Raw genomic sequence first — 66,171 nt, 5'->3', positions numbered from 1 at the left:
ATAAAATGATCACATTATCGTTATTATAGACCCCAAATCACATTAACTACTTCTCACAATATATGAAAATAATACAAGAAATAACAACAGGAAACCAAAGGTTCACAAACAAAACCTGAAAAACTCTAGAACAGTGAGACAGAAATGAACCAAGACCTCAGTGAGACCACGAAAGTGCAGTGATAACAGTCACCTTCCCCCAACAGTACAGTGAGATTGGAGGGTTTGTGAATTTAACAGCTCTCTTCAGCCTGACTCTTCATCTCTGTTAGCGTCATTAAACACAGACTAAAAGCTGCTCTAATCACCTTCGTCTCTACTCCACCTCTTAGACACCTGACCCAGTCCAGAGTGTTTCTATACACATGCTGCAGCTGATTCAGCCTCTCTGCACCATCAGGACACTGCCCATCCTCATTCTGCACATGCTCCACCTTATTTATCATTTCCACCTGCAGAGAGAAGAGAAAGAGCAGAGGGGACAACAAGTGGCAGTTATGCAGTTTAAGTTAATTTCATGGTTTTGACTTACAATTGAAAATAATTTATGTTTAATAAATCCATTGTTGTTTTTAAACACGCATTTAAAGGTTCTACATAATGTGTCCAGGATGGAACCAATGTTCAATCTGTTGTTAAGGTTTGACAATATTTTACATGCCACACTCGGTAGAGGGCAGCATCTTCCCTTTCTCAGTCTGTGGATAGACATTTGGGGATGTGTGCAGCAAGGTTTGGGTAAAGAGGGTGTTTTTATTAACCTCTTCAAGTTAATGCGGCCAATGGAGCATGTAATTAGTATTTTATGTGCTGGTATGAAAATAAGATGTTTATTTGTGACAGACCTGTCGAGTTTATGTTATTTATGTGTAATACAGTCGTCATTTTGTAAAGGTCAAATGAACTGATTGTGGATGTTTTGTGTTGGTGAATAATATGTTTTAATGTTTACTCGCTATGACAACGGCTTAATGTGAAAATTTATTATTTTATGTTGCTTTGTACAGTTTTCATGGCATCTAATAAATGCCAGTAGGAGTCAAGAACACCTTGTGTCTGTCATTCTACTTGGAGGGAGTTGCATCCAGTATAAAGAGCAGCAGGGACTTTAGTCCCATTCAGGGCAACAAGGTGGCTCAGGTTTGCACTATGAATTAAGTTCAACATACCCAGGATATTTTTCCATTATCTGTCTTTACTTAACCTGACTTCTTTTGGAGTATTAGCTTAAAAATCTACCCCAGATTCCAGCCTTCATCATTCAAGTCCAGCCTATTCGAAGCTGGAAAAACTCTGGCTGAAATGTTAACTATGTAAATCAACATTTAACTCAGTATCATGTCTTTATCATCAAGTCATGGCAGTGTAATTATTATTCTATTAGATTAATATCACAGTTTTCAGTCGCAGCCTCTGTGATATGTAACAGGACACAACACTATGATTTTTACTAATGCTCATCAGATAAAGACAAAGACTTAAGATGGTCATCTGTTTCTGAAATATCATTGGACTAATAAACATGACCGAATGTACTGAAAGAAAGACACATGTACAAATGTGATTCGTGGATGTCGGGGCTTCTGGTCTGTAAATCACGTCTGACACTGTGGTCAGCAGCACAGGAGCACCACAGGGAACTGTGCTGTCCCCTCTTCTCTTCACCCTGTACACCTCTGACTTCTGCTACAACTCTGAATTATGCCACATTCAGAAGTTTGCAGACGACACAGCCATCATGGGGTGTATCTGGGATGATCAGGAAGAGGAGTACAGAAGTCTGGTGAGGAACTTTGTCGCATGGAGTCACACAAACCACCTTCAACTCAACACCTCAAAGACAAAGGAACTGGTTGTGGACTTCGGGAGGTCCAGAGAAGGTCCACTGCCGGTTCAGATAGAGGGGGAGGAGGTGGAGGTGGTCAACAAGTACAAGTACCTCGGGCTGTGGGTGGACAACAAACTGGACTGGTCATGCAACACAGAGCACCTGTATAAAAAAGCCCAAAGCCGACTGTACTTCCTCAGGAGGCTGAGGTCTTTTAACATCTGCAGGAAGCTCCTGAGGATGTTTTACCAGTCAGTGGTTGCTGGAGTACTTTTCTATGCTGTGGTGTGCTGGGGGAGCAGCACAGCAAAGAAGGACTCATCCAGGCTGGAGATACTGATCAGGAAGGCTAGCTCTGTGGTCGGCATGAAGCTGGACACTCTGGTGACAGTGGCAGAGAAAAGGACACTAAAGAAACTGCTGGACATTATGAACAATGCTGGGCATCCTCTGCACACGGCCGTAAACAACCAGAAGAGTCTGTTCAGTGACAGGTTGCTTCTCCCCAAGACAAGAACTAACAGACTTAAAAACTCCTTTGTCCCACACGCCATCAGACTGTTTAACTCCTCTCTGGAGGGGAGAGGGAGGGGAAACAGGAGGACAAAGGAGGGGGGGGACAACTAAGCTGTAGTGCCTCTTCACCTCACTGTGCAATACCTTTTGTGCAATACTTTTGTTAATAGTCAACGGTGCAATAGACTCCATACTTGAAATGTGCAATTCACTTGTATTTTTATTTTTATTCCTATTTATTCTATTTATCCCTTACGTATATTTTATTTATATATGTCTCTGTATTTATATGTGTGTGTGTGTGTGTGTTTATATAATATTCTGTAACTCTGTAACTTCTGTCGGTGCTGTGCTTTTTGGAAACCGAATTTCCCAGAGGAACCCACCCGAGGGATTAATAAAGTTTTATCTTATCTTATCTTAAATATCACATGGATAATAAATTTAATGACAGTTCTCTGATTTCAGGGCTGTGACAAAAATGAAACTGACCAGGTGTTTAGTTTTGAAATGAGAAAACAAAGTGTGAGATCAGATTTAATCCTCCCACAGTTTGATGAGTGAGGACCAACGTCTCTATGAATCTGTAATGTCAGTTGGATTTCAAATGTATTTCGTGTAGACATGAACACAATAAAAACAGTCATTGTTCTCTTTGTGTTCTTGTCTCATAGGTTTCACTGAGAAAAGAGGTACTGAGAAAGCTGTAAATTTACAGGAAACAGTGGAGTTTTTCTTTAATTCTTCACTGTGTTAATTATAGTACTGCTGAAAGTACCATGGACTCACTCCAACAATTTATTTACCTCAGAGTTTCCAGTCTACAGTGTGGGCTCTCCACCAGATCAGACAGCTTCTTCACATCTGAATCCTGAAGGTTGTTTCTTCTCATGTACAGCTGTCTCAGATAGGAGGATTTCAATGCTGATACCAGATAATCACAGGCAATCTTTGACAAACCACAGTTTTCCAATCTGAAGAAGAAAAAAAAATTAGTTCATTAGTAAGTTTCAGCTTGAAGTCATTCAGTGTTTCATCATCTGTTGAAAGATGAAGAAGGTTAAACATCTAGAACTATATAATCTTCACACACACATATTCATCTCAGCACAACTAAAACATGCTGACTGACCTCAGAGTTTCAAGTCCACATCCTGGACTCTCCAGGAAACCACACAGATGCTTCACTCCTGAATCCTGCACATCAGTGTTGTTACTCAGGTCCAGATGTTTCAGATGGGACAGGCTGGACTTTAAGGCTGAGACTAGAGAAGCACAGCTGACCTCTGACAACCAGCAGTACTCCAATCTAATTTCAATCAATCAATCAATCAATCAATCAATCAGTCTTTATTTATAAAGCACTTTTCATACAAAAAAAAAATGTAGCACAAAGTGCTTTACATAGTTAAAAGCAGCCCACCCCACCCTCCAACTCACTCCCCACACTCTCATTAACATAAATGATGTGAATACACACATATCCCCCCCCCCCCACCACACACACACACACACACACACACACACACACACACACTTAAAGAGTAAAAATTGGGCTGGGTACGCATGTGCCAAGTGAGGAAACACTATAGCAGGGAGCCGTCTGCACCGGGAGCCGGTCACAGACCGCAGCCTCCGGGCTGGGCACACAGCAGGAGGGAGGCAAAGAAGCCCCCCAGCCAGGCTGAGAGGACCCCCAGAAACCCAGCAGCCCCGGTGCAGAAAGCGCCCTCCGAGGAAACACTGGAGATATGACACAATAGGATATATACAGGGTAAAATGATAAAATAAATAAAAACGGGATACAATATAAATATAATAGAGTAAGAAGATTAAAAAATGAATAAGAATAAAATCAATAAATATTAGGTAAAGCCTAAATTAATAATAGAATAACAGGATAGAGTAAATAAGCATAAAATAAATAAACACTAAGTAAAAGCTAAATTAAAAAGGTGGTTTTGAGCCTGTTCTTAAAAACATGTACGTTCTCTGCGGCCCTGAGGTCCTCCGGCAGGCTGTTCCACAGACGAGGTCCATACCACTGAAAAGCTGCCTCTCCGTGAGTATGTGTCCTGACTTTAGGGACAATCAAAAGGCCAGTACCAGAGGACCTCAGGGTCCGCGAGGGTTCATATGGTAAAAGCAGATCTGAGAGATAAGAAGGCCCAAGACCATTAAGACATTTAAAAACCAATAAAAGAACTTTAAAATCGATCCTGAAACACACGGGGGGCCAGTGCAGCGATTCTAAAACCGGTGTAATGTGGGCCCGCCCTCTGGTCTTCGTCAGCACACGAGCTGCAGAGTTTTGCAAAAGTTGGAAAGTTGAAATATTCTTTTTAGGAAGACCAGAGAGCAGGGCATTACAGTAATCAATGCGACTGGTAATAAAAGCATGCATCAGCATCTCTGTGTTGGCCTGAGAGAGAATAGGGCGGACTCTGGCTATATTTTTTAGATGATAAAATCCAATTTTGGTTACATGTTTAATATGCGGGATAAAACCAAGCTCAGAGTCAAAAATAACACCCAGGTTTTTCACTTTTAGTGAAGGACATAGTGAAAATGGCCTGTAATTTAAACAAGAGTTTCTCTCTCTGAGCCTCAGGACCGACGATTAAAACTTCAGTTTTGTCCTGGTTAAGCTGTAAAAAGTTTTCTGCCATCCAAGATCTTATATCTAAAATACAGTTAAAAAGGGCATCCATTGGTCTGGTGTCATCAGCAGACACGGAGATGTACAGCTGCGTGTCATCAGCGTAACTGTGAAAGTTCACTCCATGCCTCCTGATGACACCGCCGAGAGGGAGCATATACAAATTAAAAAGTACAGGGCCTAAAACCAACCCTTGAGGCACACCACATGTCATTTTATGGATCTTAGAGGAGCATGTATCCATACTCACCATAAAAGTTCTGTCTGAGAGATAGGAAGTGAACCAGTTGTGTACAGCACCAGAGAGGCCCACCATGTGTTTCAGTCTGTTTAAAAGAATAGCGTGGTCTACTGTATCAAAGGCTGCACTTAGATCCAGTAGCACCAGGACTGAGAGCTTTTGGGAGTCCCAGTTACATCTAAGATCATTTAAAACCTTTAGGAGAGCCGTCTCTGTGCTGTGGTTCACCCTAAATCCAGACTGGAATATCTCCAGGATCTGTCTATCATTCAAAAAGTCATTAATCTGAGTAAAAACAAGTTTTTCTAAGATTTTACTTAAAAATGGTGAGTTAGATACAGGTCTGTAGTTATTAAAATTATTACAATCCAAATTGCTCTTCTTCAGAAGGGGCCTCACCACTGCCGTTTTATAGGCAACAGGGAAGACACCCAACTGAAGAGAGCAATTCATCATGTATAAAAGCTCAGCCTCAAAAAATCCATAAAGTGTTTTAAAGAGTGAAGAAGGGATTGGATCTAAAAGACATGTGGTGGGTCTCACTGTGGAGAAAACGTTCTTAAGGTTCTCAGCATTAACCAGGAAAAAGCTGTCCAGTGTCTCCTCAGGTACAATCGAGCCCTCAGATGTGTTTAAAATCATATCGGGGTTAGATAAAATATCAGATCTGATGGCGCTGATGTTTCCCCTGAAGTGGTCTGCAAACTGCTCACAGAGTGAGTCAGTGGGGGTTCTTTGGGAGATGTTAAAATCAGGGTTAAATAAATGATCTATAGTGGAAAAGAGGACCTTGGGATTATTTTTGTTATTATTGATTATTTTGGCGAAGTATGAATTTCTTGAATTCCTTAATGTATTATTGTACATTTTAAGTTGCTCGCAAAATATTTGATGGTTGATAGTATTTTTATTTTTCCTGCATCTCCTTTCTGCTGCCCTGCATTTTCTTTTGAGTTTTTTGACTTCTTCATTTCTCCAGGGTGATGCATGTTTTACATTAATCTTTTTGGTGGTGAGTGGAGCAACGGAGTCAATGCTTTTCTTCAGTTTGCTGTTAAAATGATTAAAAATGAAATCACAGGGTGCAGGTAAAAATCACAGGGTAGCATTCGTCTAAAACCCTGGTAAAATTTGCAGCCACTTCAGAGGTTGGATAGCCCCTCCTCACAGTTCGCACGAGGTCTCCCGCTGAATAAAACCGGCGATGTTAAAAAACACACAGTAGTGGTCAGAGACAGCCAAGTCAATTTAAGAATAAAACATGTAAAAAAAAGTTTCAAACATAAAGATTTGAAATATAGTAAAAACCAGTCAGTGAACTGACCTCAGAGTCTCCAGTCGACAGTTTGGACTCTCCAGTCCAGCAGACAAACACTTCACTCCAGAATCCTGCAGCTTATTGTAACTCATGTCCAGCTCTGTCAGATGGGAGGATTTGGACTTTAGAGCTGAGGCCACATTGTCACAGTGAGCTTCTGAGAGTCCACAACCAGCCAGTCTGTGGATAGAGAAAATATAAAATGTGTTTTTATAACAGCAGAAAATCTGCATTATAAACACAAGACTGAATGTATATGAAGATAAAACAGAGTGACATCATAATCTGATGAACATCTGCTCCTCACACTGTCTTTCAGTTTCTCTTACGGTGTTGACAGGTGAAGCTTTAGGGGGAAAGTGAGCTAACTCAAGGTTTGCATCCTGTATAAAATAAATTGGTTGGAGTGAGTCCTGCCAACAAATAAAACATGTGCTGACCTTAAAGCTCACAGTTACAAGTGCTGGACTCTCCAAAAAAACACACAACTGCTCCATCCCTGAATCACTGCCAGGTCGGAGTTGCTGCTCAGGTTCAAGCTCTTTTATGGGTGTTCTAATGATTGTCCAGTTCTGTAACCTAGTGTTTTGGTTCATGTGTTGTCTTTTATTATTGCAATTTGGATTGTAATGATTTTAATAACTACAGACCTGTATCTAACTCACCATTTTTAAGTAAAATCTTAGAAAAACTTGTTTTTACTCAGATTACTGATTTTCTGAATGATAGACAGATCCTGGAGATATTCCAGTCTGGATTTAGGGTGAACCACAGCACAGAGACGGCTCTCCTAAAGGTTTTAAATGATCTTAGATGTAACTGGGACTCCCAAAAGCTCTCAGTCCTGGTGCTACTGGATCTAAGTGCAGCCTTTGATACAGTAGACCACGCTATTCTTTTAAACAGACTGAAACACATGGTGGGCCTCTCTGGTGCTGTACACAACTGGTTCACTTCCTATCTCTCTGACAGATCTTTTATGGTGAGTATGGATACATGCTCCTCTAAGATCCATAGAATGACATGTGGTGTGCCTCAAGGGTCGGTTCTAGGCCCTGTACTTTTTAATTTGTATATGCTCCCTCTCGGCGGTGTCATCAGGAGGCATGGAGTGAACTTTCACAGTTACGCTGATGACACTCAGCTGTACATCTCCGTGTGTCCTGATGACACCAGACCAATGGATGCCCTTTTTAACTGTATTTTAGATATACGATCTTGGATGGCAGAAAACTTTTTACAGCTTAACCAGGACAGTTTTAATCGTCGGTCCTGAGGCTCAGAGAGAGAAACTCTTGTCTAAATTAGAGGCATTTTCACTATGTCCTTCGCTACAAGTGAAAAACCTGGGTGTTATTTTTGTCTCTGAGCTTGGTTTTATCCCACATATTAAACATGTAACCAAAATTGGATTTTATCATCTAAAAAATATAGCCAGAGTCCGCCCTATTCTCTCTCGGGCCAACACGGAGATGCTGATGCATGCTTTTATTACCAGTCGTATTGATTACTGTAATGCCCTGCTCTCTGGTCTTCCTAAGAAGAATATTTCATCTTTACAACTTTTGCAAAACTCTGCAGCTCGTGTGCTGACGAAGACCAGAGGGCGGGCCCACATTACACCGGTTTTAGAATCGCTGCACTGGCCCCCCGTGTGTTTCAGGATCGATTTTAAAGTTCTTTTATTGGTTTTTAAATGTCTTAATGGTCTTGGGCCTTCTTATCTCTCAGATCTGCTTTTACCATATGAACCCTCGCGGACCCTGAGGTCCTCTGGTACTGGCCTTTTGATTGTCCCTAAAGTCAGGACACATACTCACGGAGAGGCAGCTTTTCAGTGGTATGGTCCTCGTCTGTGGAACAGCCTGCCGGAGGAGCTCAGGGCTGCAGAGAACGTACATGTTTTTAAGAACAGGCTCAAGACCCACCTTTTTAATTTAGCTTTTACTTAGCGTTTATTTATTTTATGCTTATTTATTCTATCCTGTTCTATTATTAATTTAGGCTTTACCTAATATTTATTGATTTTATTCTTATTCATTTTTTAATCTTCTTACTCTATTCATATTTATATATTGTATCCTGTTCTTATTTATTTTATCATTTTACCCTGTATATATCCTATTGTGTCATATCTCCAGTGTTTCCTCGGAGGGGGCTCTCTGCACCGGGGCTGTGATCGACCGTGGCTGCTGGGTCTCTGGGGGTCCTCTCAGCCTGGCTGGGGGGCTCCTTTGCCTCCCTCCTGCTGTGTGCCCAGCCTGTGACCGGCTGCCGGTGCAGACGGCTCCCTGTGATAGTGTTTCCTCACTTGGCTCATGCGAACCCAGCCCAATTTTTACCCAATTTTTACTCTTTAAGTGTGCGTGCGCGTGTGTGTGTGTGGGGGGGGGGATATGTGTGTATTCACATCATTTATATTAAGGAGAGTGTGGGGAGTGAGTTGGAGGGTGGGGTGGGCTGCTTTTAACTATGTAAAGCACTTTGTGCTACATTTTCTGTATGAAAAGTGCTTTATAAATAAAGACTGATTGATTGATTGATTGATTGATTGATGTTGCTGCTTGTATTCTGTGTAGTTTCCAAGCTGTTCGGTTGGATCTCCATTCAGCAGGTTTTTTGTTAAGCTTTTTAATCTCTATGAAACAAATTTGACTTTGAACAGAATATTTCATCAGTCATCATCATCACACTGTAACGATCATAGTGTTTGTATGTTCCCTGTCTCTTCCACAGACGAGTGGATCACACTTTACCTAGGGCTCCGTGCCTGCAAATATCTATATTTAGTATACAAATATTTTATACAAACCCCACAATCACGTGTGTGTGTATGTATGTGAGCACTGAATAAAGTCTAACACTTTATGTTCTTTTTACTTGAGTTTTGCTCTTTAAAGAAAAAAGACTGAACTTTGAGCAGGTTACAGTTTCTTTCTTTGATTCCCGTCAAAAGTTCCTCGGAGGATTTTGAAGCTGGACTTCAGTGAAGTTTAATGCGAGATGGAACGACTTCAGAGAGAACAGTGACCCCACACATAATAATAATAATAACGGCACTTGAGATTCTTTGCTTTTTGCGGATGATGTGGTTCTGTTGGCTTCATCGGGTGAGGGCCTCCAGCTCACACTGGAACGGTTCGCAGCCGAGTGTGAAGCAGCGGGAATGAGGATCAGCACCTCCAAATCTGAGGCCATGTTTCTCAGCCGGAAAAGGGTGGAGTGCCCACTCCGGGTCGGGGATGAGTTCCTGCCCCAAGTGGAGGAGTTCAAGTATCTCGGGGTCTTGTTCGCGAGTGATGGGAGAAGGAAGCAGCGTAAATAAGCTTCCTCTGACGGGTGGCTGGCCTCTCCCTTAGAGATAGGGTGAGAAGTAGGAGGGGCTCAGAGTAGAGCCGCTGCTGCTCCACATCGAAAGGAGCCAGCTGAGGTGGTTCGGGCATCTGACAAGGATGCCTCCTGGGCGCCTCCTGGGTGAGGTGTTCCAGGCATGTCCCACCGGGAGGAGGCCCCGGGGCAGACCCAGGACACGCTGGAGAGATTATATCTCTCGGCTGGCCTGGGAACGCCTTGGCGTTCCCCCGGATAAGCTGGAGGAGGTGGCTGGGGAGAGAGAGGTCTGGGCCTCTCTGCTTAGGCTGCTGCCCCCGCGACCCGGCCTCGGATAAAGCGGATGAAGATGGATGGATGGATGGATGGAGATTCTTTGATGAATACATATGACAGCACAGATCGAGTTTCACTCGTTTGTTTTTGCTCAAACATCCTTTATTGTAAATATCCATTGTTTTTACAGTTAGATTGTAGCAGTGTTGAATATTTTAGTATTAGCTAATTTCATTTTGCTGATCATTATCATGGGCCTACTTTGAGCGAGTGTCCAGATGTTCTTCAGTGTCTCATTATTTTGAGACCCTAGGTGTCAAACTTACAGAACCATATCACCCATTAGAGCTCTTCTTTCTCACACTGCCAACTTACTTGTAGTTATTAGACGTTTTAGCGCTTTCAGACGCCGCTCATGTGGAATGAGCTGCCAGGATGGATTCAGGGGATGGTTAGAGATTCAACTTTAAGCTTTCTTTCAGGATGAGTGATAACACAAAATAAGTATTTTCCAAACACATGCAGTTGGTGGGGTTAGGTTCACTGGTGGTTCTTGCCCATAGCTGTGAATGGTTAGCCCTGCATCAGAGTGACGACCTGTCCAGAATGTACCCGCCTCTCACCCTGTGGAAGCTGGGATGTCTTCACTCAGGAAGCCATTGAAGAGGTGCGGGCCACTCAGGACAAGGTAAAATGACAGACACAGCGTTCACAGTCACAAGGCTTTTATTTCTCACAACAAAGCTACTCAAATAAGGTTTGATCATTGCAGGAGAGAATCCTTCTGCCACAAGGCTTTTATTTCTCACAACAAAGCTACTCAAATAAGGTTTGATCATTGCAGGAGAGAATCCTTCTGCCACTGTTTCTTTTTACTCGCAGGGAGAGGATCCCTGAAGACCAGGATACAAAGGAAGTGTGTTCCAGAAGGAAGAGGACCAGCTCTGAGGAAGCAGGTAAGCTGTAAAGGTGAGTAACTCCCTCCTCAGGTAGGGGAGGTGCTGGGAACAGGGAGACAAAAGCATTGGCAGGAGCAGACTATCGGGTTTAGACTGGATGCTCGAGCTGGTCCTTAACTACCTGTGTTTAATGAGGATGATGAAGGGCGGGAATCATGACTCCACCCCTGGATGATGGAGGAAACGCCTGCTCTGGACTCAGAGGGGGTCACAAAATCCACAACAAACCAGCACAGAACACGACAGAGACAAGGTCCCCATTCATCAGCCGGATCATTTACATGGATATTCATGCAGGGACATATGCTGTGCCAGTGTCTCTGAAGTGAAAATAATATAACTGATAATCGAGTGACTGTTAGAGTGGAGACACAACATGGCAGCTGTCATCACACTCCATAAATGATCAAAAACTGAAATTAAACTTTGAAAAATCAATGTCATGAAAAGCTCATATTTTACATGTAGGTCTTTCCGATGTATTAAATAAAGTTTTAGTTGACATTTTTTTATGAAAACCCAGCAATGTTTACTCAGTGAACCCTGATCTGCGAGAGGCAAAGAACACCACTCACTCAATATTGGCTGAAATAGCAGTGAGGTTAATCACATAGAAGCAACATGTACAGGAATGGTTTGGTTTCTGTTCTCTTCTTATGATCTTTTAGGTTGAAGTTTTCTCAGAGTCTTTCCTGTCCATCCATCATATTCATCATGGTTACATTCCTCCATCCATCCACTTTCCACTGCTTGTCAGCATCCAGATGTTGGGGCAGCAGTCTCAGCAGATATCCTCAGACCTTCCTCTCCATTTCCACCACTTCCAGCTCTTCCACAGGAATAATGATGTATTCCTAATCCAGCCACGAGACTCCCCACTGCTTCCTGGGTAGAAACAGTCAGATGACACAAGCACGTCTGGATCCTTCCAATATGGAGTAGTAGCTGCTCAGGTTGTTATTTTATCTCTTAAGTGGTGAACATACTCTGACACTTAGAGATGGAGACAACACAACATGTGTGCACGGTCACAGAGCTGGCAGGCATGAGGATATCCGCTCAGATCCATAAGTCACTTGGACTTCAGGAGACTCTGGCAGATGTTGGGGAAACTAACACCCACATTAGGCTGAGCTCGACTCCCTTATTATTGTGATACCCACAGTTTATGCCCATAGGTGAGGGCAGGAATATATTTATATCATCTCTTTGTATTAAGCTCTCAACCTTACACTACAAAACACCTTCCACCTGAGGCAACACCTTATTCTGAGACCACACTGAGCATTCCCACGTTTTCCACCTACGAACTCTAAAAGATTGGTGCTGGCATTTGTGGAATTTTGCTCTAAATAAACCTTAGATAAATATCCTGCAGATATTTAACTTCATTCAGTGTCAAACAAGAAAACAGAGAATGTAACCTGTTAGCAGGTCAGCTAAAGAAAACTGAATTCACACCTGAGTTCCCATCTAATCACAGTTAAAGCCAAACCGAGTCACATCACATATACAGACATTCAGTGTGGTTCTCTATGGAGGCTGAAGGCTGTCAAAGGTCATAATTTACATGATTTGTCTCCAAATGAGTTCAAGCACAGAGAAATTAGCTGATTAATTCTAAACACTACCGCCTTAAAAAGCAGTTGTTGTCTTTTTCGTGGCTCAAGAGTTGTGAGTTCGCCTTGTAATCGGAAGGTTGCCGGTTTGAGCCCCGGCTCAGACAGTCTCGGTCGTTGTGTCCTTGGGCAAGACACTTCACCCGTTGCCTACTGGTGGTGGTCAGAGGGCCCGGTGGCGCCAGTGTCCGGCAGCCTCGCCTCTGTCAGTGCGCCCCAGGGTGGCTGTGGCTACAATGTAGCTGCCATCACCAGTGTGTGAATGTGTGTGTGGATGACTGGATATGTAAAGCGCTTTGGGGTCCTTAGGGACTAGTAAAGCGCTATATAAATACAGGCCATTTACCATTTACCATTTTTAACTCGAAGCCTTCTACGCTACAAGCCACATTCATGTAGTACTTTATGCTTTCCACCACTACAGCCAGTTTACATCTATGTCACAGAGAGGCTCCAGCCAAACAGGGACTCGAACGTCAAGCCATCATCTATGAGGGGCCCTCAGTAACCGATGCACCACAACAATGACAATAACTCAGCATTGTCGATAAAACTTGGGTTGATTTTTTGGAATATTCAAACTAAAAACAACCAGTTCAGCACTGTGAGCTGTAAAAGTTGGATCTAAATTTGATAGATTGAAAAGTTGTTCTGTCTGGACGCTCGAGACTCACTCCAAACTGCTCCCACTCTGGTCAGATGCTCTTTATTGTTCGTTGTTGGGCACATCTTCATCATCCATGTTCCTCTAACACATTAAAGTCCTGATCATCATCGTTTCCATAAATATGAAAACTATTTATTCTCTTGAAAAGGAAAAGCTGACAAAGGTTCAGTACCTGCAGACAGCCTCTCAACTTCCATAAATTTACACTATCAACAGTGATACACAGACACGAGCAGTAGTGGTTAACAGGAAATCATGATTTGGCTCATTCTTGTCAAGTAAAGCAAAGAATTCATAACTTTATACACTTTATACAATAAAAGTTCATTCAGAGTATTTCAAGTCAAACAGAAGGTTTTAGTCAGACTGAGACTGTTAAAGAAACTCGTTCAGGAACTGCAGAGCTTAAACCAAGTCCTTTGGTCCTACCAGTCAAACAAACTTGTAAAGATCAATTGTGAATCTGAGGCTGTCGGTCTGGATGAAGTGCTGCCTCTGCTCCAGTCAGTGTTTCCTGAAGAACTGACTGTAAAACAATTAATTCCTGTGGGCAGCTTGAATGAAAGTAGAGCACAGCTTCAGTCTGACAGCCCGAGAGCTGCTGCCCCCTAGCGGACGGGAGCATGTAGAGCACCGCCCACACCCAGGTACTCGAGGTTCTCTGCTGCTGGGAGGAACAGATGGTTCTCGGCTAAAGTTGCATCTGTAATGATCTGAGGCAGGAAGTCAGCCTGGTAGTCTGGATTATCAAGGCTGTGACTGGTCACCAGAGGGCGCAGTTTGCAGGACGCGTTCAGGTATTCAGGTCCATAGGGCACTTGGGAGGTGTTCAGATCCTCCAGCGGGTGGGGAAGTGGGCCCCAGCCCAGGCTCAGGTCCTCATAATTAGGGTTTAAAACCTTGGAGAGCCGGCTGCTCTGGCTGGTCTCACTCACACTCTGGTTCATGTACTCTGGAAGACAGAGCAGGAAAATGCTGTTTAGGTATAAATAAATTAATTTTCTGTCATGAAGACAGTTTGCTGTCCAGCTATTAATTGATTTACATCTCCTAATTATTTGTCACTGGTCTGAGTTATGTTTGATGATGGATACCGTGGTCGATGAAGTCCTTTTCCAGTGCGCTGTCAGTGGGATCGGTGATGTACCGCAGGGCGAGGCTGTTCTCTCCGGCCGGATGACCATTCTGACACGAACGAAGAGAATCAATGAAACACCTCTGTTTCATCAAAGCACGTTCATTAGAATGAAACACAGAGGAAATAAATAGCTGTACTTCTGGCCACTTATGGCGAGTGGAAGTAGACTGTTTACATTTACTTGGGTCACCAGGGGGCGCCGAACACTTTCTTAAGTACGATGTTTTTTCATGTAACATTTACTAAAATGTTTGATAAAACATATAGACATGTAACAATGTGTCTTTAGACTAGATTAGACTACAATAGGTGTGTGTGTGTGTGTGTGTGTCCATACCATGGGCCGGTCCTTATGGTTACCCATGCCCCTGTAGGGCAGCAGGTATTCGTCCGGGTCAATAACATCCTCGGTGTCGTCGGTGCTCAGTAGACGAGTGTAAAACCTGCTGTCTGACGGACTTGGCAGGTCCCCCTGACAAAAATAATTAATGTAGTCGAGTTTATGCTATGTAACAGTTTTTTTCTTTAAAGACGATCATTATTGCTCGTTCATTTTTATTATAATGATCATCTTCTGGATTGAAACCAAAGAGAAACAGCCTTGCATTTATTGGAAGTTCGTTTGAAATCATTTTCTCGTGTTTCTTTTGAACCCCTTCTTTCTACACACCGAAACTTTACATTCCCTGTTAGTTCTGTGCAGTTAATAAATACTAATATTATTTCATTTTAACAGTTTACTCATCTATATTCACCGTGTGAGTATGAGTTAGAACACACGTTGATCCCAAACTGCTTAATTCTCTAATAAACAGGCAGTAAAGAGATGAACTGATGATATGGCGATCGTGGCTCAAGAGTTGGGAGTTCGCCTTGTAATCGGAAGGTTGCCGGTTTGAGCCCCGGCTTGGACAGTCTCGATCGTTATGTCCTTGGGCAAGACACTTCACCCGTTGCCTACTGGTGGTGGTCAGAGGGCCCGGTGGCGCTAGTGTCCGGCAGCCTCGCCTCTGTCAGTGCGCCCCAGGGTGGCTGTGGCTACAATGTAGCTTACCATCACCAGTGTGTGAATGTGTGTGTGGATGACTGGATATGTAAAGCGCTTTGGGATCATTAGGGACTAGTAAAGTGCTATATAAATACAGGCCATTTACCATATGATGTTTGTCGGGTCTAATAATTCAACTATGTTCATGTGGTTTCATAAAAGAAAAAAATCTCAGCTGTAGATATTTCTAAAATACTTTTTCTCCTGGATTAAATTTATTCCTGTTTTGTGTCTGAATGATCCAGATCGGGACATATTCTCCACGTGCACCCCGTACTGTGATCAGAATACTAGCTTGGTTCTTTACATTTAAAAAATTAATTGTATCATACTTTAATTCATCATATGCCAGCGCAATCAAGAGGAAACAAAAAGAAAAGACGACGGACGGTTTTCCATATGAAAACAAAATTGTTTTATTTTTCTAACATCTTCATTTTCAAAACAGGAAAAACTGAGTTAAATGTGATCATTAGAAGTAGAAATGCTTTATCTTTTTCTAATCAGTTAACTTATTAATTAGGTTAAATAGGGTAAGTGTCAGCTTCCTTCTTTCATTTTCAGTAAGAAGGTTTTGGTTTATTCCTGTAGTTTTTTGATTACTATAAAAGTAGATTATTGTTAAGGTTAAAATGTAAATATTTATGGATTGTTAATAATAGAACTGATTGCTGACCAAGTGATTTACCTTCATACAGAAACACTGAGTCCTATGAGCGTAAATGATTTCTCACAAATGTCACAAATATTCGACCGATCAGACCATTAGCTTGTTTAACAACAGTCCCCCTGATGTGTGTGGTGAGTCAAGAGTTCACGTTCAGCACAGCTTTTGAATGAACAAATGTCTGAGAAATAAGACAATATTAATATTATTACATGTAGAAAATATCTGGACAGTCAGACGGTAAAGGATCTCCATATTACCAACCCTCAGTGAAGAAAATCTTTTTATAAGTGTCATTATACAAGTAAATGACATGAAATCCCTGGTTTACCTGTATGACCAGGTATCTGGACGGGTCGCTGGCCATCTTGGAGAACTCCACCATCAGCTCTTTGAACCTGGGCCAACTGGACGGGTCGATCATCCAGCCTGCAGAAGCAAAGGGGATGATTTTCAGTCTTCTGTACAGCTGAGCTGCTCCAGACTTTATATTCGTGTTCGTCATACCAAAGAACTTTTAGTACTTGATGTAGAATTTGTTTGTCTGACTTCATGAAATTTAGACCGTAGCCTGGAGCCATTGTAAGACAAACAGACGCCCGATTTGGAGACATGATGGAGACATAACTATTTAAAAGTTTGACACCTTCATGTTCCCATCAAGGCGCAATTTTTCTACCAGCACCACCTGCGTCTCATCTTACATTTGACCATGATCATGTAGACATCGATGGTGCAGATGGGGGGCTGAGGCAGCCGCTCGCCTCTCCCCAGCACCGTGGCGATCTCGCTGGCCGGGATGCCGTCGTATGGCTTGGAGCCGAACGTCATGATCTCCCACACCGTCACACCTGCAGACCATCGACTGTTAGAGCAGACTCAGCTCTCGGTAAAACCTCCGTTACACAACAACAGACACGATGAAGTAAACAACATGAGTTCAAGGAGGGTTTGTTCCTGATGAGAATTTTAATGATAATGATCATTTTTATTTGCATGTATATAAAAGACAGAAATACGTTCTGGGGTCCGAACGGTGGATCAGTAAGTAAGTATCTTGAACCTGAACCGTTTTTCTTTCAAATGCCCAGGAGGGGGCAGTCCTGTCAGACTGAAATCTATGAGAAGATCTATGAGAAGATCACTGGATCTATGACATCAGAGAGCATTTTAGGAGTTTATGGTCGACCTCTTGTGTCAGGTCATACACAAGACAACAGCATGTTAATGGTTTCAATGTTAATGTTTCCATTTGAAGTAAAATAGACAATAAAGCAGATGATTCTTTATGGAGGGCTACCTCATGATACTTTTTTATATCCAATCTACTTCCACTTATCAAATTCAGTGTCGTGGGTGGAGCCTATCCCAGCTGTGATAGAACAGCTGTCTTTTTATGTCACAGTAAGAAAATAACTTTTTCAGGTCTAGTGAAACAAGTAACCAGTGGGCCCTGTGCAGGCTAGAGACCCACAGATTGACCCACCGTAACTCCAAACATCACTCTGATGGGTGTAAGTCCACTGGAGGATCGACTCTAATGCCATCCACTTAATGGGAACCTGCGTTAAACAGAGGAAGACAAACATACACAGACAGGTGAGGAACATTTTAACAGAGAAGCCCAACATCCTGTCTGATTTAGTCTTTTGTGGTTTTGTCCTGATAGAAATCAGCTCGTCTCCGAGTGCCAGCCACATGAAAACACACCTTTCCTCCATCAGCGTGATATTCCTTCTCATCTGCCGTCAGAAGCTTGGCAAGGCCGAAGTCGGTGATCTTGACGTGGTTAGGACTCTTCAAAAGGACGTTCCTTGCAGCCAGGTCACGATGCACCAGGTGACGCTCCTCCAGGTAGTTCATGCCCTGCACACAAACGTCATGCATGCACACAAGTTTTCAGTATGAGTAAAACCAGCTGTGTGATAACTGGCTGGGCTGCAGCACCAGTATCTCTGCAAAAGAAATGAAGTCCAGAAACTGCAGGTGATGCTGACTCCAACAATCGTTCAGTGTCCACAGATCCACGTGTAAAAATGTCAAAAGTTACAGCAGAGATAAACATGTTTACAGCCTCATACAAAAATGTGTAAATGACTGTAACTCATCTGTGTAAATTGTTTGTTTTTGTTTAACTTCTTCAGGCTGCTGCCTTTAGGGGGCGCCAGAGCAGCTCATCTGCCCCCATCTCCCCCTCTCCCAGCATCCTCATCGGTCACACCAGCTTTCTGCACGTCCTCCTTCACTGCATCCATGAACTATCTCTGAGGTTTTCCCGTTTTTTTCCTGCCATCAGCTCCATATTCAGCACCCACGATCCCATCAGCACACTTTATGAATGGAGAATGCTCTCATCAGGTTTCACTGTGAGCCTCTGACCTTGTACCTTGTGATTTTCCCAGCACTTAAAAATCCAAATCATACTTAAAACGGACTAAACAGATTAGCACACGGTTTCTTGTGTTTGCATTAATGAGCCTCAGCAGGCTTAAAGAGAGCTGCACACTGAGCTGGCGCCTCAGGCAGGAGAGTTTCTCCTTAGAGGAGGTCTTGCTGACCTCATTTACTCACCTTAGCAATCTGGACACACCAGTTGAGCAGCCACTGCGCCCCAATGCTATCCCTGTGGTGCCGGACATAGTCCAGCAAGCCGCCATACGGCATCAGCTGAGTAACCAGCTGGACTGATGATGTCAGGCAGATTCCCAGCAGGCGGCACAAATGAGGGTGATCCACACTCGCCATCACATACGCTTCCTACACAGACAGCAGTGTTACTGAGAAACATCCACAGTCGCTGCCTACATGGGAAAGTCTGAGCTACAGATGCAGCTGTGGAGCATTTTTAACTTCAGTTAAGCTTCAGCCCTTTAATCAGCTCAAGATTAAGACCTAATGTTTTTAAACCACTTAAATGTAAGAAGATATTTGGTGGAGCGACTTAAAATTCAAGACACAAAATAGTTAACAGTCACTAACAATGTGTTTGTAGAGCAGGAAATAGAAGAAGCACACAGAGGAGTCTTACATCCAGGACTTCTTGGTTGGCTTTTGGTGACGTGGCCTCTCTGAGAACTTTGATGGCTACTGGGATCTTCACATTCTCGCCTTCAGGGATCCACAAACCCTAAACAAACAAACACTTTATTCTGTCCAACTAGCAAGAGTGCCACTGGGCTGTGGTGCGTTCAAGTCTCAAGTGTTGGATGACAGCAGCATTTCCTCTGCTGCACTCACATGACTAAACATTTAAAGTACTTTTCAATAAAGAAGTCCATTACCTTGTGTGTGTATATTTAGTGGGTGTCGGTCTGTGTTCATTGTCGGCTCGTCTGCGTCCTATGGTGTTCCTGTTCCTGTCTCTGCGTCTCTCTGCTCTGCTCTCCGTTTCGTTAAGATTTCAGGTTTGCTCTTTAGTTTCTCCCAGTTTAGGTTTCCGTTAGTAATCTCTCACGCTTCGTTCTGTCACTGCCACTTTGTAAATAAACATCACTCGAATCATCAGTCACTGCCGCATTTTGGGTCCTCCTTTTCCTCCAACACCACACGGCTCACCCCGCCAGCCGTGACAATTTCTTTCACACTTCACCTTTAAAAGTGAAGCCTTGTGGTTCCTGGAAGGAAAAACACGACTTTTTCAAGTCTTTGTCCTGTTTTTATGAGAAATGTACGACTTTAATGTGAAACATTCAGAGTTTTTTCTCTTGTTGTGTTTGTTTGAAGCTGCTTCCTGTTGGCTTCAGCTGTTTGGAGTTTCCATTTTCTAAACTTCTACATTCTGAACCTTCTTCAGCTCTGAACAGATGATGAAACACTGAATGATTTCAAGCTCACACTTTGTCTAATAAACTTACATCTTTCATTCTTTATACAGATTGAGTCTCTGTGGTTTGTCAGAGATCAGCTGTGATTATCTGGCAGCAGCACTGAAGTCCAACCCCTCCCATCTGAGACAGCTGGACCTGAGCTGCAACAACAAGCTGCAGGATTCAGGAGTGAAGCATCTGTGTGGTTTCCTGGAGAGTCCAGGATGTGGACTTGAAACTCTGAGGTCAGTCAGCATGTTTTAGTTGTGCTGAGATGAATATGATGTGAAAGTTGTGCTGACACTAAACTGCAGACATCAGGCTGATATTATACTGATCCACACTGAGGATCTTCATGGTAAAGTCTGTTTTCTTCTTCTCTGGTTTAGTCCATTGACTGCAGCAGAACAATGTTCACATTTCAAACCTTCAAAGAAGAAGAAAAATCCTCCACTGGATAATTCACTGTGAAACTCTCCAACTCTTCATTCCACCTTAAAGTCTGTCTGACACTGAAATCCAAAGCAAAATGTGCGTTTGCTTTACAGACAGCAGTCCAACACAAACATACACACATCATCCAAAACACAGTCCAACATCCAAATCTCCTCCACTGCCAGCATGAATGATGGGAAAGAGAAGGAGGAACACTCTGACATTCAGGGTTAGAATGAGTTTCATGAAGCAGACTGTGAAGATCAAAGCTGCATTAGAAAGCTTACATGAATGAATGAGTGGACAGAAGTGGACAGAGATCATCTGAAGCACTTCAAAGGCTTTAAATCAGCACATTTCTCTTTATTCTTTATCAGCTCTGTTAGTTTCTCTCAGTTTTCTGTGGAATGAAGCTAACAGCAGGCTAATAAGATGCTGACCAATAGGTTTCTATTAAAGGTTGTAATTTGTAAATGAAAAAGTGCTTTTGTCATGGCTACTGAATGGACTCACGCGCAGACAGTTCTTTCTCAAAGAACAAAAGGAGATTTATTGACAACAGGGGTCACCTCAGTGCTATATATATGTACAGTGAGTTGGGAGGGGGTCCAGGGCTCCAGGGAGAGAAGGAGGGGGGAAATCCACACACACGCTTCCTCTTCCACACAGTCACCGCCACAGCTCCTCCGCACACAAGCACTCCTCTTCAGCCGCACTCGCTCCAAAACTCCACACACGCTGCCACACCCGGGCAGGTCCCGTGATTTGGTCCAGAAGAGGGATATCTACACAGAGGCAAGGCAAGGCAAGGCAAATTTATTTGTATAGCACAATTCAACAACAAGGTGATTCAAAGTGCTTTACAGAGACATTAGAAACAAAAACAAATAAAAAGCATGATTTAAAATTGATTAAAACAAGCAAACAAACTAACTAATTAACAAACAAACAAACAAACAAATCAGTATATAAAATCAAAACAGATAAAATCAGAACAGTAAATAAAATCAGTAGTTAATGTAAGTTTTGAAATTTAAGCTTGAAAGTGTGGATTTGGTTCTTTATTTAAATGCAGCTGAGAACAGGTGAGTCTTCAACCTGGATTTAAATAAACTGAGTGTTTCAGCTGATCCGAGGCTTTCTGGGAGTTTGTTCCAGATATAAGGAGCATAAAAGCTGAATGCAGCTTCTCCGTGTCTGGTTCTGACTCTGGGAACTGATAAAAGACCGGATCCAGATGACCTGAGAGATCTGGAAGGTTCATACTGGGTCAGGAGGTCACTGATGTATTTTGGTCCTAAACTATTCAGAGCTTTATAGACCAGCATCAGAACTTTAAAGTCTATCCTCTGACGGACAGGCAGCCAGTGTAAAGACCTCAGAGCTGGACTGATGTGGTCCACTTTTTTGGTCTTAGTGAGGACTCGAGCAGCAGAGTTCTGAATGAGCTGTAGTTGTCTGACTGATTTTTTAGGTAGACCTGTAAAGATGCTTTACAGTAATCAAGCCTACTAAAGATGAATGCATGGACTAGTTTTTCCAGGTCCTGTTGAGACATCAGATCTTTTATCCTTGAAATATTCTTGAGGTGATAGTAAGCTGACTTTGTTATTGTCTTAATGTGTTTTTCTAAGTTTAGGTCTGCATCCATCACTACACCCAAATTTCTCGCCTGGTTTGTGGTTTTTAGATGTATAGATTGAAGTTCTCTGGTGACCTGTAATCGTTTTTCTTTGGCGCCAAAGACTATTACCTCAGTTTTGTTTTTGTTTAGCTGGAGAAAATTGTGGCACAACCAGTCATTAATTTCCTCAATGCATTTACCAAGAGCCTGTACAGGGCCTTGGTCTCCTGGTGACATTGTGATATATATTTGTGTGTCATCTGCATAGCTATGATAGTTGATTTTGTTGTTCTTTATAATCTGTGCCAGTGGGAGCATGTAAATGTTAAACAGAGGGGTCCCAAGATGGAACCTTGGGGAACTCCACATGTGATACTTGTCTGCTCAGATGTGAAGTTACCTATTGATACAAAGTATTTCCTGTTTTCTAAGTATGTCTTGAACCAGTTTAGTACAGTTCCTGAAAGACCTGTCCAGTTCTCCAGTCGTTTGAGTAATATGTTGTGGTCAACTGTATCAAATGCTGCACTGAGATCCAGTAAAACTAAGACTGACATTTTTCCACTGTCTGTGTTCAGACATATGTCATTAAACACTTTGGTCAAAGCGGTTTCAGTGCTGTGGTTCTGTCTAAAGCCTGACTGGAAGGCATCGTAGCAGTTATTCTGTTTTAAGAAGTAACTGAGCTGTTGAGAAACTGCTTTTTCAATGATCTTACTTAAAAATGGGAGATTTGAGATCGGCCTGTAGTTGTTCATTTGTGTCTTGTCAAGATTGTCCTTTTTCAGTATAGGTTTTATTACAGCAGTTTTTAGTGATTCTGGAAACACACCTGATAATAAAGAAAAGTTGACGATCTATAAAAGGTCTGACTCCAAAGTCTTTGAGACCTTTTTGAAAAAACTTGTTGGCAGGACATCTAAACAGCAAGAGGAGGAGTTCAGCTGACCTAAGATGTCCTCCAGGTCTTTGCTGTTAATAGGATGAAACTATTTCATGGTGTTTAAACAGGTTTTCGGTGGACACATTACATATTCTGGATCTGCTGTTGATGTACCAATTGCTTGTCTAATCTTTTTGATTTTTTCTGTGAAGACTTTGGCAAAGTCATTGCAGGCCATGGTTGAATGAAGTTCAGCTGCCACTGGCACAGGAGGGTTTGTTAGCCTGTCAACTGTAGAAAATAAGACCCGAGCATTATGGCTGTTTTTAGTGATGATGTCAGAGAAGTAGGACCTTCTTGCACTCCTCAGTTGTAAATTATAATTGTGAAGTTTCTCTTTATAGATGTCATAATGAACCTGGAGGTTTGTTTTTCTCCATCTGCGCTCAGCTTTCCTACACTCTCTTTTTTCATTTTTCACCAGTGTGGAGTTTCTCCATGGAGACTTCTTCCTTCCAGAGATAACCTTCACCTTAATGGGGGCAATAGTGTCCATTACATTTAACATGTTAGCATTGAAGCTATTGACGAGCTCATTGACTGACCCTCTGGACAGGTCAGGTGTTAATGGGAAGACCTGGTTAAAAATCGCACTACTGTGTTCAGTTATACACCGTTTTGTGATCACTGCTGTTGATATATTTATGTGGGCTGAGATTTTACTTTCAAAGAAAACACAGTAATGATCAGACACGCCCACATCAGACACAGTAACCTTTGAAATGCTCAGGCCCTTGGAGGTCAGTAGGTCAAGAGTGTGTCCTCTATTATGTGTGGCCTCTGTTACATGCTGAGTCAGCCCAAAGTTGCCCAGAGTGTTACTCAGGTCTTTAGTCCCTTTGTCCTGAGGGTTGTCCACATGGATGGTAAAATCCCCAACAATAATTACACAGTCAAAATCAACACAGATCACAGACAGCAGTTCACTGAGGTCATTAAAAAAGTCTGTGCAGTATTTGGGAGGCCTGTAAACATTAAGAAACACAACTTTGGATGGGGCCTTCAGCTGTAAAGCCACATATTCAAAAGACTGAAAACTTCCAGGAGATAGCTGCTTACATTGAAATGATTCATTAAATAAGACAGCAACCCCTCCTCCTCTCCTGCTCACCCTGGCCTCACTGATAAAACTGTAGTTAGGAGGGGTCGTCTCGATGAGAACAGCTCCACTGTTACTTTGGTCCAACCAAGTTTCAGTTAAAAACATAAAATCAAGGCTGTGCTCAGTGATTAAATCATTAATTAAAAATGTTTTCCCAGCTAAAGATCTAACGTTTAATAAAGCCAACTTAAGTGTTTTAGAGGTATTACTTGTCCCCTCGTGTTTGGGAGCAGTCTGTGGCACACAAGGTATGTTTACTATATTTAAAGATCTTTTAGAGTGCAGCTCTCTGTGTTTTGACCAGGCCACATGTCTCCTTCTGTCACCTAAAAGTACAGAAATTTTAAAAGCTTCTAGTAAACAGGGTCCCAGCTTCTGCTGGGAAAAGTCACCACTGCCATAATCCTCGCAGCCCGGACCCTCCACACATCACACATCAGACTGCGGAGACAGGGCATGAAGGTGGTAAGGAGGAACTAAGGGGGGCGAGGCTGGGCAATGTGACTTCGATTGCTCTGTTGAGGGTGGGGCTCGATGGTGAACCTTTGGCTGCTCTGGTGGGGGGTTTATGGGGACAAAAAGGGATTGGGACGGGGGGTAGATCTGAGCCCAGCATTGACCCGCTCCATCATCTCCTCAGTGAATATCAGGTGTGGGAAGGAGGGAGAAAGGGAGGGGGAGGAGGGTGATGGCCTGTCAGGGGTTTGGGGGACTGGGGAAGATCGTGGTCCTGGTCCTGGTCGTTGGTGTTGTTGAGAGAGTGGGAGGCAAATAGGGACCCCTCTTCTTGCCTCTTCTTGCCTCAGATGTCTCTCCTTTCTGAGGCTCTTCCCGGGTGGGAGCAGATGGAGCTCCTCCTCAATGTTTCTGCTGGGCTTTGTCTGTTCTTGGAGTACTGTTTGTTCCTCTTTATGAGATAACTTCTCGTTTATCTCAGCCTTGGCTCCAAGCACAGATGGATGACGTATGGAATAAAAGAAGTTGGAGGTGAACAGTTTCACCCCTGACTTGTTAAAATTAAATCCATTTGCTTTAAACAGATGCCTGCGTTCCCAAAAAATGTTAAAGTTGTTGATAAAATGCACTGAGTGGTCAGTACATGCTGATATGAGCCATTTATTCAGTGTAAACAACCTGCTGAATCTCTCGTCTCCTCCTCTGACCGGCGGTACAGGTCCACTGATGAATACAGCTGCATTCGGGGAGTTTACAGTATTTAGTAATCCAGTAAAGTCCCGTTTCAGAACCTCCGACTGTTGTTTGGACACATCGTTTGACCCTGTATGCAGAACAATGTTTGTCACAGTTGGATATTCATCTGCAATTTGAAGAATTCTCTCCTTCAGGTTGTTGACCATATCCTTAGGAAAGCAGAGGACTTTAGTGTTCTTACCGCACATCCTTTGTACATCCTTTACGGCAGAGTCACCCACAATCAGAGTTTCAGGCCTAGCCTTTAGCTTTCCCTGTGGTCTTTTACTTTTCAACAGATTTTCAGACAGAGGGACAAAAGGACCCCCTGTCCCTCTGTGGGGGGATACTCCCACTAGGTTTATATCTGGGACTCTCCACCATTTGACCTTAGAACTGAAGAAGCTTCTCGGATGAGAGGTGAAACGTCTTCAAGTAACTTAAAGAAGTCCAGACGCTTTTCTTTGCAAGCTCCTTTGACTACGATGACCTGGATGACTGAGAACCTTCACAGACTTCCTATTCACGGTTGTCCAGTCCTGTTTCCTCTCGTATACAGGGGTAGAAGAGCTTCTCTGTCTCGTAGGAAGTAAAGGCCAGTCGGTTTCAGAGATTTTAGCTCGCTGTGCTCTGCCCGTGATACGTCCTCCCCCTTCCAGGAGACATGATTTATGTCTTGGTTTTGCACCAAGACAGTCCAAGGGGGGATTATCACTTGAGGATTTATAATAATGCACAGAGTCTACTTTCTTGGTCATGTTATCTGTGCTCCTTAGCTATGTACTAGCTTGCTCATCGCCATTGTTTTGAATCAAAGGCAAGGTTGTTTCATTTCCACACAGTCCATTTACCTCTACGTTTACTTCTAAGTGATGAATTTTTGTCTCCAGTACTGCAATCTTCTGCAGGAGGCTGTGGTAGTCATCTGTGGAGAGGGAAGGAATCTTGTTGCTAGTTAGCCTAGCGGTTAGCACCTTTCCAGGCTATTGAGGCTGTTCGGTGCCCAGATGCTGTAATCAGGCTTCAGCTGTGTCTAGGCCACAGACACACGGAGTGCTGAGGATAAGGTAACTATAAAAATGTTGCTGTTTCTGTTAAGAACACTTTAGTCCTAATGATCTATAAGTGTCCAGAAGCTATCGCAGGTAAGCTCATACGGAAAAAAGGGGGAAAAAATCAGCATAAAAATCAATAAAAATCAATAAAAGAAGCAAAGCATTTAAAGAGCAAAGAGACGAAGCGTCCACACTCACAAAAAAAAGGTTATGTTGTGGTGATCCCTGAGTTGGGGGATGGGTGTTCATACTGGAGTGCAAAATTAAAACCAGTGGAAGATGGACAAGAAAAGTTCAAAGCCATCAGGTGCTCAGTTTAGAAAAAATAGAAAAGAAGAGGAGGAGGAACGAGCAAAAGATGCAGGTAAGCAGATGTGTCATTGGATAATGGCAGGTCATCCTGAAACAATCAGAATCAGAATACTTTATTAATCCCTAAGGAAATAATGTGGGTTACAGTTGCTCCAAAAATAAATGGTAAAAATAGTAACAGTAACAGACTAAACTCCAAACAATACATTATGTTACAGATTTTAATATTAATTAGTCCTTGTCAATTGTTGGTTTGTCCTGTTCTCATTGTGTGACGAATTATGATGGCTGTTTGGTAGCCGTCTGCATACAATGCATACTCTCTCTCTCTTCATGTGTGTGTGTGTGTTTCTCTGGTGAATTTTGACAACAGTTTTATGTTAACGCACAATCCTTAATATGTTTTATGTGTGTGTGTGTGTGTGTGGGGGGGGGGGCCTGGTGGCCAGAGAGAGTGTTCGCCCGGGGCGCCAAACAGGCTAGGACCGCCACTGACCATCAGTTAATCTAGCTAAGTGTAAACAGCAGTAAATACTAAATATTGAATGTTGTTGTGTAGCAAGCAGGACCGACAGCGCACAATGTGCTTGGAAATAGCACCAATAAAGGTGTAGTTTATGTCTATGAACAGTGGACACCCGTGTGCACACCTGTGTGGATCAGCGCGCTTCATTCAAAAGGTTTCCCCATGTAATGATCTGCTAGAGGATGTAGAGAGCCACAGCCCCGTCTCCCAGGGCATGAAGCAGGCATGGAGGAGATCCAGGCTCCAGACATCCAGAGGCCCCAGAGTGCGAGAGCCCAAGGAGGACCACCGGAGGGGCATCCGTGCCACCCTCCTGGGAAGAGCTGAGGAGAGCCCCAGATGAGGGGTCACCCAGTAGCCACGGAGCAGAAGCCAGAGGGGGCTGCAGTGGCGTGCCCGCCGGCTCTGCCGGCAGCCAGTTGTGCCAGAGTGAACCGAGCCGCACGCCCAGAGGCCGGAGGCCTGACCGGGCAACAGGCACCAGGCCCTGCCAAGTAGTCACCGGGAGTGAGCTGGTACATACCTGAGCGCCCAGCCCCGGACACCAAGAACCACCAACCCACCGACCCCTGAGGGCATCAGTTACCGGCAGGGAGTGTGGTGAGGGGAGATAGGCCTTTGGAGGGCCTGGGAGTTCCCAGAGAGGTGGAGTGTAAGACCCGACCTGACATATAGACACAGACAAACTCTGTACATAAGATGTAAGGGCGGTGGCCACAATTCAGAGATGGTCCTGGTGTTTCACTGGGATGCTCTCTCCACATTGCAATGTGTTTATTAAACCCACTTCAAATCAAGCTCACTGGGTGTGTTGCAGGTTATTGTTAAAATTTCCACAACAATGTGTATATGTGTTAGTAGGATTAATGCATTTTCTGTTCGTGTGTGTGATTTTTGTGTGCCTCTCCTCCTTGCAGTGTTTCAGACACTTTTCAATTCTCCACTCAAAGGCAGTCTGTTTTCCTCCCCAGGTTCCTTAGCCCAATTTGATCTCCCACACTAAACAACAGCGTTCTTCCATGTCTCCTCCCCCTCCTTCCACTGTAGTCTCGTCTCCCCCCTTGCAGCAGTCCATTGCAGTCAGTTGTCTTCAGCTTTGTCCTGTGTAATCCCACTGTCTCTGTCTGTTTGGTCATGCAACATGCAGCACCTGTATAAAAAAGGCCAAAGCAGACTGTACTTCCTCAGGAGCAGCACAGCACAGAAGGACTCATCCAGGCTGGAAAAACGAATCAGGAAGGCTGGCTCTGTGGTCGGCATGAAGCTGGACACTTTGGTGACAGTGGCAGAGAAAAGGACATTAAAGAAACTGCTGGACATTATGGAAAATGCTGGGCATCCTCTGCACACGGTGGTAAATAATCAGAGGAGCCTGTTCAGTGACAGGTTGCTTCTCCCAAAGACAAGAACCAACAGGCTTAAAAACTCCTTTGTCTCACACGCCATCAAACTCCTCGTTGGAGGGGAGAGGGAGGGGAAACAGGAGGACAAAGGAGGGCGGGAACAACTGAGCTGTAGTGCTTTTTTTTTCCAACTGTGCAATATTTGCAATATTGTTTTATATTCGACTTTTTTGTGGGGCAAATAATATTGACACCAGTCATTTTGAGTTTTTCTGACATTATTCTGTTATTGTGTACAAAATATTTAAAAAATTAAGCTATAGGGAAATCCTCTAGTTTAAAATCTTGTTTAAAAAAAGCACTTGGGACAATTGTGTTGGTGACAGCTTTTGTTATAATATCAATAATATTTCTATGAATATGGGATACTGTTACATGTTTGCATAGACTTTTGTGGAATATGGAGACACTCCTGGCATTATATGAGCAAAGTGAGACTCATTTTTTAGGGTTGGTGGAGATGAGTGTGAAGATCCAAACAATCCCTGTCAGTGATGGAGAAGCTTTGATGAAAATATTTGGTAAAAAGTTCACCAGCATGAAGGAAATGAAGTTTCAAACTTTCCTTAGGAGGAGCCCAGCACGCCTGCTTAAAGAAACGTAAGTGTGGCGATGTGGATGCTTGCAGCGACTGCTGTATCCACAGGTTTCTGTAAGAGCGTACGTAGGCTGCCATGACAGACCACTACTTCCGTTGTCCGGTTTTATACTTCCGGTTACTCAAAGCGAGACCCAGCGTTCAGTCGTTGCTAACAACAAAATCAGTTACTTTGTGCGGTAATAAGTTGCTTTACCTGTTCGAAGATAAGCTCGGGTTCAACGTGTGCTGTCGTCGGCTGCCACAATAATTCAAGAAAACTGAAAAATGCATTAGAAACATTTTGCCTTGAGCATCAACAACTTAGAAAGGCCTGTCCGTGCCCACCGCCCTACGCACTGCACTCTATGTTTCTAAGGCGGAAGGAGGATCGGAAACTAGCGTGGCGGGCAGCTTTAAGACTCAAACACCCTCCAAAGAGAGTGTATGTTTGCTCCTTTCATTTTATCGATAAAAAGCCCACAGAGCTACACCCCGACCCGGAGCTTTATCTGGGCTATGACCGACCCCCACCGAAGAAAAGAAGAACGCTCACTCGGACCACTTTGAGTGTGACAGCTTCCAGTAATACAAACAAAAACACAGAATCTGTACCCGGTAAGTGAAAGTGTAAATGTGGTTTGCCACCGTTTCGCATTTTAAACACGCAATTCTTTACTTTTACTAAATAACAGCCTATGGTGAATGGCGTTAGTATCAGCACTAGCTGGTTATTAGCAGCAAAGTCTCAATTTTAACAAAAGTTTATAATAATAATAATAATAATAATAATAATAATAATAATAATAATAATGCCAAAAGATTAGCTCCAAGGGCTGTAAAAGTCTTAGGTTTGTGTTTATAAAGAACATGTTTTTTCAAGTCGAGAAAACTCAAGTAAAAACGTTAAAGGCAACCTTTGCAAAGATACCAACAGTTGTGACTTTTTTTTAGAATGTAAAATAAAATCTAATCACAGTAATTGAATAAAATTGTGACAAATTTTTAGGGGACTTAGGAACATTTTATGTTGACATTTATGATTTTGCATTTGTGTGAAAAAATGAGAAATTTCACTCAAAAATATAATAAGCTAAGTGACACTTTACAGTTTCTCTTATGCTAACAGTTTGACTGTACATCTGATTATATTTTTGTCTTATTCAGACTCCACAGTGTTACGTTCAGTGGAATTAGACCAGGCCAGCATCTCCACACAACCCCCTGAGCCACATCTGCACTCAGTCCACACACAGTGGGAGGATCCTTCGCAACAAGACCATCAATACTGCAACAGGTCTCGCAGAAAAGATGTGCAGGATAAGATGACTCAGTGTGATGAAGTTGCATATTTCATTCTTGAAAATGATGCAGACGCTTTGCTGTACACTGGGATAGCCTTAGAAACATTTAACACACTTGTGTCGACACTGGAAGGATATGACAACAATGAATTTACCATGCCTGTCCGAGATCAAGTCCTCATGACACTTATGAAATTAAAGAGTAACCGTGTAATAGGTGACCTAAGCCGCCAGTTTCATATATCACAAAGCATGGCCAGCAAGATCATCTCACACTGGTTAGACAAGCTGGAGGAAGTTCTCCGACCATTAATTCCATGGCTGCCAAAAGAAACTATTCAAGCAACTATGCCTGAAGCCTTCAAGAAGAACTTTCCAAATACTACATGCATTATAGACTGCAGTGAGACCCTTTTACAGAAACCCAGAAATCTGGGCTCAAGAGGGGAATCATGCAGCCATTATTATTCACACAACACAGTCAAATATTTGGTTGCTGTTGCACCATGTGGACTAATCATGTTTGTGTCTGCGGCATATGGCGGCCGATGTAGTGACAAATTTATCACAATGGACTCTGGAATATTAACATACCTAAAACCTGGTGATGAAGTCATGGCAGATAGAGGTTTTATAATTAAAGACTTACTCTTTGAGAGAAAAGTTAGATTAGTAATACCCGCTTTCACAAAAAAACGTAGACCGCTAACTGAGGAACAGGTAACATACACACGTCGGATTGCAAATGTAAGAATCCATGTTGAAAGAGCAATCAGACGCTTGAAAGTCTACAAAATACTTTCACAAATTGTTCCTATAAGCATGGCTCCTAAAGTAGACAAGATACTGAGAATATGTGCTGCTCTAGTGAACTTAAGAGAGGATCTCATTCGTGATACACAATAATTGTGTATGTTATGAACAATTGTGGACTCGGGGATATTAAGATGGTTACTCAGGACATAAAGTTGTGTAGTGTAATGTAATTATTTTAAAATTTGATGTACATATATGTAGAGAGTAAATAATTCCAGGTCTCACTTTTTTATCTTGTGTTCTAGAAGAAAGGTTATGTGATACAGTGTGTGTGTGTGTGTGTGTGTGTGTGTGTGTGTGTGTGTGTGTGTGTGTGTGTGTATATATATAAAAAACAATTGCAATCAATCAATTGAACAATTATTACTTTTTTATTCAACCACAATGTGATACATTTCTTAAATGAAAAAAAAATGTTTTTCTCAAATCAACAATAATTAGTTGTGCATTCTTGACATTTTTTTGTGTTGGAAGATTACGGAAATACAGAACTATTCACAACATTTAATGTTGTCAGTTTGTCATTCATTTCCCACCATATGTTACAACTACGTACATTTTAGTTGTATTGAAATATTTAACAGATTTCATATTGAATGTCTCCTTTCATTCACAAGACAGAGACCAAACTCTGCAGACATGTTGGTGTCTGACTGTCCCATTTATAGTTGTAACATGCATTAAACCTTGCCTATTATCTTCAAGTATCTCTCATTTAACTGAAACCGTCCTGCTGCATACTCCTCTACAAGTCGAGGTAAGAAATATGAGAAGTAAAACCCTCTCAAGCGTTTTACTTGTTCCTTTACAAATGCTTCATCAAATCAAATCAAATCAAATCACTTTTTATTGTCACATCACATGTGCAGGTACATTGGTACAGCACATGTGAGTGAAATTCTTGTGTGCGAGCTTCACAAGCAACAGAGTTGTGCAAAATACAATAATGTAAACAAGCAAAATACAAGAATGGCTACATCTGAAACTAATAAATATATGTACAATGTATAATAGTATATGCATTTCTGGATGTGTATACTAAATATTTTTCTACCTGTGTGTGTGTGTGTGTGTGTGTGTGTACACATATTTTACAAATTAAATAGAGTAAACAATAAATAAAATATATAAAATAAAATATACAGAGTGAGACATGTGCAAAACAGTGGCGTTACTGTACAGTATGGAGTGCATAATGTTAAAGTTCCAGTAGTGAAGCTGAGGTGTCTATGAAGTGTTCAGCAGTCTGATGGCCTGATGGAAGAAGCTGTCTCTCAGTCTGCTGGTACGGGACCGGATGCTGCAGAACCTCCTTCCTGATGGAAGTAGTCTGAACAGTTTATGGCTGGGGTGACTGGAGTCCTTGATGATCCTCCCCGCTTTCCTCAGGCACCGCTTCCTGTAGATGTCTTGGAGGGAGGGAAGCTCACCTCCAATTATCCGTTCAGAGCACCGCACTACTCGCTGGAGAGCTTTGCAGTTGTAGGCGGTGCTGTTGCCATACCAGGTGGTGATGCATCCAGTGAGGATGCTCTCAATGGCACAGTGATAGAAGGTCCTGAGGATGCGGGGGCTCATGCCGAATCTTTTCAGTCTCCTGAGAAAGAAGAGGCGCTGCTGCGCCTTCTTCACTGTTTTGTTTGTGTGTACTGACCACGTAAGATCCTCAGCCAGATGTACACCAAGGAACCGGAAGCTGCTCACTCTCTCCACAGCAGCGCCGTTGATGGTGATGGGGGTGTGTACTTCTCTGCACCTTCGGAAGTCCACTATCAACTCCTTTGTCTTTGCGACGTTGAGGGTGAGATGGTTGTCTTGACACCAGTGGGTCAGGGCGCTGACCTCCTCCCTGTAAGCTGTCTCATCACCATTGGTGATAAGACCCACCACTGTAGTGTCGTCCGCAAACTTCACAATGATGTTGGAGTTGTTAGTGGCCGTGCAGTCGTAGGTGTAGAGTGAGTATAGGAGAGGGCTCAGTACACACCCCATCATATTGCACTGTAAATGAAACATGCTCAGTAGGTGTCCAGATCACAAGTGTGGCAGTCTTGAGCCCTGTGCAAAACATTGTAAGTTGCACTTGCATGTAATAGCCTCTGCTGCCAGTTTTCTGCAGCTGCAGTTCCTCATCTACCAGTTTGATATCGCTGCATTTCTGAGTAAGCTGCTCCGTGAGTGAAGGACAAGTCTGCACAGGACATTTTATTTCTAGAAGCACATCTGAGTCAATGACCCCGTCAGGACTCGCAGAGAGCCATGGCTCCTGGATGCTGATAACACTACCCATGTGAAGGATGTTCATACCCTGTTCTTTCAGCTGATGACAAGCTCTAAATTCATTTTCTTTACCATAGTTTGTTTCATAATTCCCACGAAAGGAAGGGTACATGTGCTCAGATAAAAATTTGTCATTTTTTGTGGTGGCACGTACTGGAACTTTTTTAGCAGAGCTTGCTGTAAGTCTGATTTTCCTGCAGTTGTGCCACAAATCAGATGCACTTTGCTCTTTTGTTTCATCTTGTAATTGTTCTGCTTGCTCTTCAGAAACTTGAATGTATGTCTGGTAGAATGCCCTGCATGGATTACAGCTTAGTTTGTAACTGTGTGCTTGGTGTGGCTGAAAAAATTGCTCATCAACTTTACTGTTGCGGTGAGGACCTGCAGACGGCGAGGCATTGTAACACTTTCCAATTAATGTGTTCTTGAGGAGGAAAAGTGGCTTCACTGGTGCTTGGCTAACACTGTCAATAAAGTCTTGATGTGTAAGGTGATATGGTGTGTTAGGGAGAGATTGTGTCACTGCAGTCCGGGAGTTCACATCGTACTGCTGCTCTGCCCTGTGATGTCTGAAGTTTATCTGGCTTAGACGTTTAGGTTCAAGGTCCTTTGCTGTCCCTGCATTCCACCTGCGCTGCTCGTCTGTACACGCAAGCCCTGTCTTTCCACTGATTGCAGCATTCTGCACCTGTAACAAACATTAATAGTTTTTTCTCACTGTCAATACTCAAGATTTAACATAATGAGGAAGTTTACACTAACAAAAGCAGTACACGGTCGGTGTCCTGCATGTTATAGATATGACCCTGGGTCAATACACCTGAATCATATCCAAAACAGATATAAACACTGGCAAAGTCACCCATATTATCCATTTCATATTAATAGTCAGTTACTTTTTGATGCAGAAATATACATCCACAGTCTAAGTTTTTTCAAAGTAGTGTGTGTGTACAAATATACATATATATAAACAAACATGTATTATACTACCCTGTGTCACTTCTTATAACTATAGTTTTTCTTGTCTTGTAAATTTGACCTTAATGTGCAGTCTTTTATTTTTTTTTATATTTTATCTTCATGTGATTGTACAGCATACAGCCCACACAAAGTTAACGAGTGGCTTTCACATGTAAACAGTGCTCCACGTAATACTTGGCTAGATGGCAGTAGCGTGACTCCTTAATCACAGCCTTTGACCAGTCCAGTGTTTCTGTTTCAGTGATTTAAACATTGTGATATCCAGATAAGTGATATACCTTCCACAGAATAGCAGCCGCATGACTACATGATCTCCCTAATCCAGCGATACAGGAACAGCCGACTGTCTCCACTACTCCACTTTCTCTTAGCATTGCCCATGCTAAGTGTTTCAATTGATTAATACTCTGGCTCGGCTCTACAGCTGCTTTAAGAAAAATGAAGTCGCCTTGTTTGTTGAGCAGTACTTTATCAATTTTGTTGCTGTGCAGGTAATTATACGCCTCGCTGCTCTTGTAATTACGTAATTCCTCGCCATCAACGCCTTCGGAAAATACAAGGTAATTAATAATGTCGATGTAGCTAACATCGGGCCATAGTTTCATGTCATCTACCCACTCCGTGAGAAGTGACGGGTGAGGCACTGCAACTGAACTGTCCTCGCTGCTTTTTAAAACATCTCTACTGTGTATCCACCTTCGATGTGTTGCCATTTACTCCAGGTAAAAGAAACTGCAGTGAGAGAAATCTTTATCAATAGTGAAGGTGTAACCCCGCAACTGTCAACAACAGCGCAAGCGGAAGTAAAAAACCGGCTTCCGCTATGAATCGGGGTAATGGCGCGAAATCAGAAATACTGTGGATAGAGGCCATCCTGCTACACATGAAACACATCAGAGTCATAATTGTTATTTTAGTCACGTGTTTCTTTATTATCCTTATTGTTTTATCTGGGACTGTTTGCAGACATCTCAGAGAGAGGAGACACCAGCATCTGAACAGAGACTCAAACCAGCAACCTGCAGCTCCCTGCTTGGCTGCTCCAGTTTTCTCCTCACTCATGTTGCCCACCAGTGATTTCTAGCTGCCCACCCACACAGCAGGCTAGAATATGCGCTGAGCCTCAGCACCCAATACTTGGACATGTTTTCTTTATTAAACAATGAACCAGACCCCAAAAAGTAAACAGCTGTTATTGCTAGGCAACGGGAGCAGCATTTGGTGATGCAGCACCTGACATTCCTGACCATGTGGGCGGAGCATGCATGAAATGGAATGTTTAGTAGAACTGTGCAACACAAGCACTTAGTTACAGCATGTTTCATTGTATCCAGACACAGCTAGAGACACATCTACAGCAGCATCTCTGTGCAGGACAAACGACAGCTGACGAAGAAACATCGAAAACTTCACTTCACTCCTCTACAAAACGTTGGTTCCTTTGTTTAAAAGGCCAAAATGAATCAAGGGAGAACGAGAAGAGGATCGGCGAGTGCTTCACCTCACAATACAGTACAGCTGATTCATTTTAAATTTCAAATGATACAGGCTGAAAATGTCAAATTAAAAGAAGAGGCAGAAAAATCTAGAGGAGAAGCTAAAAATTCAAAGTTTGAAACTGAAGTAGTATTGCAGGAATTACTGCATGTGGGTCTAAAACTTAAAGGAGAGAAAATGAGAAAACAACAGGCAGAAAACGAGAATGAAAACATGAAGAAAGAACTGTTGGAAGCTCAAAAAGCATTGGAGGAAGAGAAAAGCACAGCACAAGAAGCCAAAAATAAATATCAAACTGCAAAGAAGGAGGCAGGAAATGTGATGCAGGAATTACAGGAGGTGCAGGAAGCTTTTGAAGAGGAAAAAAGGAAAATGCAGTTGGAAACACAAGAAGCTGCAAATGTAATGGCTGAAGCTGAAACACTAAGGAAGGAATTACTGCATGTGAAGCACCAACTTAAAGAGGAGAAAAAACGTAAACATGAGGCAGAAAATGAGATTGAAAATATGAAGAAAGAATTGTTGGAAGCTCAAAAAGTGTTGGAGGAAGAGAAAATTAAAATACAGGAAGCAAAGAAAGAAATGGAAGATACAAAGAGTTACACTCAAAACATGAAGAAGGAACTGATGAAAGTGCAAGAATAACTTGCAGAAGAGAAAATTGAGGTGAAGGCGTTCAAGAAAGAAATGAGCGGCTCTGCGGTGACCAAGAAAGACTGCAAAGACGCACTTAAAGAAATACGAAAGCACAAAAAGGAAGCTAAAGAGCTCCTCAAACAGAAAGTGAAACTGGCCAAACAGCAGCTGAAAGAAACATTTAAAGATGCCGAGGAGCAGCTCAACAAAACCTTAAAAGAGCTGAAGGCAAAAGAAAAGAAAGCCGAGGACAGGAGGGGATTCTGGAGCAGACTGCTGAGAAAGAACTGACCCAGCAGCATCGAGTTTGAGGAGATCAATAGTTTCTTCCTCCTTCCCCCTCTCTCCACCTTTCTTTCACCCCATCCTTCTTCTTGGGACGTTTGTTTGTTTTTTAAAAACTCTAATCTAAATACATGTACTGAAATACACAAATAAAATTGCCATAACTTGACCTCATGTTGCCTGCTTCTTTTCTTGTGTGTCTGTGGATGTAAAACAGTAACACACTTTCTGCTCTGTGTGTTTTTAATTGTAAATAAATGCAATATGTTTTCATTTTGGCGCCGCGTGTCATGGCACGCCGTTTCTCGGTTCTGCAATATTTATGTTTTGTGTTCTTAGTGGTGTCTCTGCTAGTTTTAAAAACCCACTCTTTGTTGGTGTATGAGCTACAGACGCTGCTTAATATCCGTGACTCACTGCTGAAGTTTCCCAGCGTTAGCGAGCGATGTGGAAGACTCCCGCCGCCTCTGGCGTCGGTACCGGGGGAACTGCATCGCCGTGATCCCCCCTGGAATCCTTCGAAACGGAAGCGCTGGAGAAGTGGACGAATGCGCGGAATGCGCTCTGGGAAGCGTGTTCGGGTTAGAACTCGGATGCGGCGAGTTCTTACCATCGGTGACCATGGCTGTTTAGGACTTTATTTTGGCCTCAAACAGCGCTGCCTTCTTCCTGTTTACCCTACGTCATCGGAGCACGCTCACCCGAGGCTGCTTTATTGGTCGCCATGCCGACGGGATATGAGGGGAGGTGGAGCAAATATAAACAACCTACAATTACTGCCTGCTACCATGGATGGACAGAGAGTTAAATTAGCTCTCTTAAATGCAAGATCTGTATCAAATAAAACTCATGTTCTTCGGGACTTTTTTGATACACACAAGCTGGACATCATGCTCCTAACTGAGACATGGCTTCGCGTTGGTGAAGTGGCACCCTTGCTGGAACTTGCCCCTCCGATGCCAGCTTTTTCAGCTCCCCCAGGTTGTCTGGGAGGGGAGGCGGGGTACCCTCTATCATCAAAGACTGTTTTAAATGCAAACAGATACAAAGTCCTGGTGTTTTTACCTCATTTGAGTCCCAACTCCTGACTTTAAGCTGTCCTGTGGTTCTAATTATAGTCATCTATCGTCCACCTAAATATAATGACTTGTTTATTTCGGAATTTTCAGACTTCTTGACATGTTTTATCGCTCACTACGAAAGGATTCTTATAGTGGGGGACTTTAATATTCATCTGTGTTGTGAGGATAAACCCCTGGTCAAAGATTTCTTGAATGTAATTGATTCCTTAAACTTCACACAATTTGTGTCTGGGCCAACACGTAAGGGCCACACCCTAGACCTTGTCTTGGGTTACGGACTGAATGTATCAATGACTGAAAATTGTGTTTTACCTATCTTAGACCACTCAGCAATTTTATTTGATATTTTAATCCCTAAATCTCCAGCTTCTGCGAGGGGAAGATTGCCCCTCAGATCATCTCGTTATATTAGCCCCGAAGCATTGCTTGGAGTTAAATTACATCTACCTGATGTGTTGGACCCTATTTATACCCAGGAGTTATGTGTAGACACCTTGACTGTGAACCTTAATAATACACTTCTTGAACTACGGGACTCTGTTGCTCCCGTAAAGAAGTCGAAATGTCAAAAAAGGAACTCTATGCCTTGGCTCAATGAGGAGCTCCTGAACTTGAGAAGAAATTGTAGAAAAGCAGAGCGTCACTGGAGATCTTCCAGACTAGAAGTATTTCTCCAGGCTTGGAAGGACTCACTGTCTTCTTTTCAATCAGCGATGTTGGCAGCGAAAGAAAATTATTTCTCAAATCTTATCATGAGTCATAAACATAACTCGAAACTCCTTTTCAACATAGTGTCCCAACTTACAGAGAGTAAGTCAACTCTCTGCTGTTCTAATTTGACAGCTCATGACTTTCTTATGTTTTTCAGAGACAGGGCTGAAACACTTAGGAATCAGATTACTCCCTCCTCAAGCTTTTCATTAGACTACTCGGCTGCTTTGCCTGTTGGTGCTGATAAACTATTTTCTGACTTCGAGGTTATTTCCCTGTATGGATTAACTAAGGTTGTAAAAGCAGCTCGATGTACAACCTGTTCTTTGGATCCTGTACCAGCCTGGGCTACAAAGGAACTGTGGTCAGCATTAGGACCCTACATTCTGTTTCTTTTAAATACTTCACTGACGACCGGAGTCTTTCCTGAATGTTTTAAATCAGCTGTGGTAGTGCCAATCTTGAAAAAGCCTGGACTGGATGTTGATATGGTCGTAAACTATAGACCTATCTCACATCTGTCTTTTTTATCTAAAATCTTTGAAAAAGTGGTTTTTAAGCAGCTCACTGAGCATTTGTCAACAAGCAATCTGTTTGAACCATTTCAGTCTGCTTTTAGACCAAATCACTCCACAGAAACAGCTTTAGTAAAAGTGGTAAATGATCTGCTGGTAAATGCAGACAACGATCGCACTTCAGTTTTATTGCTGCTGGATCTAAGTGCTGCGTTTGACACTGTGGATCACTGCATTTTATTAGATAGGCTTGAACATTTTATTGGAATTACAGGAAATGTTTTATCGTGGCTGAGATCTTACCTGTCCGGGAGGTCTCAGACTGTTAGTTTTAAAAATGATCTCTCTGAGGCCTGTGCAGTGAGGCATGGGGTCCCTCAGGGCTCTGTACTTGGACCATTGCTGTTTTCTACGTACTAGTGATGGGTCGTTCGCGAACGAAATGGCTCTTAGAGCCGGCTCTTTGACGTGAACGACGCGAGCCGGCTCCTTATCGCGAGCCGTCACGTGGGTTTTTTTTTTTTTCTTTCTCTCAGCCTCTCTCTCGCACTTTTTTTCCGCTTCACTCTGCACGCGAGCCTTGTGCTTTACGCTGGGCAGAGGGGGGAGGGGCGGTAGTTACACTCAGTAGCACAGGAACAGAGCCAGAGAGAGAGAAAGAGAGGCAGGGACAACAACATTAGAAAGGTATAGTAATCATCCACAACTATTTTCAGTTGCAGATGATAAAGGATTGAGAAAGTTTATTCATGCAGGTCCATATGACAGAGAATATGCATGTTATTTTAGTTTTCATATTATAATTTATATTTAATTGTGTTGTGGTTTGCAGTGTTTTGTGTTCTTTTCACTTTAAATTTGTGAAAGGAAAAAGCTGAAAATTTAAATAGTTAAAACTTGAAATGTGAATAGTTGATTTTTGTATTATATGATTTATTTATTACATTTTATGTGGAGTGAATAAATAAAAGTATATTTACGGTGGCCCCTAGAGACAAAGCACATACAAACTTCAAATCACGTACGAACTCTGAAGCATGTACAAACTCCAAAACACGTAAAAACACGTACAAACTCCAAAACACGTAAAAACTCCAAAACACGTAAAAACACGTACAAACTCCGAAGCACATAAAAACTCAGAAGCATATAAAAACTCAGAAGCATATAAAAACTCAAAACACGTACAAAAGACAACAGAAGTGCTCCAGGATGCTGGGCGCAGTGTTGAGCCTTTGTTATCTTGTGGCTACACAAGCCAGCAAGTACCAACGACCGGATTTGGTGTGTGGTAATAACAGGTAAATGAACTTTTTTTTTTAATTATTTGAATATATATATGAGTGCCTGTGTATAAATACACAAACAATACACACATGCTTTCAATTGTGTAATTTAAGTGATCTAGTAGCTCTGCTTTGGAAGTTCAGTTCATGCTAGAAATGTGTTTTGGAGTTTGTACGTGTTTTGTCTCTAGGGGCCACCGCATATATTTATATATAAACATATATAAATAAAACCACTTGTTTTTATGTTAGTAATTCCTTTTGTGCATAATTTTATATTATTGTTAATAATAAATTAATTAAAGCAACAAAACAACCTGAAGAGCCGGTTCGGAGCCGAAAGAGCCGGCTCTTTTTAGTGAGCCGAACCGAAAGAGCCGGATCTCTAAAAAGAGCCGGAAATCCCATCACTACTACGTACCTGCTGCCTCTTGGTGTTCTTTTACGTTCTTTTAATGTAACCTTTCATTGTTACGCTGATGACCTGCAGCTTTATGTTCCTTTAACCATTGGAAATTGTGCTGAAGTCTCTAAACTAGAATCTTGTCTATCTGCAATTAAGGGCTGGTTATCGGATAATTTCTTGCTCCTAAATACTGATAAAACAGAGTTGATGGTCATTGGGCCACGCAAATTTCAGCACTTGTCCAAAAATTTAATCTTGAGAATTGATGACAGTGTCATAAATTGTAGGGACAAGGTAAAAAACTTGGGCGTGTGGTTTGACGTGGTGCTCTCTTTCGAGTCTCATGTAAAAGAGATAACAAAGACCGCCTTTTATCATTTGAGGAACATAGCCAGAATCAGACAAGTAGACAAAGACAATTGGAGAGCGTGCTTTTTCTTTTCGTGTCCCGTTTCTGTGGAACACCCTCCCTCAAGATGTTAGGCAGGTATGCTCCGTGGAGGTTTTTAAAACTAAGCTGAAGACACATTTGTTCACCTTATCTTACAAGTCTTAATTCTATGGCTTTTAGTTTTTAAATTCTTACTGTTTTTAACTTGTATTGTGTCTTTTACGTGTATTGCTATGTATCGCTTTTTATTATTTCATTTTTTTTTATCTCTTTAGTTTTAAACAGTTGTACAGCACTTTGTTTGAAAGCGCTTTATAAATAAAGTTATTATTATTATTATTATTATTTTAAAATGCAGTGCAAAAAACTTCTGCTCTAAATCTTTTTTTTTTTTAGCAAAAAGCTTTTTTTTTTGCCTGTTGTGGAAGTTTTCCATCAGTTAATACATGACAAAAGAAATCTGCCACCACAATTGTTAATGTTTACCTAACTGGGCTAAGACAAGTAAGACGATGACAAATAATTGCCGTTACTGATCCCTTTATCTGTTTGCTTTAAACACAATTAATTCCTTTAACTGAATAGACATGTATATGAGATTCCTTTTGTCAGGTAATCATATCTTTGTTGTAGATGACTCAGTCTGCATTGTTTTAATTAAACAGAAAATTTCAAAGAAAAACTACTAGCAACAGCCAGTAGTGCCCCTCAGCCTCCCAGCAGATGTACCTATGTAATGAATTTCTATATCCTATGTCGCCATGTTCTCAAGTTATTTGACCTCAAGGTCAAGGTTACTGATTTTAAACCAATTATAGATACACCTGTGGTATCAGTTTGAAACTCCTACGTGCCTTCGTTCTCATGTTATTGCATTCACAACTTGGGTGGACAAGTTGCTTTTTATGTTTTAGGGTTATTGATATAAATTCTGTGTTTCTGTGAGAAATCTGATGTTAAATATTTATATTTCCATTTTTTTAAAGAGTGTATGATAACTAGTTTACTTAACTATCTGTTACTCTCAAATGTAAAGGATAATTAATCAAATTTTAAAAAAGTTGTGAATCTACTTCATGTTTCATGCTGCCTCCTGACTTCTTAGTGACAAAAAATACAGAGAAATTCAGGAAAACAAATTCAGGGAAACTACACCTCCTGCTGTCCAAATTTCAACAAGATTACAACAGTGTTGCATCTTTTTAATTGTTACTCTTTTTTAACTAAATTTTTATTTATTTTGAATCAGCAGTGATACATCCTACACTTCCTCTGTAACTACACAAAGCAGCCATGAATTTCCAGCACACGTGTGTGTGTGTGTGTGTGTGTGTGTAGAGAGAGAGAGAGTGAGCTCACAAAATTAGGTGGTGTTCTTCATTGTAACAGTAAAGGTAGTATGTAGTGTGTAATTTGTTCCATCAGACAGACATCATACACTCTCTGGATCCATATATCCATATGTGGAAGTTTCTGGTTTTAATCATCTGATAGTTATGCATTTTAGGGCTGCAGTGAGTCATATATTTAGCAGGTAAGTTTTGGCTTTGCAATCAATATGTTCTGCAATCTTTCCCAACACTGCTACTGTAGGACTTACAGTGTGTTCACACCGAACGCGATGGACGCGAACAAAACGCCCCAAACGCCCCTAATTTGACGCGTGCACATTCGCGCCTCAATGCGTGTCCAAGAAAAATCCATAGCGCGTGAACCGGAAATGTGGGAGGGATGTGGGAGGAAGTTGTGCCAGACCGGTATCTTTGCTAGATGGCAGCTGTCAAGCTAGCGTTTGAAGAGAGAGTCTCCCTTCTCTATTTACTGTGGAGAGCAGAGCAGCGGCGCTAAGGACATCCTCGCCGTACCTGGGTCCATCAGGTCCTCCAGAGGCGTGAGCAGTTTGGTGAGTTTCAACACTTGCTCCAGGAGCTGCGCCTGGATGACGTTCAATTTCAGCGATATCGCCGTCTTTCACTCGCCCAGTTTGAGGACCTGCTGTCCCGCGTTGGTCCAAGCATCGCCCGCCTAGACACCAACTACAGGCGCTCAATCCCACCTGCAGAGTGCCTGTCCGAATGCCTGAGGTTAGTAAAAGTATTTAATATGGTAGTCCTTTATTGATACCTGTGCTAATATATGCTAAACTATCGTTTATACACTGCTAACATGGATGTGCTATGCTATCAATGAATGCCGTCTGTGTTTACTGAACGCAAACTGTGGTATGGAGACGACTGTTTATAATATTTCTAGTGATACTCGAAAGGTCTCATCAAGTCCCGATTTAATTCGATTTATGCTGTTATCAGTATTAGCAATGATAGCATGCCTGTGGTGTCATACGTATGCTCTCGGTGTTTGCTGATATCAAACTGGTATTAGGACCACTGTGGGTTAATCTTTGTTGTGATACTCACTCCTTTTTATTTAGACCTGGTTTAATTCTGGTGTAGTTGAATATTTGTATATAATCCCTGCAGCTGTCAGACTCTATAACAGGGGTCACCAGCCTGTATTAAAACAGAGTTAGATAAAACTGAACAGTTTGATTCATCTTTAGTTATATGGTTCTATCTAGCATATTCTCTCTTGATATGCTGTCTTATCACAGGTTAATTTGTCAAAAATATTAACAATGATTTAAGCAAGGAAAGGGCTACATATCAACATACAACTCTTTATTTCTATTAATGTCTTACTTCATTCCTACCTGATTGACATGTTTAGGAATTATGAGTGATTGGTACACTGTAGTGGTAAAAGTTGTTACCAATCAAATTATGATATGTTAAAGTTAAAACAAAACACAACTGTTTTAGATATTATCTAATATACATTTTGTAATTATCCTTATAATTACAAAATGTTTTATGTAAGATTTTGTAATTTAAATCTGACATCACAAAAGTTTTTTGGAATTTGAATAATGTATTTTGTAACTGCAGGACACATAATACTAATTTTGAACAATTCTGTCCAGGTTCCTTGCCACTGGGGACTCCTTCAGGACCAAGCGTTCAATTACAGAGTCGGTGTGTCCACGGTGTGCCAGATCACCCCCCAGGTAGCAACGGCCATCTGGGACTGTCTAGTGGACGACTTCATGGCTGTGCCTTCACCTGGAGACTGGCGGTCCATCACAGAGGGATTCCAGGAGCGCTGGAACTTCCCTCTCTGCTGTGGAGCTCTGGATGGGAAGCACGTCCAGACAAAGGCACCCCATATATCATATAGGAGACACACACATTGATATACACTAAATATTTATTTCATTTCTTTTTTTTGTGGTGCCCAAATTTATGCACCTGCTTGATTTTGTTTAAACAATTATTGCACACTTTCTGTAAATTCAGTAAACTTCTTTTCACTTCTCAAGTATCACTGTGTGTGTCTCCTATATGATATATTTAACTGACATTGTTTATTGTAACAACGATTTATACAGGAAAATGATGGCTATTAACAATGTTGCCCAAACTTTTGCATCCCAATGTATTAGTATATTTTGTCATTAGTATAATATGAAATAAATTCTACATGTGTCAAGTCGTGTGCCAACATTTGCTGTCTAGTAGAACTGAGACATTAGTCATTATAAAAATTTATTTGAAATAATATAAACATTCTCAAACAGAAAAACATTAAATATAAATATATAAAATATAAGTATTTACAGAGAGACAGGAATAAAAAGGACCCAGCTGCTCTCCAGAGCAGGAACAAGGCTGAGGAGGAAATGCTCCATTGGAGACTGGCGCGGCCTCTTCAGGGACTCCAGGATGGCCAGCTCCACCACCGATGGACCGTCCTGGGACCCGTCCCTCATCTGCCTCAGAGCCGTCCTCCTCTGTGGGCCTGTAAAACAGCACAAAACACAAAGCAATGAGAAGGCTGCTACTAGATTTTAATTTCAACATTGAAAAAAAAAAAAAAAAAACAGGATCTAATCAGATTGGTTGTAGATATTTAGTAAAGGTGATCACAAGGGAATCCAACGGAGTAAAAAGCTATCAGTGCTGCTGTACATAACTGTGGGTGCAGCAGCAGGAGCTCAGGGATTGGGGAGCCAGGAGAAGCAACAGGGGATGCTCTGCTGCAGAATCAGTTGGCTCTATCAATACAGTATTAAATGTTAACAGGTTGAATATAATAATCATAGAGTAGACAGTGGTCCCTCATTTATTGCAGCAGGGGTTCTCAGAATAACTAGCCCCTCGCCACGCACTTTATACACTTTTTTCCCCACACACATGAACATTAGTCACAGTTCTCACAGGCTGATTCTCACAGTGCAAACCTTTGTATATTGCAAAACGTAAAAGTATTATTATGCCGCGTTTTGTCTTCATCTGCCTGCCACTTTCGTGCGCCTTTTTCCCTCGCAGTGCAGGTGTGTATTTCCGAATGAGGGTCATAGTTATGGGTGTTTTTGTGCTGTTTTTTCTATTGGACGTGATGGTTATCAAAACCAAACATGATAAATTTGGCAAGCGCAGGAGACACAACACGGAGGAGATTTGTCAATCAGGCTGCAGAATGCAATGCTGTACCTTGCAATAAAAAAATCAGCGAAAAAGCGAAGAAGTGACGGATGAGCGGGACCACTGTGTGCTGTTTATTAATAAACAAAATATATTCCTATATGACAACATGCATAAAAGCAGAACGGTATTTGTACGTCAGTGGGGAAAATAGCAGTGGCTTGCTAGCTTTTGTGCGGCTTCCCCGGGTCAGTGAAAACTTTCAAAAGAGAAATGAATGAACTTACCAGGTTGCCTGATCTCTTTACATATCTTCCTCCAAGCTCGGTCCTTTATATTCCTGTCTCGGTACAGAAAGCAGCTGGTGTCGTACAGCTCTGGGTTGTTTGCTACAGCATTGATTAGCCTTCCCTCCATTGAAGAATGAAGGGCTTTGGCTGGATCTGCCCCTTTGTCCTGGTGCCTGGAGCCTGGTGACGTGGCTGTGACCAGGCTCCTGATTGGTTGTTGCGGCGCGATTTGACGCTGGAGTTCAGATTTTTCCAACTCGAGCGGTAGACGCGTAACGCGCGTATGTACAAAATGGAACACAAAAACTCACACGCGTGGTTTTTTCGCGAGTCAAACGCCTGAAACGCGCTACACTGACGCGCGTTTCAGGCGTTTTGGCATTTTCACGACGCAAATCTGCTTCCGAATTTTCGCGGGAGCCGCAATCGCGGGTCATCGCGCCTTTCCATTGACTTTACATGTAAACCTGACGCTCTGGCCGCCTCTATCGCGTTCGGTGTGAACACACCGTGAGTCTGCATGTTCCACCCACACACAACCTTCCCCCCTGAGTCACACTGTCACAGTAACACACAGAATGCAGATTTCGGTCCTCACAAAGATAGCTAGACAGGAACACACATGCTCCCAGTCTGAACTGTCAAACACATAAACAAACAGCTGTTAAACAACACTTTACTGTTTAAGGCCGGATTCTTCTTCAGTAACAATAATCTGAGGTCTACGGTGGCTGGGAAGTGCAAATCGCAACAAATTTAAAAACCGCAACAAATTACAAAAAAAAGCCCACAACAAAATACAAAAAGCCCACAACAAATTACAAAAACCCCACAACAAAATACAAAAAGCCCACAACAAATTACAAAAAGCCCACAACAAATTACAAAAAGCCCACAACAAAATACAAAAAGCCCACAACAAATTACAAAAAGCCCACAACAAAATACAAAAACCCCACAACAAAATACAAAAAGCCCACAACAAATTACAAAACCCCCACAACAAAATACAAAAAGCCCACAACAAATTACAAAAAGCCCACAACAAATTAAAAATCCTTGACGGAAAGGGATTGTCTGAAATACCGGAAGTGATGTCACGGGGGTGGGCGTGGAAAGGATTTTGGCCCGATCCGCCATTTTGGGGGTCTAAGTGAAAAAGGAGCGAAAGCATAGCCATGGTTCGTTCTTGCTGTGTAGTCCGCTGCAATGTTCGATCGCACGACCGGCAAGAGAATAAGCTTGAAAAGGGTTTGTCTTTTCATTCTTTCCCAACCTGGAAGCAACATGAGGCAGCTCGTGTGTTACCAAACGAAGGCGTCTAGCCTGGATAGCAGCTGTGAGACGAGCTGATATCCTGTTCTCTTCCATCTCCAAATATCTGTTGGTGCTCCAGACATTTTCATTCCGGTAAGTTCTAAATATGTTCATATCACTCTTTATAGCCTATTAGTTTTATTTTCGATGCGCTCTGAGGTCATAGCAAATTAGAAAAAAAACATCCTACTGAGTGATTTTGCAGAACTACCTTCTATTTATAGACTTGCTAATTATTTGGCATTATTGCAGCAAACCAGCCAATGAAATGGATGACATCGTGACTGGGTTCCAGCGCTACACAAGGGACCTGCTTCAAACATACCACCATGCCAATCAGATTACTTCTTCCATGTGAGGGTGAAGAGGTGACGCTTCTGGATAAGATGGTGAAGGTTTGCTGCGTTTTGGTGAACAGTGTGATAATAAAACCAGGGGAGAATGAAACTTGCTCCTGTTAAATATTCTTAAGTCTTTTGCTGTATAAATAGCAGTAATTTTTCAAAAGATAAACTGAAGTAATTGATAGTAAATAAAGTAATGTTAGTAGTGGGTGATATCGTGTAAATGCTGTCATGATTTTGTGTAAACATTTTGTCCTTTATAAACTATAAATGACATGGATTCTACATTGTAACTGATGTGATGTTCTATAAAGTGGTTTTAATAAAAAAAGAGCAAAAATTAGTTTGTTTCTTTATTCAACTTTTGAACAGTGGGATTCAGTCAGTACATATTCAGTAAATGCAAATTATTTACATGGCAGTGCACTTCAGGCATAAATCTAGATCCCTATATAAAACATTATGGGTCATTCCCACAACCCACAGCTTTACTGTGCTCCAGCAAAGATTCCAATAGCAGTGACAACTCCTCCACAGTAGCAGGTGGGATTTTTCTGTTTTGAGGACGGCTCCTTTTACCTGTCAATATGGATGGTCTGTTTATGTTTTGATCCAGAGCCGTTTTTGGGCAGCTGAAGAGGAGAAGTCTATCTTATGGCCAACCTCTGGCTGTATCTTGGTCATATTACCCAGCAAAACCCAGTATGCAGGTTCATCTGTAACAGTCCTCGTGCCACAGATCTGCACTGTTGCTTCTACATTAAACAGAAGAGCAGCGCCATGGATGCAGGTCTCCACGACTCCGGCCATACAGGTGCAGTGGGCGGCTTCAACCTTCCCTGTGATGCTCACAATGACCCATGGCTGCAATGCTGGTTCATTCAGTCTTTGAGAGTGCAGTACCTGAAACATACAAAGTTAATTTAAAGACAAGGACTCTAATGAGCCAAGGCCGACATAAATGTGTTTTATCTACTTTCAAATCCATTTTATCATAATGTAACAAAGTATTTAGAAAGTTAGCACATACATGTAATTGTTCATTTTTTTTATGTATCCATCTATTGAACGCTGCATGTTATATTCCAAATCTGCCTGTTCTCTTTCAGAAACCTGCCTTCAGAAAATGAACCTAAAGTATGTAATGCAAGGATGTGATCACTTTCAAGATGGAGAAAGCATAAAGTTTGACTTTAGGTGACAATTATGGACACGTAATATGATAAGGAGATTCTGCAGGTCATTAATCAATGTATTATAGTAAAAAATTTATTTTTTGTGACACAGGACACAAACATGGAAGCAAGATATATAATTAGGATTATTTATAATAAATATGAATAAAAGATTGCAATTTCTTTAACCACTGAGAATAACTAAATCCTTCAGGACAATGTCACATCAATGCACTGAACTCACTATGGCTACGTTCACACTGGAGGTCTTAATGCTCAATTCCGATATTTTTTTTATTTAAATCTGATTTTGTGTCTGCTTGTTCACACTACAAATAAAATGTGACAGCAAACGCAGTCCTTTGTGAACCCTCAAAGTGGCCCACATACGCAAAAGCAGACGTCACACACAACACGCTCTGTTTAGACCCAGACCAAACAGTATTGTTTGACTGATGGCCCTTAATATAAAGACTTGTTTCAGACTTTACATTGTCCAATTTTGCTTTAAGTTATTTTGTTATTTATATATGGCCTAATAATTATCCTTATTGTTGTTTTAGAGAGGAACGGTGCTTCAAAGGATAGTTGCAGATTTCTGTCAGAATCTGCAGATTATACAGTATAAATAAATGTTCACATTATCTTCCCAACAGTTTCACTAACATCTGCACGGGATGCACACGAAGCGCTTGTGTGTTCTCAATGTCTTCTCCAGCGCTGATAATTGGCATATGTTTTGTGTCAGTGAAATAAAAGACGGATTTAATGCGACATGACCATTCAAACAGCAGTCGCTTTCTAAAACATCAGATATGTATCGGATTAAGTACCACATACGAAAGTGACCCAGATCGGATTTGAAAATATCGGATTTGTGCTGTTTTTACACCGTCATACCATGATTGGATATGGGTCGCATACGGTCAAAAAAGTCGGATTTGATGCGCTTTCGCGTGCAGTGTGAACGTAGCCAGAGCCTCCGCATGTTCTCACTCTAATTTGCATCTCATGAATGAATTTATGATTGCACTAATTTGAATGTTCGGGAGAAAATCAAACGCATTTTACTCACAGTACCCTACAAACATCACTGCTGTTTAGTTTTCTGTCTTCATTTATGTTGGAAGTGATAGCAGAGCTGTATGTTTGAATTTGTTTCCAAAATCCCTCATTTAGATGGAAGCTAGCGAGCTAACTTCCTGCTAATTTCTAACTCTGTTAAATGTCATATATTCCGTTTCGTTTTCATGGTTGCCTGGATGATAAACTCAATTGTTACACATGGTAGAGCAGAACGCTGATCATTTTATTACAGATGAAAGACTTTAGATAGTTTTTCAACTCTCAGTGATGCCACAGTGATCCTGTGATTTATGGACGTGCAGCTGAGTTTGAGCCCAGACACGGCTAGTGACGTCAGACTTAAAGACCGGATAAAGAGTGATATGAACATATCTATAACTTACGGGAATGAAAATGTCTGGAGCACACCAACAGATATTTGGAGATGGAAGAGAACTGGATATCAGCTCATCTCACAGCTGCTATCCAGACTAGACGCATTCTTTTGGTAACATCTAATACATGAGCTGCCTCATGTTGCTTCCAGGTGGGGAAAGAATGAAAAGATAAACCATTTTCAACCTTATTCCCTTGCCGGTCGTGCGATCTAAGTTTACAACCGACCGCACAGCAAGTACGAACCATAGCTGGTGTTATCCGTGTACTTTCGCTCTTTCGCTAGCGCTTTGTTCGGCCCAGAAATGTGGCGCCTCAACCAAAAACCCTGGCCACGCCCCCTCTCGTTAACATCACGCTTGTGTCACTTCCGGTATTTCAGACAATCCCTTTCCGTCAAGGATTTGTAATTTGTTGTGGGGTTTTTGTATTTTGTTGTGGGGTTTTTGTATTTTGTTGTGGGCTTTTTGTAATTTGTTGTGGGGTTTTTGTATTTTGTTGTGGGGTTTTTGTATTTTGTTGTGGGGGTTTTGTATTTTGTTGTGGGGTTTTTGTAATTTGTTGTGGGGTTTTTGTATTTTGTTGTGGGGTTTTTGTAATTTGTTGTGGGGTTTTTGTAATTTGTTGTGGGTTTTTTTTAATTTGTTGCGGTTTTTTAATTTGTTGCAATTTGCACTTCCCAGCCACCGTAGAGGTCACTATCAGTGACTACTGTTTTATACAACATGCAATATACAGAAACATACCTGTGTTTTTCTTTATGCCGTACAAACTATTTTAAAAGAGCTTTGATCACAACATCTTTGGGATTTTACCCCAATCGGTTATTCTCCTTATTTTATCTGGTTTAACTAACAAAGGCTTAACATTTAACTCTTAACCTCATTCAAACTTGTTTAATTTCTCAGTAACTCAAACTTTTAATTTATTTGTCGTTTAATGTTTTATTTCTTTATCCTTATACCTTATAACCAGAAAAACCTTTTAGCTTATATTTTCACCTTATTGATCTATTATATATTATCACCTTATTGTAACCTTTGACCTTTGTCCTTGTTAGCCTTGATAAACCTTGATCTTCCTTGATCAAATCTTGAAATTTCTTTCACCTTTAAACTTCGGGCTTAAATCAAACCTTTGTTAAAAACCTTCTTACCAACTTGTAATTCCAACTTTCTGCATTAAACATGCATCTTATCATATAAACACTCGATCATTGTGACAGAGAGAACTGTAACCACTCACCGCTCACATTTTAATTTGGTTTATGCCCAATTTCGCAGCTTTTTTCATATAACAGGCTCTGCTTAATTTTGAAGGCCTTCTGTGAGGGTCAATCAGTTTCCTCCAGTTCTGGCATCTGACAGCAGCTCTGTCAGGAGCCTCTCCAATCCTCCTTTTCTCCTTTCCAACTGAAAAATCACGTCGGGTCACCAATTTGTTGTGTTCAGATTGTTTCAGGAGGAATTCAGGAGAAAAAGATTTAAAAAGATTTCCTTCAGCAGCTTAAATGACAAGTTTACAGCACGAATGGTTGATGTCTCCATGTAACAGTAAAGCTGCTACATGGAGGTGAACTCCAGCACCATTTTACATCCAGTCATACCATCAGCTTTAATGGTTCACTTTAATAAAACTAGTCAACAGGAAGCAGAATAAATCGAAACCAATCATTTACTGACAGCATATCTGATTGAAATAAGTGCAGATTATGTATGAAGTATAACTGCACACAATAACTGTATTACAATAGGGCTTAACAGCGCCCTCTGGTGGAGTGTTTCAGTACTGTGTTAACTACAATACACCACCTCCTCCTCCTCCTCACACCACCTGCTACAGCTCTACTCTTCTATGACTACAGTCATCCACAGCACTGATGTGAGGTCACATGGTTCATATGTAAGGAGCACAGAGACGTCCTATCAGCTGACCTCAGGTCAGTTTAATGACTGTGAGCAGCAGCTGTGTTATTGTCACTGTGACAGGGAGACACTCTCAGACACAGCGCTCATGTCAGCTTGTTCTCATGCAGGAGGATCAGGAGCTCCATGTTTGTCTTTCTGTTTGAATCATGATGTGTTTGTGCCATCAGAGTCTGTCATGAGTTCTAAATGCAGAGAGGGATTTTCCCCACGGGGACCAATAAAGTACACTTTCTCTTTCTCTTCTTCACAGCAGCTCTTCTGAATGCTGACGAGGACTCCAACTTCATGTTTTTGTGTCAAGCTGGGACTGGCCGCTTCCTCTGTGGCCCCTCTACTTTGGGTTGTGCGCCAGGGATCTATCCTTGGGCCATTATTTTTCTCGCTGTATTTACTCTCCCTTGGTGCGATTTTTCGTAAACACGGAGTGTCATTTCATTTGTATGCCGATGACTGTCAGCTTTACTTACCTTTTAGTCATTTGGATACCTCCCCATGTCAATCACTGCTTGACTGTCTCAGCGATATTAAATTATGGATGGCAAATAATTTTTTGAATTTTAATGGTCGCAAAACAGAAGCAATTTTATATGGCCCGCATCGTTCTACTGATACCCCAGATGTTGATTTTGGTGATTTGACCTCTCATCTGAAAAGTTCAGTCACTAATCTTGGTGTTAAACTTGATTCTGCGCTTACTTTTGAAGGTCATGTAAATGGGGTGGTAAAATCAGCTTTTTATCACCTCAGATGCCTGTCGAAGGTTAAAAGGGAATTACAATAGACCAGATGTGAGGTGATAAAAGCATGAATAAGAGTTTCCAAATTGGGTTTGGAAAGGAAAGGCTTAATAGGGGTCGGGTCGGGCACCTTGTCACGCCTGCAGTTAGTGCAAAATGCGGCGGCGCGATTTTTAACCGGTAGTAGGAAATTCGATCACATCACTCCGGTTCTGGCTTCCTTGCATTGGCTTCCCATTGAATTTAGGGTTCGTTTTAAAGTCCTTTTATTGGTTTTTAAATCTTTAAATGGTCTGGCTCCTGTCTACTTATCTGATTTGCTGAAGCCACATGTTCCTCCTCGCTTGCTCCGTTCAGCTGAGCAGCTGCTGCTGTCGGTCCCTAAGTCACGGCTGAAATGCAGAGGAGACCGTGCCTTTTCAATTGCGGCTCCGATGCTCTGGAATAACCTTCCCCTCCAAATTAGACAAGCGTCATCAGTGCAGGTCTTTAAGTCCAGATTGAAAACCTATTTTTATTCCCTGGCTTTTAACTCTGTAGGAAACTGACACCTTCTTATTTATTTTTTTGTATGTAATGATTTTATGGTATTTTTAATTTGGTAGTTGTTTTGATCTGTGTTGTTCAGCACTTTGGTCTGCCTGGTGTGTTCTTAAAGTGCTATACAAAGAAACGATGATGATGATGTTTCACCTCTCTGCGGTTCTGATGTCTGTGAACACTCGTGTTTCTTCTCTGGGCTCATCTGGACAAAAACACCTTTCTGTGTTTGGCTCCAGCCTCATTCCGACTGACAGGAAGTGTGTTATCCATGAGCTGCACTTCTGTGAGAAAGTTTCCTGCTGTGTTTCCTGTCTGTGGACAAACACGAGTGTTTCAGCTGAGGACTTGGTTCCTTCCACCTGTCCATACAGGACATCACGCTGTCTTTTGTTTGATTTTTCTGACTCGTGTATTATAAACTAAATGTATCCTGATACACACAGAGATGGATGAGCAGAGGTCACATGATGAAAGAAAAAACATGGAGTCTTTGATTTATTTAGATATTTATTCATGAATGCAAACAAACCCTGACACTGAACCATCGTCGAGCTTTCACAGAGCAAACCTGATCACATGACCTGCTGACGCAGAGCCAAACAGTGAAAAGCTCCATGGCAACAACAACAAACAGCCTCACATATGTTAACAGAGGCTGTTAGAAGCACAGAGTCTTTACAGTCTTTCTCCTTTTTGTACACAGATCTCTTTTATTTATAAAGAAAAACAATGAAACAGCTTCCCAAAGTTTGACATCAAAGCAAATCTAATGTCTGTCACCAAATTCCAGCAGATTCTTCACCAGGATGTCACAGTTTTCATGGTTCATACAAACTAAGGAATCATTTAGAAGAGTTTCAAACATCAACTGATTGAATCCATGAATCTGAAAAAGTGTTTGTGAGTGAAAGAGACAGACATGTACAGACTGAACTATCTGTTCAACAGTCAGAGTGTTTCTCTAACAGGAGACACTCTTTACACTCCACTCAACACAGGGACACTGAGGAACCACGACCCACCCAAAACCCAGGATAAAGAGTTTGAGTGAATGTGGTGTTGAAGGTGTGGAGGTGGATCAGAGTGTCAGAGGAGACTCTGTAGAAGGACAGAGTGCCAGCAGGACAGTCCACACACACTGCTACTCTGTTAGAGACAGAGGAGGAGGAGGAGATGGATGTTTTTATCTTATTGTGCCAGATATGACGAGGACCATCATCAGAGCAGAACAGACTCCAGGACTGATCATTGTATCCAAACCAACACTCACTGCCTCCTTTCCTTCTGATTCTTCTGTAACTCACTGATATCTCAACGTCTCTTCTCCACTCGACCTCCCAGTAACAGCGACCAGTCAGACCATTTCTACACAGCAGCTGATAAACATCAAATCTGTCTGGATGATCAGGATATGACTGAACCTCCTCCACACGTGTCACCTTCCTGTTGTTGTCAGACAGTTTGAGTTTTCTGCTCACTGTGTTTGTGTCGATTGTGAGTTGACAGGAATCTGATGGAGAGAACAAACACAATCCAGCTGCAGTTTTGATCCATCATCTGTTCATTGATTGACACTTTGATGATGACTCCTGACATCAGAATGATGAAGATGGTTGAATGTGTGCGGCTTTGTTTTCATGAATCCCATTAAAAACACACTTACACTTCCTCAGACCTGGTCTCAACCATCGGACTCCAGCAGGCTCCACCCTGAAAGGAGGAGGGGGGTCAGACCAGCACAGTCAGCATGCACACATGGACATTACATGGCTCTCATACACATGAACATTCACAGTGTTCATCAAAGTGAAAGCCCAGGGGAATTGATTGTCTGTGGTGTCTGTTTTTTTGTTAACAACACTCTGTATTGTCTGCCTGAAGGAGGAAATGTGAACAGTTTATCTCCATGATGTGAAAGGTCTGTAGAGATGTGTTTGTGCCTCATTCTGGACATTTACAGGTCCTGGATGGAGGACAGACAGCACAGATGAGCGTCTCTAAAGACCTTATTGTCTGGCCCTGTCATGCTTCATGACTGAGGCCAAGCAGACAGTGATTGATGGAAACAGGACAGACTAGATGATGCCATTTCTCCAGACTGCACAGGGTTATATCTTTGGATTAGTTCTGACACATTCATCAACACCATATCTCAAGTCATTGGAGAAAATATCAGAGCAGAAAAAAGTCTGATTTTTACTGGAAAAACCACAAACATGTTTAACCAATCACTTTGTACGTTTTAAAAAATGATGAACAAGCTTTGCAAACAACCATTTCCCTAAAAATGCAGCCGAGGCCTCAGGAGGTTTTTATATAACCATTTCAAATTATTTACAGAACAATCAGGTGTTCTGCATCAAATAAGAATGCACACAAATGATTTGTGCCACTGCAAAAAATAGTTTGTGTCACTATAAGACAGAGGAGACCCACAGGTCTGACAGCAGGAGGTGGATCACTCCTGTTTTCCATGTGGAGACAGCGTTTACACTGCAATCTGCCTTTGGTGGCTTCAAGGCAGCAACTGTGACGCTCACTAGTAGAACTGACAAACAACACAACCACTACACTACACACTAACTACACACCAACTACACACTAACTACAGCCTCCAGACACACTAAACATCACAAATCTCTCACATATCTCTCTCTCAACATTACATGGCTCTCATACTGTTATACACTGACGATGGCTCAAAGCATGGCTCCACTGTTTTGGTCACATGAACAAAACAAAGGGCTCTTATACTGAAACAGATACAGAGTAGGTGTTCTCCTATAGTACACTACTTGGATTATTTTTGTTAAAAGGTCAGAGAGATAGATGGAGCTAATCCATTCAGAGATTTAAAGACAATCAACAAAATCTAGAAAAGGCTAACACTATTTTCCCTTGCGTTATAACAATGTGAGCAGCTAGTGCTAGGTAGGATGATGTTAGCAGCTAATGCTATTTTGATGGGAATTTGCATTATGCGCTAATGCGAACACTGTTTTCACTAACTTTTTAACAATGTGAGGAGCTAATGCTAACACTCTTTTCCCTTGGGTTAAAACAATGGGAGCAGCTAATGCTAACACTATTTCCCCCTGCATTATAACAATGTGAGCAGCTAATGCTGAGTAGGCAGCAATTAGTACCAACGTCTTTTTTAAGGCAAATACACATTAGAACCTAATGCTCATATCGTTTTCCTTTTCTTTATAACAATGTGAGCAGCTAATGCTAAGTAGGCTACCGTTATTAGCGAATGCCAATTTGAGGTGAATAAGTATTAGCAGCTAATGCTAACACCATATTTTCTTGCTTTATAACAATGTGAGAAGTTAATGCTAAATAGGCTGACATTATCAGCTAATGCTAATTTGAAGTGAATTAGCATTATGCAATACTGGTAACAATATTTTTCCTTACTTTTTAACAATATAAGTATGAAATGCCGCACTTAAATCAGAAAGTACTAAAAGCAGCTAATGCTAACAGAATTTTTCCTTCAAATTTACCAATGTGAGCCGTTATTAGCTAATGCTAATTTGTAACGATTTAGCATTAATGCTAATTTGTAATGAATTAGCATTAACTGCTAATGCTGACAATGTTTATTCTTACTTTTTAACAATGTGAGTAGCTAACGCTAACACTATTTCCCCTTGCTTTTTAACAATGTGAGAAGGTAATGCTAAGTAGGCTACTATTATTAGCTAATGCTAATTTGTAATGAATTAGCATTAACTGCTAATGCTAACAATATTTTTTTCTTACTTTTTACTCAATGTGAGTAGCTAATGCTAACACTAGTTCCCCTTGCTTTTTAACAATATGAGAAGTTAATGGTAAATAGGCTGACATTTTCAGCTAATGCTAATTTGAGGTGAATTAACATTATCCAATGCTGCTAACAATATTTTTTCTTACTTTTTAACAATATAAATATGAAATGCCGCACATAAATCAGAAAGCATTAAAAGCAGCTAATTTTAACAGAATTTTTTCTTATATTTTAATAGAGATGGACCGATCCGATATTACGTATCGGTATCAGTCCGATACTGACCTAAATTACTGGATCGGGTATCGGCGAGAAATAAAAAATGTAATCCGATCCATTAAATATCAAAAAAAGCACCTCACAAAACTTGCAACACGGGGTAACTCGGCTCATAACCTTAGCACGTTGGATTAGTGTGGTCACGTGATAGAGCGGCTTTGTGTATTTGGAGCCTCGCTACCAAACCAGCATTTCATCTCAGAGGAAGTTATCCCATAGAGAAGTAAAGCAAGTGTGTAAGTTCATCTCTGAATGTTTGTAAAGCATTCCCACGTTAAGCTTAACAACCAATTAATGGAGCGACTGCCTCTTGCTCTCCTGCTGCTACTTCAGTCATGAAATTGCTTAATGATCAGCTGATCGGCTTTTCTGTCGCAAGTCCGTCTCTCTTCTTTATTTTTGGCCCACTTTGCACCAGAAAGAGGAAACCAGTGGCTGAACAACAGCAGCACGTTTAAGCTTGATAATCTGCTGTTAGAACTTATTTAATATTACTTTCCACACCAGGATCCTTTTCTACGTAGCTGACGGCTGGTAACTGTGCAGGGGCAGATCTAGCAAAGTGTAGCCAGGGCATTAACAGGGAAAAGGGGGCACAAAGACATACTTTTCTTTCTTATGCTCATTTAAAATATCTAGCTTTTAATAAATAATTATCTGAATCTTACACCCAAAGTTTTAATCTGATGTAAAATAATCATTCTGTACATTCGATAATCTTTAATCCTACAACTGTTTACAACTTGCATAGTTCCCATTTCTGTATAGCTGTATATCTCAGATTCTGTAAAGTTATTTATTTCATATTCTGTATAGTTTTTCATATTTATATCCTGTTCATAGCCTGTACATAGCTTGTACTCACTACAGCCTGTACATACTTATAGTTATAGAATATTCACAACATACTTCATACCGTGTACATTATAACATACCATAATAGACCCATTTCTGTAATATACTCACATATCTATATTATTGCTAATATATATTGTAATATATCTATATCACTAAAGCACTTCTGGATGGATGCAAACTGCATTTCGTTGCCCTGTACCTGTGCATGTGCAATGACAATAAAGTTGAATTCTATTCTATTCTAAAATGTATAGAAGTCCATTACTGTATATAGTAACTGTTAAGTCTAATATACCCGAGTAAGCTAGTACTTTTTCCTTTGGGAAAGTACCATCTGTGAATTCTGTAAATCTGTTGAAGAAGATGTTGAATCTATTTAATTATACTTAAAAAATAATTTATTTCTGTGCATTTTTTTTCACCCTGCATTAAATTAAAGTTGATTACATCGATTAAGCATCATGAGGTGGGGGGTGGGGGGGTGGTTCCCTATTTTTTTTTGCTGGGAGTTTGCAATCCTATTAGGTAGGTTGCTTAATATTTCTGCTAAGTACTCTTTAAAATACCAGAATAGGGAGGATGGAGTAGGTATAAGTTTATTAGATTGATCAGTGTTGCTGAACTATGAAATGTTTTGGGCGCAGTGTATTGTTTTACATATAGGTATAACAGAATAGCTTCAGTGTTGTTGTTTATTTAAACTTGAGTATGAACTTATACAAAATGCAGCAAGATATTAAAAACAGTTTCATTGATTAAAAAACACACTATATCGGATTCATATCGGTATCGGCAGATATCCAAATTTATGATATCATATTGGTATTGGACATAAAAAAGTGGTATCGTGCCATCTCTATATTTTAACAATGTAAGCCGTTATTAGCTAATGCTAATTTGTAATGAATTAGCATTATCTGCTATTGCTAACAATTTTTTTTCTTACTTTTTAACAATATGAGTAGATAATGCTAACACAATTTTTCCTTCAATTTTAACAATGTGAGCAGCTAATGCTAAGTAGGCCACTTTGCTCTGCTCAGGATTTGTGTGACCATGATGCACTCTGTCAAACTCTACGTTCATAGCTTCTTCGTCAATAAACGTGTGCTCAAGTACATATGTTTTGTTATTGTTGTCAAACAACACAATGAGAATGAAATATTGATTTTAACATGGCCCATTAGCAGCATTAGCTTATCAAAGTTTCCAGTATTTAAGCTGCCATTTCCAAATGTTAGCTGCTCCTGTCTGCCTCTTTGTCACACACACAGACTGAAATGATTCACAGCCTTGTTTCATCTTTCTGTCAGTGTCACTGACTGTCACTGTGACTGTGGACATACAACATTTGAAACATACACATGGGTGACACTTTATTAGGCACACAGTGGCCACTATCTCAGGTACAGTACACCTGTGACCTGTTGAATTCTCCCAATTCTTTTGATCTTTGGGCTGAAGGAAGGACAATACTCGGTGTATAAATGCTCAATCAACAATCATTTATTTCCATACAATTCAACACAAAGAGCATCTAGAACCATCATGATGGGGAGACCCGCCTGAAGAGGGTCACAGCAGTCTCAAAATGGTGACGGGTTACTCAGCCTCTTATAGCTCCTAGCGGCCCCCACCTAGTCGTAAAAGCCTAAACATTCACATTCTTTTCTCCCTTACGGCGCCTAAGTTATGACCTCGGCAGTTGTTTCTCTGCTCTCTGTAAGGTGGGGGTATGGAATGTGGTCTGTCTCTTCTGCCCTAGACACAAAGTCTCCTGCTTACAACCTTCTTTTTATGATTCAACAACTTGGTGCCGTGACCCGGATTTCAAACAAAGATCTGTGTGTTTTGGGGTCCACGGCCTGAAGCATGCCCTGGGGTCCTGCCCTCCTCCTTTTCAGTTTGTTTGCGACCATTGCTGGAAAATCTTCACATGTCTCCCCCCAAGTTGTTGAATTCATCATCTTAATTCATCAGACCTAATAAAGGGCATCTAAAGTTGTCTCTGTCCAAATATTTATGGACCTAACTGTAGATCTACTTTTAATGAAACTCTCAACATGACTTATCAGTTTTCAGTAATGTTCCTGCAAACAGGCTCCTTGAAGACACCCTACATAAATATCCATGTACTATCCAGTTACACTAGTGTGTCTGTCCCTGAAAATATTCTTGCATGTGTGATTGTTCATGTCTCATCTGCAGGAAACAAATAGGAAGTGAGTGAAGGACACAGGAAATGTTTCCAGCTCTCCCTCCTCTTTCAGACATTCTTTCCATACCTGAGAGTGTCCAGTCTCCAGCCTGGATCCTTCAGTCCAGCCGACAGCAGCTTCAATCCTGAGGCTCCTGGATGATTGTAGCTCAGGTCCAGCTCTCTCAGATGGGAGGGGTTGGAGCTCAGAGCTGAGGCCAGAGAAGTACAGCCTTCCTCTGTGATCAGACAGCCTGACAGACTGCACACACACAAAACAACAATCCATCTGTCAATAATCATTTTCTGTTTGTCACAATAACATCTATCCAATTACATCCATTCAATGTAACTTTATTTATAAGTGACAATGCCCAACAGACAACAACAGTCATCTCAAGCTGTTTAACAGTGTAAGGTAACAACCTCCAATATTAGAAAGAAAGCCCCAACCATCAAGCTTTATCAAAAAGGAAAGTTTGAAGCTGATCGTCAAAGTAGAGAGGATGTCTGTCTGTTAGATTAGTCCAAAGTGAAGTCAGAAAGTCATTATTTGTGTCACATTTTAGTGAAAATGTACAAAATCTATCCAAAAGTTATTTCTAAATCTGATATTAAACAGTTTAAATGGTGAAAAAAAGCTGTAAAGAAAACAGAAAGAGTCAATTCTTTAGAGGGTCACCAGCTTAAAACTCAGACATTTAGGCTACGTCCACTCGTACCCGGCGGCCCAGCGCAGTTGTCAACAATGGCGGCAGCTAGGGCTGCACGATATTAGGAAAACCTGCGATGTGCGATAACTGTGATCAATACTGCGATAACGACATGACTTGCGATAAAATAAATAGCAAAAAAAAACCCAAACCCCCCCCGAATACATAATTTCCATTTTACTGCAACAGTTTTATTTAATGAAAGCTGCTGTATTAGCAGTGTAACAACAAGGTGCACTTTAACATTGAAACATTGCCCCCATAAAAAAGGCTTGAATTCTGAAAGACATCCTTCCTGGTCTCAAGAATTAGTTTTAAATAAACATAACTGAATTTATACTGCAAATTATCTCAGTGCAGCTGTTCATCATTTTACCACTCACCGAGTAGTTATGATGTAAGTCGAAACTGGAGAAGAAACTTTACTGTAGTGCTTGCGTAGTTTTCAGCTTGGCTAAGTTCAAACATGACAGTGTTGCGGCATGTTTCGTACATTTGTGGAATGGCGACATGGGAAAAGTAGTTTAGTGAGGGGATGCGGTTTCTCCGGTCCACTTTATGTATCAAACTGGTGAAGCCCTCTCTGCTAACTGTATTTATAGGCATCATGCCTTTGTCAAAAAATGTGTAATGGCCTCTGTTATTTCTTTGTACCGCTTCGACGTTTTCTCATAAGGAGTTTCACTTGAAAAACTCGGATACAGAGACGGCTGTTGGACTGCTGCGCTCTTTGTCTTAACATTAGCAACCTTTGTTTACCTAGCCCTGTCTTTCTGGAACTATTCTCAGTTCTCTGTGGTTGTATTGAAGATGATGGTGGAGATTAGTCGTGTTTCCTCTGGTGGTTGCCACGAGTGTTCGGCAAGTGTTGCAGAGTACCTGTGTTTGGAGAACGTCGTCTTTATCAAATCCAAAGTACCTCCAAATAAGCGAGGTACTATTTTTTTTTAGGCACGAGTTCATAGTCAGTAGCGTTCTCGTCATGCGTCTCGCTCTCGGCCTTTACAACTCTGACTCGTTGCTGCAGCGATGTTCGCTTCCCACCTGCGTAGGAAGCGGGCCTCTAATCCATTTGATTGGTTAATGCCGTGAAGGGCTCTATTTGACTGGTCAAATGTGTAAAGGGGTTTCTTTGATTGGTAAATTCTTTAAAGCACATGTGTAAACATTTTAAGGTACCCAATTATCGCAGTTTACGTCGTCTTTTGCGATGGGCCCATTGCGCAGGCTGATATCGCGATGACAATGAATTTTCGATTTATTGTGCCTAGCGGCAGCTAGTTAATTTTAATATTACTCTTTTTATTCTTTTTGGGTCACAAAATAAATGTTTAACATATTTTCAGGCGAGAATGTAACTGTGTAAACCTCAAATATCTGCTCAGTTTATCAAGACACCACATATTTTCAAAAGCGCTCCGACGTCTTCAGAGACGTCTGTTACCCACTGGCTTGATAGTTAGCCGGGGTTCAAGGCTCACTAGAGCCTGTGAGAACACTGGACTCCTGGCAAATCGTTTTCAAACCCACCGCTGTTTTTCGCTACTCAGGTTAAACATGTAACATAAGTCACTTAGATAACTTAAAAATGTTATTGTTTGGCTTTTTTCAGTGTTTTATTTGTTCCTCAGTAAATCGGTTTGGCTGAGAAATAAAGTTATAGTTTTTACACAGCTGAATAAACGTCAAGCAGACAACTGATTATCAGAAGTGTGAGATGCTCGAGAATATACTCCGGTGTCCTGTTATATTTTAGATAGCAAGGAGCAGACGGCTGAGTTTATTAAACTCCACCGAAACAATCTGCAAATGTTATTAAAATTGAATAAACTATCATCTTGTCTTTATTTTTAATTAGCACATACCTTAAACACTTCAAGCTGTAAGCTAATGATAGTTATATAAGAGCAGATGCATGCTGGTGCATAAGCTGTACGTTTTACGTCCAGTGGATGCATGATCTGATATGTCGACTAATCGTAGAAATAATCGGTGACTAGTCGACTATCAAAATAATCGTTTGTGGCAGCCCTACTCAATAACAATTTCTGCAATTCAATTGTGGGCATTCACTTTTAAACCTTGTGTGAAATGATAAAACCTAAAAGTCTGAGTATTATTCTCAATTCAATTCAATTCAATTTTATTTATATAGCGCCAAATCACAACAAAAGTTGCCTCAAGGCGCTTCACAGATACAGAAAAACCCAACAATCATATGACCCCCTATGAGCAAGCACTTTGGCGACAGTGGGAAGGAAAAACTCCCTTTTAACAGGAAGAAACCTCCGGCAGAACCAGGCTCAGGGAGGGGCGGCCATCTGCTGCGACCGGTTGGGGTGAGAGAAGGAAGACAGGATAGAAGACATGCTGTGGAAGAGAGACAGAGGTTAATAACAGATATGATTCAATGCAGAGAGGTCTATTAATACATGGTGAGTGAGAAAGGTGACTGGAAAGGAAAAACTCAATGCATCATGGGAATCCCCCGGCAGCCTATGTCTATTGCAGCATAACTAAGGGAGGATTCAGGGTCACCTGGTCCAGCCCTAAATATATGCTTTAGCAAAAAGGAAAGTTTTAAGCCTAATCTTAAAAGTAGAGATAGTGTCTGTCTCCCGAATCCAAACTGGAAGCTGGTTCCACAGAAGAGGGGCCTGAAAACTGAAGGCTCTGCCTCCCATTCTACTTTTAAATACTCTAGGAACAACAAGTAGGCCTGCAGAGCGAGAGCGAAGTGCTCTAATAGGGTGATATGGTACTACAAGGTCATTAAGATAAGATGGGGCCTGATTATTTAAGACCTTTTATGTGAGGAGCAGGATTTTGAATTCAATTCTGGATTTAACAGGAAGCCAATGAAGGGAAGCCAAAACAGGAGAAATATGCTCTCTCTTTCTAGTCCCTGTCAGGACTCTTGCTGCAGCATTTTGGATCAGCTGAAGGCTTTTCAGTGAGTTTTTTGGACATCCTGATAATAATGAATTACAGTAGTCCAGCCTGGAAGTAATAAATGCATGAACTAGTTTTTCAGCGTCACTCTGAGACAGGATATTTCTAATTTTAGAGATGTTGCGCAAATGGAAGAACGCAGTCTTACATATTTGTTTAATATGTGCGTTGAAGGACATGTCCTGGTCAAAAATGACTCCAAGGTTCCTCACAGCGTTGCTGGAGGCCAAGGTAATGCCATCCAGAGTAAGAATCTGGTTAGATACCATATTTCTAAGCTTTTCAGGGCTGAGTACAATAACCTCAGTTTTATCTGAATTAAGAAGCAGAAAGTTAGCGGCCATCCAGGTCTTTATGTCTTTAAGACATTCCTGCAGTTTAACTAATTGGTGTGTGTTATCTGGCTTCATGGACAGATAGAGCTGGGTGTCATCTGCATAGCAGTGAAAATGTATGCTATGTCTTCTAATGATGCTGCCTAAGGGAAGCATGTATAATGTAAACAGAATTGGTCCTAGCACTGAACCCTGTGGAACTCCATAATTAACCTCAGTGTGTGAAGAGGACTCTCCATTTACATGCACAAATTGGAGTCTATTAGATAGATATGATACAAACCACTGCAGTGCAGTACCTGTAATACCTACAGCATGTTCTAATCGCTCTAATAAGATATTATGGTCAACAGTATCGAATGCTGCACTGAGGTCTAGCAGGACAAGCACAGAGATGAGTCCACTGTCAGAGGCCATAAGAAGATCATTTGTAACCTTCACTAAAGCTGTTTCTGTGCTGTGATGAGCTCTGAAACCTGACTGAAACTCTTCAAATAAACCATTCCTCTGCAGATGATCTGTTAGCTGTTTGACAACTACTCTTTCAAGGATTTTTGATATGAAAGGAAGGTTGGAGATTGGCCTATAATTAGCTAAGACTGCTGGGTCTAGAGATGGCTTTTTAAGTAAAGGTTTAACTACAGCCAGCTTGAAGGCCTGTGGTACATAGCCGATTATTAGAGATAGGTTGATCATATTTAAGATCGAAGAATTAATTAATGGCAGGACTTCTTTGAGCAGTTTTGTAGGAATGGGGTCTAAAAGACACGTTGATGGCTTGGAGGAAGTAATTATTGAAGTTAACTCAGAAAGATCAATTGGAGAAAAAGAGTCTAACTTAACATCAATGGTACTAAGAGTAGCTGTAGATAATATTACATCTGTGGGATGATTATTGGTAATTTTTTCTCTAATGATAAAAATTTTATTTGTGAAGAAGTTCATGAAGTCATCACTAGTTAACGTTAAAGGGATTGTTGGCTCAAAAGAGCTCTGACTTTTTGTCAGCCTGGCTACAGTGCTGAAGAGAAACCTGGGGTTGTTCTTATTTTCTTCAATCAGTGATGAATAGTAAGATGTTCTGGCTTTGCGGAGGGCTTTCTTATAAAGCAGCAAACTATTTCTCCAGGCTAAATGATGATCCTCTAAATTTGTGACACGCCATTTCCTCTCCAGATTACGAGTCATCTGCTTTAGGGTACGTGTTTGAGAATTATACCACGGAGTCAGGTACTTCTGATTTGAGACCTTAGTTTTCACTGGAGCTACAGTATCCAGAGTCGTACGTAGTGAGGAGGTGAAATTATTAACAAGATAATCGACCTCTGTTGGGGTAGCGTTCAGATAGAATA

The 66,171-nt window shown here is 41.4% G+C and overlaps 2 protein-coding genes and 1 long non-coding RNA gene across 4 annotated transcripts; 1 reads left to right on the top strand and 2 right to left on the bottom strand.

Moving 5' to 3' along the window:
- Positions 1-6: 6 nt before the first annotated feature.
- On the bottom strand, positions 7-6,872 carry LOC120736960 (ribonuclease inhibitor-like). Of its 2 annotated transcripts, XM_040037368.1 has the most exons (4): positions 6,570-6,850; positions 3,477-3,653; positions 3,151-3,318; positions 7-452 (listed from the first exon to the last, which is right to left on the bottom strand). In XM_040037368.1, exons 1-4 carry the CDS (start codon positions 6,794-6,796, stop codon positions 443-445), a joined length of 582 nt encoding a protein of 193 aa, XP_039893302.1. In that variant the 5' UTR covers positions 6,797-6,850; the 3' UTR covers positions 7-442. The 2 variants fall into 2 exon arrangements, with proteins under 2 accessions (XP_039893302.1, XP_039893303.1); XM_040037369.1 differs by lacking the exon at positions 3,477-3,653 and having other exon boundaries at positions 6,570-6,872.
- Positions 6,873-13,521: 6,649 nt separating this feature from the next.
- LOC120736959 (melanoma receptor tyrosine-protein kinase-like) lies at positions 13,522-19,757 on the bottom strand. The gene is made up of 10 exons (XM_040037366.1): positions 19,722-19,757; positions 19,296-19,394; positions 18,839-19,024; positions 17,978-18,133; positions 17,754-17,829; positions 16,972-17,118; positions 16,599-16,696; positions 14,890-15,024; positions 14,509-14,599; positions 13,522-14,366 (listed from the first exon to the last, which is right to left on the bottom strand). Exons 1-10 carry the CDS (start codon positions 19,755-19,757, stop codon positions 14,023-14,025), a joined length of 1,368 nt encoding a protein of 455 aa, XP_039893300.1. The 3' UTR covers positions 13,522-14,022.
- A 6,132-nt stretch (positions 19,758-25,889) lies between these two features.
- LOC120736958 lies at positions 25,890-52,085 on the top strand. Its single transcript, XR_005696650.1, has 4 exons — positions 25,890-26,421; positions 27,903-27,906; positions 42,740-42,746; positions 52,075-52,085. It is a non-coding gene; the product is annotated as an uncharacterized LOC120736958 (long non-coding RNA).
- The last annotated feature ends 14,086 nt before the right edge of the window (positions 52,086-66,171 follow it).

Source organism: Simochromis diagramma, unplaced genomic scaffold (genome assembly GCF_900408965.1).
Source record: "Simochromis diagramma unplaced genomic scaffold, fSimDia1.1 OVJJ01000269.1, whole genome shotgun sequence".
NCBI lineage: Eukaryota > Metazoa > Chordata > Actinopteri > Cichliformes > Cichlidae > Simochromis > Simochromis diagramma.
The sequence above is the reverse complement of the archived record's forward strand: the minus strand, read 5'-3'. Positions and strand labels throughout refer to the sequence as shown.

Excerpts from the sequence above, each read along its gene's own strand:
- LOC120736960 (XM_040037368.1), bottom strand. The coding sequence starts at position 6,796 with ATGCAGATTTTCTGCTGTTATAAAAACACATTTTATATTTTCTCTATC. Across the intron at positions 3,654-6,569 it reads TGTCGACTGGAGACTCTGAG|ATTGGAGTACTGCTGGTTGT; the intron begins GTCAGTTCACTG and ends GATTGAAATTAG. Across the intron at positions 3,319-3,476 it reads TGTGGACTTGAAACTCTGAG|ATTGGAAAACTGTGGTTTGT; the intron begins GTCAGTCAGCAT and ends TTTCTTCTTCAG.
- LOC120736959 (XM_040037366.1), bottom strand. The coding sequence starts at position 19,757 with ATGTTTATTTACAAAGTGGCAGTGACAGAACGAAGC. Across the intron at positions 17,830-17,977 it reads ATCACGCTGATGGAGGAAAG|GTTCCCATTAAGTGGATGGC; the intron begins GTGTGTTTTCAT and ends TGTTTAACGCAG. Across the intron at positions 16,697-16,971 it reads CTACATGATCATGGTCAAAT|GCTGGATGATCGACCCGTCC; the intron begins GTAAGATGAGAC and ends TTGCTTCTGCAG.